Here is a 67,316-nt window from a genome sequence, read left to right on the forward strand (position 1 = left end):
CTTCCTCTAGCATGAATGTTATGTCTAGCTTTACTTGCAAACTCATGACAAAAACATGGAACTACTGCAGTCCTGTAAAAGTCTGTGAAAAAAGTCCATTAAATTTAGCTGAAGAACAGGAACTTCATTCTGTGGATGGCTTCAGCAGTTTCTGGCTTCAGCTGTCTGCCTGGTCCAGGGAGAACTCAGCTGCCAGCACCTGAGCCCCCATCAAGATTTGCAGCATATCATATCAAGATAAACTAAAGTTACTGGTTTATGCTGTGAAGTATCAGCAGTTGTTTCATTATCAGCTGAATCATTCCTGCAATAGGAAAGGAAATCTCAAAGAATAGGATAGCTGGATACAAACTGTCCCTTCCTCTAATAGGGTAAAGTTAAAAATTTGAGATAATTCAGTTTGAGAAAATAACTGCAAAACACAAGAATGGTAGTAGAGAAATGTGGGAGGGAGAAAAAAGGAAAAGAGATACTGAGAAGTTCAGGAAAGACATTAGGTATCACGTCTCTTCCAGGGTGCCATGACTTCTTGTTTTCAAGAATGTATATGTTTAGAGGGGAATATGAAATGGGAGGCAAGTTTTGGACTGTTGAATCTGGCAATTTAAAAGTTCCTTTGAGGATTAATTGGTTAGTTTTACCATGCTTATGCTTACAGCTGGGATTTGCTACATAGTACTTTGTAAACGGAGTGCTGTACAGATTAGTGTGCTCTTCCAAAGCAACTTATTTTTTCTCTTGGCTGGAACATTTTTTCTTCCATTGGTAGGGAAAAGAAAATTAAGGAATAGGTGCAATATTTGTGAATATTGGACTAATATTAACTTACGTAAAAGTTAAGCAGGAAAAGGTACACAAAATTCTGCTTGCTCATCTTGTATGGCTTGAAGAATTCACACTGTATGTGATAGTTCCTCTGCATACAATAATTGAGCTGAGCTCAAACTGCAATAAATCTGAAAAAGCTGCAGTACAAACTGAATGTACTGAACAATAAAATTTATGAAAAACGGTCTTATCTCATGTTCTGTTGTAGGTTCAGACTGTTTCCTAGCCTGATGCCAGAATTTAGTCAACAATGTGGTTTTTAAGGACTAATAGGCTTTGGAGAGAAAATATTTGCATAGGCATCAGATGCGCTTTTTGTTCCATCCTCTTTCTTAAATTGATATTGAGGATGTGCCATTATTACTGAAAACTAATACACCATTTTTGGAAAAAAACTATACTATTCTTCGATGAGACATGTTGTAGCAGTCACATGTAATGAGAAAACCACAGCAGCTCTTTAAAATCACTTAATTACAGGTCATTACTAACATAGCATGGTGCTCAATGGTCTTCCAGCAATGGGCTTCTCCTGCTGAAATGATTTCTTATGCTAACTTGTGAGATTAGTTATTCCTTACTAGTTTGGGGAGGATTACATTTGCCTTCCAGATCTAAGCTTCCAGATTTGTGTATAAGCATGCAAATAAATGGCTGGAATTTAAGAGAGGGCAGAGTGACCGAATATCTAATTAAAACCTTGTGTGGTTGTGATTCACACTTCTAAACCAAAGTTAATGAGAGCTAATCAAATGCAGGTCATGCAACTATGTGCATAAACACAGACAAGAATCTGACTTTTGGCACCTGATTTTGGAGAAGTTTGGCACAGATTTCCTAAGTGCAGCATATTAGCCATTGCTACTTGCCAACTTTTCCAGAGAGTAACCATGATAGCTGTCCTGTGATGCACCTTCTATTAAGAAAGAAAGGACAGGCTCAGATCATCACATTTTAATCTCTGTTTCCTCTGAGCTCAGAAGGAATTTGTCCTAGGGCTCTCTGCTGGTCCTTCATTACTGGAAATTTCTGCTGAATTATTTGGAAGACTGTAATGCTTTTCTACTTTTGCCAATAGTGATCAGCACAAGAGCAGCCTAGAGATGACAACTGCTCACTTGCTTAAAAAGAGTATCAGATAGCTGTCCTCCTGGGGATATAGACTGCAAGCAGAAAGCTATCTTTTTATTAATGATCCTTAATGGAATGGCTATTTCGGGTTTCTCTAGTTCTTTAATTATGGTGTTATCTCAAGGGTTTCTGCAAATTCAAGACTTATGCTATGTTTTCTTTGCACGACAAGGATGTGCACTTGCAAATGAAATGTAGTGCTTCAAACTAGATAAATTACATTTTAGAGAACACTATAGAGAAGAAATACCAGGAAAAAATATACCATACTTTTGGAGGGAGATATTCACATCTAAAATTAGCTATATAGGTAATTTGAGTAAAGGTAACCTAACTTGGAACAAGCAGCAGTTCCTACCCACTGCAGTTAGGGTTTAACAGCTCATTTAGCAGCTACTGCTGATTACAATCTTGAATCCCTATTGGTTTGTGGTTGTCATAAATGGTAAACAGGTGATGGAGTAACTGCTAATTGAGCAGTTAATTGCTGTTATAGAGAGATGCTAAAGTTTCAGGAAGTTTTGAGTGGAGGGAGGGCATATATTTCAGAAGGAAGGGATGGTGGGAGGTGTTTTGTAAATTTTAATGTGAAGAGTTTAGTTTGTTTAAGATACATATGTAAAATATATAGCTGAATTAGTTAAGAAGTAAAAGCTATGCTGAATTACCCTTCTAATTCACTGACAGGATACTTAACACCAACTCATTTGAGCAGCTGAGGATAGAACATTTCTATAGCAAGCTCCTCTGATACAGATGGCTGGATATACAACTGTTAAGTGAGTTCAGTAGGATTCTAGTACCACAGATTTAAGTAAATATGATGAGTAATAACATATGTTTTAAAAAATGTTAAGTAAATAATCAATTGAATAATCATTCATATTTTATCAGAGGTTCCCTGCAGTGTGGGCTTGAACCACTTCAGGGAAATACCAGAACCTGAGTTTCCATCATCCTGGGTCAATGTCACCACCCTTACCACTGGTGGTAGCTGTATTTTAAAACAAAGACTGTAAGCTCTGTTCAGCCCATTAAAGGGATATGGTTCAGAGCAGCAGAGTAAATGAGTGCTATGATGATGTCATTCTAGGTATTACAGTGCCTAGAAATATTGCTTCTCAGAAGTTTATACTGCTGTTTGCAGGCAGACATCATCTTGGTCTGTCTATATGCTGAGCTGTTGGCAAGGGAAAAGCAACTGATGTCATTTACCTGGATTTGTGGAAAGCATCTGATGCTGTTCCGTATGACATCCTTGTCTCTACATTGGAGAGGCATGGATCTGATGGATGGACCACTCAGTGGATAAGGAACTGGCTGGATGTTTACACTCAAAGAGTTGCAGTCAGTGACTTGATGTCCAAATGGAGAGCAGTGACGTGGCATTCCTCAGGGGCTGGTGTTGGGACTGGTGCTATTAACATCTTCGTTGAGGACATGGACAGTGGGATTGAGTGCAACCTCATCAAATTTGCTGACAACACCAAGCTGTGTGGTGCTGTCAGCATGCTGGAGGGAAGGGATGTGCCATCCAGAGGGACCTGGACAGGCTGGAGAACTGGGCCTGTGCAAACCTCATGAAGTTCAGCAAGGCCAAGTGCAAGGTCCTGAACATGGGTTGGGACAATCCCAAGCACAAATACAGGCTGGGTGAGGAGTGGATTGAGAGCAGCCCTGCGAAGAAGGACTTGGGTGTATCAGTGGATGCAAAACATGACTATGAGCCAGCAATGGGCGCTCACAGCCCAGAAAGCCAACCGTGTCCTGGGCTGCATCAAGAGAAGTGTGGCCAGCAGGTCAAGGGAGGGGATTCTTCCCCTCTACTCTACCCTCCTCAACCCCTGCCTGGAGTCCTGTGTCCAGCTCTGGGGCCCCCAATATAAGGATGAAATGCTGGGGTTTCAACCCCAAGCCCCAAATTAAGGTTGACATATGGGTGATTCCCACAGCCCTTCACAAAGGGGGGGTGAGTTTACCTTTAGGCTTCCCTCCAGGGTGCAGCCGGCCCTGCAGGGAGAGCCATTGGGTAAATGAGCCCCAGGTGTCTGCATTAAGCAAACAAAGGTCAGGTGTCCCACTTGGGGATAAAAGCTGGGACCACCTGCAGGCAGGGGCAGTGTCTGTCTGTGAGGTGGATGCACTTTGCAGAGTTTCCTTTTGGGGAAGGGCCTCCTGCCTCCCTGGAACTGGGCTCCAGTCAGGTCTGGCTTTTGTAAACACAGGCTGTGTAGAGATTCAGTATGTGGCTTCCTTGGTCTGATGTATTTGGTTTGTTGACTTGGTTGTCTCCCATCCCTTCTATGGGAAACTGCATTTCACCATTTATTCCACCCATTGTTGGTTGTGCAGTGTCATTGTTGGGGTCAATGGGATTGATGTCAATTATGTATAATCTGACTTGTCTGTACCCCTAGCACTCACCCATGTACTGACCCTTTTGTATCAAATACAATTTGGTTCTTGGTTCATCTTTATGCTGGCTGTATCTTTTATGCTAGGCCTAATAATTGGCAAAACAAAGGAGGACCTGGACCTGCTTGAGCAGGTCCAGAGGAGGTCACAAGGATGATCAGGGGGCTGGAGCACCTCTCCTGTGAGGACAGGCTGAGACAGTTGGGGTTGTTCAGCCTGGAGAAGAGAAGGCTCTGGGGAAACTTTATAGTGGCCTTCCTGTACTTAAAGGGGCCACAGGAAAGCTGGGGACTCTTGATCAGGGGGTGTAGGGATAGGATGAGGGGTAACAGTTTTAACTTGAAAGGAAGTAGATTTAGATTAGATCTAAGGAAGAAATTCTTTACTGTGAGGGTGGTGAGACACTGGCACAGGTTTCCTAGAGAAGCTGTGGCTGCCCCCTCCCTGGCAGTGTTCAAGGACAGGTTGGACGGGGCTTTGAGCAACCTGGTCTAGTGGAAGGTGTCCCTGTCCATGGCAGGGGGGTTGGGACTAGACGAGTTTTAAGGTCCTTTCCAACCCAAACCATTCTATGATAACATTACCATAGCTGCCTTGAGCTCAGTGGTGTGCTGTATCTGCCTGCAAGGCCAGGAGTCTTTCTTCGTGGTTTTTGCTACACAACTTGTGAGCATCTTGTAGTATAGGCAAGAGCTTGTGTCTGCTTTGGTAATGCACCAGTCAAGCTTGCTTCTGCTTGCAAAGTTCTCTAAGGACTATCTGTAGGTTCAATACAAGGCTAAGGTATGTCCAGCCAGAGAATGCCGAAGACATTATATCTCTTATCTATTCTGTGTTTGTATTATCTTTTGGTAAATACTTCACTGTAATACTTCCTGTAACTGCTGAGAAATAAACCTGGGGAGCAGAGCTATAGATCTGAACTGCTACCAGGGAGACAGAATGTACTCACTGCTCAGTAACTTAAAGCTAGTAAACTCAGCAGGGCTCATGGAGCTGATGCTTGGAGTCTGACTAGCAGTATTCCTGAGCACTACACAGAGATGTGTATGTACTTTTCTGTTCTTCTCTCTTTTAAACTCAGCTTTGTGCTTTTTATAGGAAAAAATTTTAGCCAGGTTCTACATTTGTTGTCTTCTGCTATCTGTGTGCCCTGCATCCAGGAATATTCATCAGAGAGCAATGCTACTAAATCTGAGCCCAGACATGCTCTGGTAGTTCCCATAAGCTTTTCCTATGTGTTCTTTGGCACTTAGTGACCTGCACTGGCTGTTTATCTATGAGATACCTTATGTCATTGCAGCTGCTCCTTGGACAGGTACATGACCATGTCAGAAATAATAATAGAAAAAAATAGTGAAAAAATTGGTACTTCACTTTTCTTATTTGTTTAATTTGCTTTAGAAATCCAATGCAGAGCCTGAAAGTGTCTCTTTTAAGAGCCATAATGTTTTGATTGCATCATAGCCTATATGAAGTGATGTCCAACATGTAAAATACGACAGGTGCTTTAGAATGGATTAGGGATGGGTTTGCTACTGACAACATTAAAGGCATCAAAAGGAAATGAGAATGTTATTTTCTTGTGTGATCTGTTATTTCTGCCACTACTTTGCAAATATAGCTATGCAAGCATCTGCTTTTGTGAAGAATGCCATTAATACACCTATTTCTTACATTTGCAGCTCTGCTTTCTGGACTTGATCATCTTCAAATTTGGGCATCACAAGTAAGTTGGTATTCCACTGAAATAAGTCACTACCTGCAAATTTGTATGAGTGATGTTATGTGTTCTTTCTTTCCTCCTTCTTGTTTAATGTTTGCATTTTGTAGCCATAAAGAGGGAGAGGGGAGAAAGAGAGCAAGCAGGTTGTGTCACAGGTTTTCTTGCATAAAATTAGGCTCTGAATGGGCTTCAAAATCCCTTTACAAAGATTTAAAAAAAGAGTCACTGGGATATAATATTTAGAAGTATGAGGGCTTTTAGTAATAGAAATGCTGAGATTTATTTTCTTTAGGAAACATACAGTGATAATGTTTGAGCACGTTTCCTTCCATCTGAAATATTCTCTTAAACTTTTATAGAAAGTCAGTGTAGAATAGTTTTTGATATTGCAAAGGTATACAAAAGAATGTTAAGTATTTGTTTTACATCTCAGAAACCTACCTGGGCTTAATGAATTACCCTTTCTTCCTAACCTTTCCTGAAGTAATTTGGCACTTGCTTTATTAGTTAAGGTTTTGCATAATTACAGTTTTTGATATATTGCTACTATGTCACAGGAGATAGTATCTGAAAAGAAAAACAGGGCAAAAAAATAAGTGTCACAGAGAATTAATGTTCCAGTTATAAATCTGCAAGCAAATTTGAACAGTCTGTTCTAAAACATTTTCTACTTCTGGCATAGAAATACAGAAAACTACGTTGATAAACTGCAAGTTGTGTTTGTGTGTATGGTGTGTGGGGTTTTTGTCTTTTAAATCTGGCCAGATCTGTATGTGGTCTGAAGTCAGTACAGCTTTGCTGATTGGGACCAGGCTAATGGGGAGCTAACTGTTGGCTTTAATTTTATGTTGGAGATCAGGCTTGATATTCCCATCCTGTCTTGTGTTTGTGAATTGTCTCATGAATTGCCTTTAATTTCTTTGTTTACAACATAAAACCAAAATATATTTAATCTACAAGGAGTCTAGAAGGACTTAGAACTAGTGACCATTAGTATCATGTCCTGGTCAAAGTGGCTAAAACCTATCCATCTCTAAATTATGTCTCTATGAATTTCTGTCTTTTTGAGAGATGGGATTGTTCACCTTTTCAAACAAAACTTCTTCTAAAATATCTTCAAAATTGTTTTTTTAGACTTCCTTTTTTCCCAGATGTTAGAAAGAACATGTGGCTTTAAATGTGACCAAAAATCAATAGATAAAAAAGACCCCACCCCTTGCTTTATTTCAGTTTTACAATGGGTTTCATGTAATCGGAGGACACACATTGTAGCTTTGGCATAGTAGGAAAGGACCTAGGTTTCCCATCACTTATTCATCCTGAGGATATTTCTAGGCAGGGGAAAGTAAGGTGGGATGTCTGTCAGCAGGGTGGCCTTTTGCTGCTCAGACCTGTGAGCTGGGTGGAGGCAGTTGTGCTGGTGGAGTCTGTTGCACTGGGGAAAGTAGACAAAAGTTTCCACAGATGAGTTTTTCCTGAGGTAGCAATGTTAGTGGAGTGTGGCATGTAATTTTACCTTGTTACTCCTGTATTGCTTTACATTTTATTGTAGAATCTTCCCTTTTGTTTTGCCTGCTGTCAGTTTCTGGTAATCTTCCTTTGAGCAAGGCTTTCATATCTTGCCAGTTATCAAGTGCTCTTTCTCCTGTAGTCCAGCTTTGGAGGAGACAAAAAGAATGCCAAACAGAAAACCTGAGAGATCACATGGATGGTCTTCTGAAGACACCACTAAATCAATGTTTGTGATAGAGGTAGTTCTCTAAATGTGGTGTGCACTTTCCAAGTATACTAGGAGGAAGTATGCCTCATTGACTGGGCACATTCATGGTTCTACTGAAAGATGAAGAATGAATAAACAGAACACTTTATTTAAACAAACAAAAAGAAAAAAAGAAAAAAAATCACCTCCTGGGTACCAGAAGCAATGCTGTTTGCTTTGATCCTTTATTTGCACAGTAGGTAGTCATTTTGATCTCTCTGATTCCAATTATAGTGGCAAGTACATGTTGCCCATTTGACTTTTGTTGTTGGATTTTCTGTTCCAAGTATTGTAGTCCATGTAGGATTGCCTGGAAATGCTGAGTTTGTTCCTGATGCAAATTCATTGCCGTCAGTTGCTTCTGAGTAGGGGTTTAGCCTATATCGGATGGAAGAGAAAGCCTGGTGTGGTGTGCTGTGCATGTTGAGGAAATAACTAGGGCAATCTTTACATCTCATCAAAGTGTCTGGCAGAAGACTCTTGTACTTCAGCATGCCTGTCTATTTCTTTAAACTTGTTCACTTAAACATCAGGACAGACTTTTTTCAATTACACATCTGATCTGTGCTGTTGGATCACTTTCTAAATGAGTATGATGAATCTATGTAGTAATGGTGCTCTTTTTTTTCCCCACTTATGGCATCACTTTCTTTTTATTTTCATGGAAAGACCTGATGACATAAAGGAGTTGAAGCTTAACATACAACCATTTAGCAGATTCATATGGTAAGCAATGGAACATTTTACTTATGGCAAATATCAGTTGGAGATATGTGGCAGTTAGATATAGCTGATGAACTTCAGACTTCTCATTTTTCCTTCCTTACTTGGTCTCTAACCATTGCTGCTGGCAAAGATTTCCCAGCTCTGTGTGAAATTATTTTTTAAAGTTGAGAGAAAAACACCTTTACAACATATTGCCTGGACACTCAGGTGGGGTATGAGATAGCTGACTCAAACCCAATGTTCTCCATTTGTTTTCAGAGGTCTGTCTAAAGCAGCAGATTGCTGGCTGGCCATGGCTGGCTGTATAACTCTCTTTTGCTCAACTATGTGTAATCAGATTTAACAGAAGCTTTTTCTTCCGTACAGCAGCTGAGGATGCTGATCAAACCATCATTTCAACCAGGTTTTGGCAGGATGTGGAAACTCACTGTAGTGTAACCTGAAGCTGTCTATTTGTAGGGACTTAGGACATCTACTTCTGGCTTTAAATGAGGTACAGCAAAGGCTGGCATCTACTTATCTCATGTAGTATGGCTCCCAGAAACACAAATGGGCACCCAAAACTGATGGGTGTCATTCCTAGCCTGCACTCAGCCTCAATTAGCACTAGTTAAGTCTTCATTAACACTTTCTTAATGAAACTTTTGGCTATTTGTAATTGCATCTTGTGAGATCACCTGGAGAATTTGTGCTCTACAGGAGAAATCTTTCTGACCCTGACATCATGATTGCAGAGCTCACCTCTGTCAGCAAGCATGGATGACATGGGAGATGTTTCCATCAACAATCATGCAGGGTGAGCCCTAGAAATGATGCAGCTAAAACTAGGCACAGTAAGAGCCTCAGCCACTGCCAGTGTCCTGAGCAATGAGTATTTTACATGATTCTGAAAAAACTGATTTTGGAGACTACAGACAAACTCTGCTTTGTAAACACTAGCTTATTTGCCTGTTGCTAATACTACTGAATCTGTATTGAGCTAGGTCTGGGTCTTGGATTATTTTCTGATAGACCACAGCTTTGGAGCTAGTGTATTATAAAAAATTAACTGAAACATCTGCTTTGTAATATGCTGAGCCAGCATTATGCAATTTTCACAGAATCACAGAATCATCTAGGTTGGAAAGGACCCTGGCGATCATCTAGTCCAACCATTTTAATTTATTGTGAGGATATATTACCATTTAGTGCTCTATTAATTTGTCAAGTGTTAGGTGTCTGAGTTTTTCAGCAACATGAGCACATGGAAGTCTCTGACTTTCTTGGGTTCGTTTAACTATTACTCCATGTCACCAGTACACTGAGTCACCTGGTACATTAATTATTTGACAATATTCCTGGAACGCTATATAAAAGTTTATTCTGAGAAGTTGCAAACTAACACTGACATATTCTTACTCAGCAGACCTACTCCTCCTACTCATTAAAACTTCAGCTGGAACCAGACGCAGCACACTTTTTACTCCTTTTTGTTTCTGGTAAATTTTCTGTCAAATGTGTCATTTCCCAAGCCTGTGGTATCAGAACATCTCTCAGGAGTGCTGTCAGGCACCCCTGGACAGCTTTATTAGACAAATTACCTCTTCAGACACCTGCATCAGGAAAGGAAACTGATACAGTTCAGCAAAGTTTAATCTTCCCCTAAAACTGCAGTGTTTGTGCACACATATAGGGGTGAGGATGGTAGAAATGGAAGATGAGATTTACGTGACTCTGGATGCATAGTACGTTATGTTTAAAATGTATAATTTTTCTTCTAAAGAAGTCCACCATATTTATTGATACAAATCCCAGCAATGGGTGGAGAGATTCATAAGGAGTGCTCTTAGTTTTACAAAGCTGATGTTGGCTAGTTTTGTATTCTGTTCCCACTTCCTGTGAACAACGTGAGAGCGACTGATTACTCAAAAAGTTATGGAGTGGGAACTTCTTGGATGAGAATTGTTTGGTGGAAATGACTGTTGCCAGAACAAAACCCCATGTTTTGTATACCCTTTAAGGAAAAGTTTAAATGCCTCTCAAAATCACAACCAAAAAATTGTGGTTGTGGAAGGTGTTATTTTGTGATCAGCTAGTTCTAAGCTTGTGTGCTTTACAGAAGACATGTAATCTTTGGGAAGGAAAGGATCACTTCTGAAAATCTCTAAGACCACTATCAGTAAAGAAATGTGCTTCCTGGCTCCTCGCCAAGCCTCAGGGTTGCATCTGTCTTTTTGGAGTCGTCTTAATGTTAAGGAGACTGTGTACTATTGTATGTCTAAGACCTTCTGAAGGACCATTAATTGGATTTTCCTTTTTTTGTGTGTTTGCTAATTTCCTGTTGAAACTAAGCTGTAAGTGTAGAGACCCACTGCTGGCTCTGATCTGTAGAACTGTACCTTCACCCTATCTCATCAAGGCAGCAAATTATAAAGCTCTATTATCTATTGATATTGAATGAAGGGCTAAGTGGGTAGTTAATAATCCAAAATACATAGGCATCATAGACTTGTGTAGAAGTTTTGAACAGTAAATAAACTTGTAAAGCTGCTGAACTTCTATATACAGTATATAATCAGCTGATAGCAAAATTTGAAGGCTAATTTGAAATCCATTTAAATGTGCTTTTTTCTCCTTTATACTGGCAATGATGGATGGGATGGCAGAGAAGCTAGGATTTTAGGTTTCATTCCACACACTAAATATGTTTTCCCATATAATGATGGAGCAAGCTTTTTTGTAGTTGGTAATGAGAGCGCTTAGGAAAGCATCCAGTCAGAGGTTTGAGTGCTCAGAGGTGTTTGGAATTCACCTTTGCTCTAAGTGTGCCTCTGTTTGCAGCAGCACTGACCAGATGAGAAGGGCTGGAATAGCTGTGTCAAAAACTTGGTATATCTTCATGGTGGAGGAAATAGGCACAACTGTCATGAAAGTAATAATCAGAAGAAAAATCCACATAATAGTCACCTGGCAAGAGATCCTAATGAGAATGATAATGCTAATATAAAGGCGGCCCTAAGCATCTAGACAACTTGCATGTGAATTTTGAAAAGTTCACTTCCAGATTCCTCCCTTCAGATAAGGTGTCCAAAATTGACTTAGTATGCTCATCACTTTGGGATGCTATTTCTTTTTGACACTGACATTGTATGTATGATTTTTAAAATTTCTTTAGAAAGTCTGCGGGAGAGCTGAGCATGCACACGACCAATGTGATCAAGCAATGCCCGTTTATTACAACTAAGAAAGCCCTTTTATAATGTTCTCCCGCACACGTGAGTAACATGCAGTACAAGTCCTCAAGACTGGACAGTTAACTTAGCCCGCGCTTTAAACCTTCTTATGATTGGATAAAAAGTGCCACATCAGCCTTGCCAGGCTTCCTGCCTTGTGTAACTTCCTCTTCCATCCCAACCCCTTCCGGGGGTTGTTTGTCTCATCGAGTTTCTCCCCCCTCATTCAGGGTCACATCCTTATCACATTCTTGCTCGGCTGAGGCTCTTATCAGTCTTGTTCTCACGCAGGATCGTTCACATGTCCATTCTCTCGCAGAAAGCCCTCTAGAATCCCAACAAAAGTCAAAGAAATGTATTGATCCTTTATGTAGTGGCAGAATTCCAATTTGTAATTGTATAAAATTCCATCAGTATGCTATTTAGACACAACAATAGTCAGAGTCTTATTTAGCTTATTTTAGTTCATGTTTGAATTTAAAGGTTTTTCCCTTCTTTTACACTTATATCTCATTACTAATTCATTTATTTATGAGTAATAACTGGCAATTTTCCAGAATTTAGAAGTCTCTGAAGAAACCTTATACAGAGCGGCATTGTTTACAGTAGTGGGAAGGCAGAAATAATCTGCACTTCTGATGGCAGCAGCTTTGTAAGGAATTACTAAAAGGGAACACAAGTGACATATCTTAATGAATATTTATTAATATGCTAGAACAACATGAGCTGCTTGATTTGCTACTGTGTGTTCTGCAATGTGCATGCACCCATTACAGTTTCAGTAGTGTCAGCTATTAGCTACGTTGCCTTCCTCTTGTTAAACAAACCACAATCTTCACAAAGTGGAGCTAAATACGAATTTCACTGTGAACAGATTGTTCAGACTGCTTGACAAAACCAAGGACAAGTGTAGCTTTTGGCAGTCTTCCAGTCTAATTTGGAATGAGGCAGAAAAAGTAGCTTTTTAAGAATCCCTTATCAATTATGAGAAAGAATTCTTATGAGGAACCTGTTGAGGTTTAACAAATTTCAGTCTTCAGGTGTGAGTCTATGAATGGAAGATAGGTAAGTCTAAGAATTGAAGAGTAGCTCCAAACTTTTTTGTCTTGGTTCAGTAACCGAGCCCTGCACAATCCTGACACTTCAGTTTAAATATTATAGGTTTGATTTTTTTTTTTTAAGTTTTCTGCCTCAGATTTTCTAGTTTCTGTTGAGATAGCTTTGTATATAAGAAGATGAAAATCTGATTCTACACAGAACACGGTTAAGGTGATTAACAGAAGCTCCTTGTTGCTGTTCTGCATGGGGGCTTGGTCCTCCCAGGGTTGGACCTATGTTGGGTCATTTCAAATTCCAGCTGATGCTGAAAAGATGAGCTCCTGAGCCCAGCAGCTGGCTGAATAGCAGAGTACATGGGTGCACAAACCATCAGCAAAGATGTGGAGCTTGTTTCTCTAGCATCAGAATTTCAACTCTGCTTTTAGGAGTTAATTCTCAGAAGGACTAGAAAAGGCTGGGTATGGTTTATCTTCTCTTTAGATAAGGATAAGAAGCAATAGTGCCAAATTAGACCTGCTTCTGGTATAGGCTTATAAAGAAGTCTGCTTTGTCTCTTGTAAGCTTAGCTGTATATTGATCTTCTTCACCTCCTAATTCTGACAGAGTTGTGCATGAAGCAGAATATTATGTAGTTGTAACAAAATGCAGATAATTCCCCATGCTGTTCTTAACATAAATATTTCTGTGGTCACTGTAGAATATGTATATACATTTGGCATATTATAAATCGGTCTTTCTAGGAATACCTAACAGCTCTTATTAACTCTTTGAAGATTGTCAATTAATACTCTATTATCTAATCAGAAATAGCACTATCTTAGCATGTTGAGGACTTTTTATATGCTACATACTTGTAACAGGAAATAAAACTGCATTGCTCTTCAAAACTGGATGGCAGGAAGTGATGTCTCTTGAAATTTAAACATGGCCACTATGTAAAATATCAGATTTGTCTCTAAGGGGGGAAAAATAAATTAAGGCATGACATGTGATTAGTCTTGCTGAGAATCTAGAGGGGCATGCACAGCAGCTAACCAATATAAAGTATACTTGAATTAACTGGACTATTCAGGACTTTTTATGAAGTTAGATGCTTGGGGGGGGGGGAACCCAAACAGAAAACAAAAACCTTCCCTGGATCCTCAAGAATGTACTGGTGGAGGGAGGAGCTGATGCAGGTAAGAACTTGAAAGGTAAAGGCAATGTGTAGACTCGTTGCTTTATTTGGCTTCAGTTTTGTCTTTTTTCTTCTCCACAGACAGTAGTAGTTATGCAGTCCCATTCTGTACATTGCCATATGCAGTTCTAGAGGTGGTTTGACAGCACCTGTCATTAGATGGAATTGTTTTGTTGCTTTAGTGTGTTATATTACTAGAAGGAATAGGAAAAAAGGTTACAGCAGCAGGTTGTAAAGATACCATTATATTTGAAGTAAAATGTCTTCCATGAAAAATGCTGGTTACATATCTAAAAACTAAATTAGAGAGTTGTAATTAAACATGGAAGTCAGATCTGCATATTTTTAAATGTCAATCTGTAACAAAGAATAAGATACGAACAAGAAAATTGAGTGGAAACAAGTACATAAACAGTGGTTCAAAAAATAAATAACTATTCATCTAAGCCAGCTACATCTTTTTCTACACCAAAAAGACTAGGAGTTTTGTTAATGCTGTCGGTCAACTGACTTATTTTTGGAATCCGGTTGGGTTTGTGTGTGTGTGTGAGGTTAGCCACGTGTTCCCTGGAAACTGTTGCCAAATGTAGTACTGCTTTAAGCAGTGTTGGGAAATTACTTTCCTGCTGGGAGCTGACGAGACCTTTCAGATGTTTTTAGGGACTTTCAAACTGATGCCTGACAGTACTGTTACTTTTAAAAGCATGAACTAAAACCGGAGGGAGCATAAGACCTATGGCTGCACGATAGAAATCATGGGCTGTATCCACTTGCTGGCTTTCCCTTCTCTCTGGGCACTTATGGCTGAACAGCAATGCCACCTGGACGGGATGGTTCCAGCTGAACTTTAATATGAAAGTGACTGAGTGATATAACTCATCTTTTTGCATGTTGAAATTCATGCAGCTTTGGAGAGGTTGAAAATGAGATGTGTGAAAGGTTTAACTTGCATGTTTCCTGATCTCTGCCCTAAACGCTGCTCTGTTTGTGAAGCTACCTTTGAAATCTCATTTCTGTACCACAGAGAAATTCCTTTGTGATCTTCATGCATGTCCAGGTGCAACTTGTTCATCCCCTTTCCTGATCAGTGTGGGCCAGGACCAGTGCAGGACTGATATAGGAATAAAATACAATGTACTTTAAATTACTCCATATGAAAGTTGTTCACTTGTTCCTTTGCTTTTAAAGCACCATTTTGTGTTTGTTTCTTGTTCGTTTTTGATTGATGTTGTTGGTATAGGCACATCCCCTCTTTGACATTGCACTTGTTTCTTCACTTATCTGAGAATCTGTTCTGGGATTAATTCTGCATTGGATAGTGTGGTTGCATCTGCCATTTCATTTCTCATGCTGCAGTAAAGCAGAGTACGCTTTGTGCTTTTAGCTTCAGTGAGCTTTATCGCTCATTGCCACAGACTTTAATCATTTGTTGATGTAAATTATTTTCAAATCTTTCACTTCACATTAAAAAGAAGGTTAAAGGTAAGCAGCTGAATTTAAATGACAAACCTGATGATGCAATTGCTTCCTGATAGGACTCTTTAGACAAGAAACACTAACAATTTTAGTTTCCTGAATGTGTTTGAGGATCGTATTTTCTTTATCACATCAGATTCTGCTATGCCTGTCCAGGCCTGTCTGCTTTATATATCTATCAACAGAGTTGTTTGGCTAAGGAAAAAAAGAGTAGAGCTCCAAAGAAAAGAAAAATAGAGCAGTGGAAAACTGACCAAAAGCCATTTTAATTCTTTGAGAACCAAAGGAGCATTGAGTTTCTATACTGGTACTTCCCATGGGATCCAAATTGCCCCCTTTACAACACTGGTCATAAATAATTTTTTGATTGCTTCAGTAATATTATTCACATCTGGGCTAAATATGATCAGTCTTAGATCTTGCTGTTCCAGTGTATGCTGGTGCATTTGCATGAATGGACTGTGCACAAGCTGGAAGGGAGAAGAAAGCTTCCGATCTCCTCCACATGTGGTAGACTTTAAATTGTTTGTGGGGGTTTTAGAAAGTTTTGTGTTAGATTAAATGGGAAGCTAGAATCTTTTTATAGTTTTGTTTCTCTTCTTAGCTCTTGTTATTTCTGGTCTTGCAGGAGCAGTGTCCTAATTAAAACATTCTGCCTTCTGAAGCCTGTTGGTCACATGTTAATTGTGTTTTTAAATGAAGAAAATTCAAGTAAAATGGAATGAGAAAAGTCTGTTGGAAACTCTACTTTTCTGATTTATGTTTAGATGTTTGACTGGTGCAGTTTGCTTCTCTAAATGCCTCTGTATACCTAAATGATTAAAACTGTTTTGTGGGTTAAGCTGTGCATATTAAAAATACTTTTCTAATATAAAAATATAAAATTATGCAGTCTTACTGAAATAGAAACTGTAATTTAAGATGGCTTCATGTGGTAAGTGGATATTCTGTTTCTAGTTTGAAATTTTAGAATAATCTATCTTAATAAATAGCTGAGTTTTATTCATATTGCCTTTTAAATTTTAACCCTATTTCTTTGAACACAACAATTGCCATTAACAGCATGGGAATAGTACCTAAAGCGCTCCTGCAACTAATAGATTACACTAAACACAACACTGGTTAGGTTGCCCTTTTTTGTGTGGGCAATATTTATCTGGTTGGTTGTAGCAGGTAAAGAAGGTGCCCCAGTCTGTTGTGGTTTTCCATTCCCAGCTGCCTGTGAGGCAAAGCCTGTGCTGATGGAAATAGATCATCCTGCAGCTTACTCTTGGCATATCTCAAGGCACTCTTCTCAAGCTCTTGTTATGGCTGGGAGTGGGTTGTCTAATGGTGTGGGCCCTGGCCAAGGAGGAAGGTGGAGAGGAAGTCAGGCTGGGGGTGAGCTGGCCTTCCAGACTTCTAGCTGTTTGGTTTATTTGGGGCAGTATCCCCAGGAAATCTTGTGTGGCCCTGTCTCCTTAAGTTTCTTACCTGCTGGCTTTTCAGTGCTCTTACTCCTTCATGAGTTTTCTAAAGCAGCGTGCACTAATGCCCTGGAGCTTTCCATGAGGACTACCAGCACTAACATAATGTAAATATATGACAGTCTAGTTCTCTCTGTCCAGAAATCCTTCCAAGTTACATCACTGCCAAAGCCTAACTGCCTCAGAGTCATGAGATGTGTTTTTATCAAACCAGTTGCTCAGTAATGGTTATAAACTTGTGCTAGTGGGGCCAGGTAGTTCTTGGCACTGGAACTGATCTTTCTTCTGCTGATGTGAAGTGCAGGCAAAGAAGATTAACACCTTTCCACAAATGTTGTAGATGTATTCCAGCTAGCTGACTCCAATTGTAAATGGTTAGATGCTGGGTAGAAAAGCTATTTTTATAGCCAAAATATCTGGCAGACCCAGTGCAGATACAGAAATTAGAATTCTTTCAAAAGCTGTAGAAAAATAACTGTCTGGACTATTTAGACTATTAGCTTCATGTATCACTGCACAATAATCAGTAAATCCAGAATAAGCTGCTGGAGGCAAAATGATTAGCATGTTCTTTTAAACTTTCACCTCTTAGAACAGGTAATTTGTTTGCTACAGTTCATCTTTACTATTTGATCTCGTTTATGATCATGCTGAAAAAAACTCCCTGAAGTTTTTGTAATGCTATACCTTAACAAATTTATTAGAAAAGCATAGCTAGACAGAACATTTTGTGTTGGCAACTGTTCTGGTTTTTACAGAAACTTATATGACTTTTATAATTGACAGTAGAGGTGCATTTCACCTGCTCTTCAATACTTAGCAATGTAAAACTATTTGGTTTTATATATCAGTGAACTGTTCATCCAGTGTACTACAACTGCAAAAACAATACAGGCTTATCATTCTCTGAGCAATTTTATCCTATTTTTAGTACTAATCATGTTGCCATCAAGTAACTGCTGTGCTGATGTGGCAGCAATGAAAGTTTAACTAATTTGTTCTGTGGAACTTTTGTTGTGTTTGTATTCTGGAATTGTATTTAATAACGTGGTATTCATCATATCAATCTAATCGAAGTGACCAGAATTCTGAGTCAATCAGCAGGCCCACTCAACTTGTGGGCTAGATGGGTGGCACTCTCAGAGCAGCAAAGAACTGCTGTCAGCAAACACAATTTTTACCTTGCCATGGTTTGAGTGGCACTGTAGAAAACCTGTCTGGGAACAGCATTTCTAGGAAGGTTTTGTTGTGTGCTGACATACTAGTGTTGTGCTGGGACATGTTATGTGGTCTGATTATGAAGACAGACCGTGATGGTGCTGGAGACCATGCTGGAAGGCTCAGTATGTATAGAGTGGAGAGAGGTCTTTAAAGTAGCATCAAAGTTACTCCTGAGAGAGTATGAACTTTTCCAAAAGGGCTGTTAAGTGGTAGATGTTAATTTAGAACCAATGCCATTTACAGGATGTAAGTCCTGAATTATTTAAAACAAACAACAAACCCTTTAAAATATCCTAAAATATGTGAGTGTTAAATCTGCTTTTAAAAAAATCAGTATTGAATATAAAGAGAAATGGGAAGCAGATAGAAAGAAAAGGGATTTGGAGAGCTACTGGGATAAATACACAAAGAAAATTATGTTTTAGAAAACAAGAACAGGGTGACCACGAATAGAAACTGTTGCAAAAATACAGTTAAAATTAAAAGTACTGAAAGAGTGAAGATGATGAGGAATAACCAAGTAATTTTTGTATTGGTATCTGAACTGAATAAAATATACTTTATATAGAGATTAAAAATATAAAATATACTTTATATAGAGATTAAAAATATTAAAGTCCACTTTCATTTTTATAAGATTATTCCATCAGCAGACAAAATTATAAGTGAAGGAACAACATGGGCAATGATTCACAGGCTAGAAGTTTGTAGGTATTTCTTCCGTTTGAATTTTTTTTAATTAACTGTGGACTTGAATTATGAGACTAAAAGCTAACTATGTTTTCATTGGTAGAGAGTAATTAATAGAAAATATTGATGTTTCCCACTGTTTAGAAGTGATGTAATCTGCCATGGTACTGAATGACTCATAAATAACGGACTGGATCATGTGCTGTGATTGATAAATCTTTATAATTGCAAATGTCTGAAAACTGCTTTTAGAACTTTGACTGCAAAATTCTTTCACTGCATATTTATGCAAGTAAAGTTAGAGTCCTGTATTCTTTTTCTCTAAGCAAAGGCAAAGCAGATCATGTCATGGTGGGAAGGAAATAACTCCATGAAATAGAGTATGTAACCATTTCTTCAGGAAAAAGAAATCTTGTTCTTAATTTACTCACCTTTTGTTACTGAGGTGATTACTATTTGCCTTGGCTGGTGCTGTATATAGCAACAGCCCTAGCTGATGGATGTTCTGGGAAACTTTTAACTTACCAATCTGAGACTAGTGAGATAGGCAAGCCAGGACACAAAACAGAGGCAACAATTTAAATCTGTCATTATGTGAATGCCATGTTCCTTCAGGACTTGGCAAATACAGTGACAATTTGTCATTTCTGATTACTGGCACTTCTGATGTTTATGAAATGTAATCTTTCAGCTGTGGTTTCACACTCTACCTTAGGCCTTGTTACCACCTAGCAGAGTGCACTCTGATCACCATTACTAAGCTTCTGCTCTTTGCAGCTGGACAAAAAGGCAATGCCCATATAAAGACTTTGCTGTGATTTCATGCTTGATGACTTGTTTCTCACTGAGAACTGCAGGCTATGGATCTATGGGGTCCTGTAAAAATGACTTACATGTGGACTGAGTTGCAAAAGAGGAGCTGCAACCTGCCTTCATGATATAAGTCCTCAGGTTTTTCCCCTTATTCTCAGACCTGTGCACTTGATGCAGAAATCCAGAGAGAGGACATGGCATTGAAGAGCTAGGGTTGTGAAGGTGGTCTGTAGCCCATCAGTGGGGGCTTGCCACAGTTAAAACCCCCCACTTGCATGAACTTCTCAGGGTGGACCTACCCCATTTCCCATTCTGTGTGGTGCATGTCCTTGAAGTAAGGACCTGCTCTTAGTCCCTGGATAGTTGCACTGTATTTTGAGTTGAGCAAATTCTGAGGTACAGGAAACAAAAGTTTACATATAAGCATGGTGCTCTTGAGATAATTGTCGTAGTAATTTTGGAGGGAAAGTAAATTACAGATAAACCAGCTTTTCAGTAAGTGGTTTAAGATGCCAAAAGTCGGTAAGAAAAGCTAGCAAATGTGAAACCTTTAGCTAATATAGTTAAGAAAGCAGACTTGATTCAGTTGTGTAAACACAGGCATCTAGCCCTACTGAGATGCTCTAGGATACCCTGTGGCATCCATTTGTCACTGCAGCAGGGAATGGGCAGTATGTCCACCTACCTGTGTCAGATTTACCAGCCCCAGGGGAAGTCTTGGATAGTCCAAGGGCACTACCTACTAGAAAGTGTTTATGCAACTGGGTCAAGCAAGAATGTAGATGTACTCAATGCTGACCATTTGCAGCATACTTCAGGATGTCTCATTCCATGTCACTCTTTCTATAAGGATATGCTTGGAATCCATAATAAGATGCTATCATGCTCTTACTAATTTACATTCCTGTCTAAATAACCAGTTGTACAATTGGGCTGCAGTGGCTTATATCTTATTGCTGGTGTGATGAGAATTCATAGTTCTTAGAATCTGTGCACCTATGATGTATAATATCTAAAAGTGTTTGGCTACATAATTTTCTTCCCTAATACGTAATTTGCTCCTCTTGTGCTTTTGTCTATCTTTATACATTGATGCACCTGTTGTTTTTTTTATTTAAAAAAAAAAAAAAAGTTAGAATCCTTTGTGTAGTCTAGTCAGACCCTGAACTGGAACTTCTATTTTAAATTTGAATTTTTAAAAGTTTTTTATTTTTCTAAAACTTTTTAGTTTTTGAAATTTAAGATTTGGAATCAAAGCATCTCAAAGCTGTGCAGTTACTCAGTGCTACTGACAAACTATTAATGGGTAATTCTACTAAGAGAGGCTACCACCTCTGTGAAGCCTCACTGTAGGAGGCTATAGGCAAGCCTATGTTAGGATGCAGTCTTTGCCCAGAAAAGGCTATGGTCTGTAGCCGCGTAATATAACTAATTGGCACGTGCAGCAAAATGTTCTTTTTGGAAGGCTTCTTCCACTGTGCTCTTTCCTCTGTGTTTAGTGAACATTAGACCAAACATTAGTTTCTTCAGGAACCTGTGATTGCAACAGTACTGTATATTTGGCAATACTTGGAAATGCTGCAGTCATTTCCCTTTCCTCTGAGGTTATAGGTTCCTAAACATCCTCATCTGCCCTGTAATTGGTGATAAACATCTTTGCTCATATTGTTTAAATCAGTTGTCTACAGTACCAAGTTCTGGGTATTACCTCACTGCTGTGTTAGAGTGAGACTACATATAGCTTATTTCTTGGCATTTAAAATCAGAAATATCTAGAGTTAATATGGGAGTATGAACTAATTTAGAGAACTTGAGAGAAAAGCCTCCTAACAATGTATTATTTGAAGGCTTTTGGTTGTACAATGAAAAGACATTATACATTATCAGTTACCACCAATCTGTACAGAAAAGATTAGGCTATGCTATTCTTACAGTTTTGGTTTGACTCTAATTATAAGCAGATTTCAGTTTGTGTTTTAGACCTGATATACAATCTGCATTAGTTATTCTACACCTGTCATCACCTAGACACCAAGAGTGGATGTAAAACTCATGAGAACAGCAATATAACAATAGAGTGTAAATTTCATCACTTATCAAGGCCCATACAGCTCATATTTACAAAGTAAAAATGATCTAATTGTCAGGTCTTTTAAAAATAATAACAATTTTTTAAAAAAAACAACCACCAAACAAAACAGAAACCCCCCAGACCATCTGTCCAGTATGGGTTGTTTTCTCTTTAGGGAGACTCAATAGGCCAACAGTTTCCAAGGCTGGATACAGTTAATTGCTATAGTGGTTTTATTAATCTACATTTCTAACTTGCAAATTTAATGTGTTTGAAGAATTTCCATTGTTTTGGGGTTTTAATTTTTTTTTAATTTGTGTTAAGTAAACAAGGGAAGAATGAGAGAGAATTCTGCCAATTTAGCTATTTTAAAGTTTCTTATCTATCTTAACAGGAGCTTTGAATGATTAATGTGAGCAAATGTCTTTTAGTGTTGTCTGCCAGTGGAAAGTATACCTGAGCTTGTTCAAGTGCTGTTAATGAAAATGTTAAAAGCAGTGACTTGTTATTGCTGCTGACATTAGTTACTGTTTTATGAATCATGTGATCTGATGAAATACAGTGTTATTGTCATGCGTCTGGCAACACAAAAGAAAAATAATGCAAAAGATCTCCACCAGTTAAATCAATTTTAGGAAAAGGACCCCCTTTTTTTCCAACTTAATGAAAACAATCAAAAAAACCCCCAACCAATCTTTTAGGAGGTTGTCTAGAAGGAAGTACAATTTAATAAGCCCCCTAGCCATAAGGGTTGCTAGACTCATGGCCTGTTAGCAAAATAAACACTAAACTTTTCATGCCATAAAAAGGTGAGAGTTTCTCTGATTTCTCTGAGCATTCTCTGTGGAAGATTTTTTTTTTTTTCTTTCTCTCCTTCTGGATAATCCCCTTTCTGCAGGGAGAAAGTTTCTGTCTATCAACATGTATGTGACCAACCTCTTTGTGTAACCACTTCAGAAGCCTGCATGCTAAGCCTGTTTGGATATGAAGAATTATTATCCTTGGTCATTACAAGCCTCTCTGACTCAGAGACCAATGTCTAGGTCTTCTGAATTACTAATTCTAACAGGAAGAGGAAGGCTTTTTTTCATAGTGTAGTCCTTTGCTTGTTTGTTTTTTTCCTCTGCCCAGGTTGGCTTTTCTCACAGATCCACTTCACTGCAGGAAATGCTTTTTAATAATTCCTACCGTTTTTCTTTGCTGTGAGGCTGTGGCATCTGCAAGATCAAGCCAAAGTCTAATGCACTGTACGTACATCAGAAGTTAACAGCAGCTAAAGCTATACTATCCCTATCAGGATTTCCCATGAAGTCCATGCTTGCTGAGAGTGGGCTTGTGAGCTGAATATTCACATGATAATCCTTTTACATGATATCACTGCAAAAGGAAAGTATTATCTCGTATAATAACAATCTCTTTTCTTACAGCACTGAAGTTATCATCTTAAAACTTTCTGTACTAGTGCAGGTTATGCTCAGACTTGCTTTGTATTCTGCTTTAGACATGTACATAAATTTTCTAGCTTGAGAATTTCATAAAAATTATGGATAAAAAGAATTTGTGGAGCCTTAGATAACTGATAAATTACAACATGACCATTTACAATATACTGTAATGTGTTGGCATTAGAACACACATGCACAGTTACAATTTACCAATATAACTTCATACAAAGCTAGACATCATATTATGCATTTTGTAGCTGTTGATAAACATCTGTCATCAATAAGTCACTGTCCCTCTTCCCAAACGTAACGTCTATTGTGCACCACAATAATACCGCTACTCAGAGGCCCTAAACAATGATTAATGTTTTAGGAGTGATTGATACCTTACCTTGAAATATATTCATGTATACCTTCTTACACTGGCCAGAGGAACATCTTAAAAGAACAACTCTAGTTTCTCCTCACTACAAGATAGATGCCACAGAAGTGAAACTAAATTGTTTGTTCACTGTCTGCACTGACCTGTGTTTTCATGCTTGGGAAAGGCTTAGACATTCACACTGAGAAAATAAGGGAAGTTCTCGGTGAGAACAAAAACTTACCGTGGTTAAGGGAGTGGCACGATGGACTGTTGTGAGCCTCCCGTAGGAAGACTTGGCTTTCCTGACAGGTGAGACAATGATTACATTGTCACAAAAATTGCCTCTTTAAACTAGGCAGCCAAGTTACTGCTTGAGGTAAAAAACAAAATCAGGAACCGGCAACATGAAGTAACAATGAAGTAATCGTGTCAAATGTATCCAAATGAATGAATACTTCATTTCTCCTGTGAAATCATTCCAGAGGAACAGTGATGCTATCAGAGTTCATGGGGCTGCTGTTAGAATGACTTGTTCTTTGTATTCCTTGGAATAATGCAGCTTGAGAGGATGCTAGAGAGTTCCCTGATTTCCTATGGCTTTTTGTGTCTATGTTGAGGTCCATTAAAAGAATTAAGAGATTCCAGTTTTAATGAGATTTGGAAAATCATACTGGTTTTTGAATGTAAACCTAGAGTACCTCGATACTTGATGAATGAATCAGCAAGTTATCTTGTACAGTTTATATATGAGAGAGAGAGACCTATTTGTGTTACATTATTGTCACCGAAATCCGGGATAAAATTAACTTATCGACACCAATTTGATGCAGATAAGCAGACACTTCTTTATTGACGGTCGGACGTGTAGGGGAGTGCTCTCACCAGCAACACATGCCAGGCACCAGAATCATACACCTTATATAGAACTTATACATATTCATTAAGTCTTCATACATAAGCATACAGTTTCTAAGAAATCATTAACATATTCTCCTCCTATTTCCGATTCTGCGCAGTAGAGGTTAGAAATGTCTAGAAATGGGTCTGGGGTGTAATGTGAGTGGGTGGTCCATGAGTCTGTGGTCGCGATCTCCCCCTGCCGGAATTACCTTTTGCTTAAGGACACAGTTTTCTTGGCAGGTTCTTGCAAGCTGTTATGGTCACTTCCCTCAGTTCCCATTAATCCTGGACCTTGACAACTACTTGCATTCTTCTAGTCCTATACATGTATTATAAATCAGTTTACAAATCACCTCATGTTTTGTTACCTAGGTTCTAACCGTTCCTACTAAACAATTATGACCAATCCCTTCAGCCTTGGTACAGGGCTGTACAGGGGATTTTAGAGTAGCAGTCGGTCACTAGATTCAAAATACAATAAATGTAAAATTATTTTTACTAAAATATCCCTTAATCTATATTTATATTAAAATCAAACACAATTTAATTTCAGTTTATAGTAAAATCAGTAACATTATGAGGTTCAAATGTCAGGTCTGCTTGTATCTAATGGTGCCTGAAGGGAAAGCAATATATTTTTGTGTCCATACCCAGAAAAATAGATAAAATGTTAATGAGTTTTGTCATTGGAGATAAATTCAGGACTCACTGGTAGTATTATAGTATACTGTAGACCAAGTACCTTCTTAGCATATGTTGTACATCATAATTCGGCATAAAATTGACTCTACACCATATGAATACCACACTTCATATCTTAGGTAAACAGTGTACTTTGCAACTTATCTTCTTTTACTTTGAAAGATTATAAGAACAAAACAACAAAAAAGTAAATGCAGCAGTGCAGATTTTTTTCTTCTGTGTTATGTATAGCCAAATAAACAATTATTTCCTAGTAGCAAAACTATTTTTTTTATTTCAGATCTCTCACAACAAGAATACTGGAAATATGTTAATAGAGTTTTCAAATATGAATAAAAGACTAGAACCTTAGGCTATCTTTTTTGGCTGAAATTTTTATACATAGCTTTTGTTAGGTTTTAGGGTTTTATTGAGGGGAGAGGAAAACGAAACCAAAACTCTTCTGTGAAAAAAAGAAAAGGAAGGGGGAAGATAGTGCCTTATCAATTCTAACATCAACAGAACAATTGAGCAGATTAGTAATAATATGTCTACTGCCTAATTTCTCCTACTTTAAATCTTACACACTTGGCATGCCAGAAGAAACTATTGTAAATTTTCAGTCTTTCTCTTTAATTTACCCTTGAATTATTGCCATTTGTTTGAAGATTGTGTTTGAGTTTTTGAGAGAACTTTGATTGAAGAAATCGTGGATAAGAATCTCTTTCCATGTGCATGTAAATTATTCTCTGTGCTTCATTAAAACAGGACTGTGTTGGCTCTTGAATATTCCTTATAATCGCTTTCCTCACAGGACTGTCAATGTTAACCTGAAACAGAAAGCAACATTACTGAAGTATCACTGAATAAATGCAAAGGAATGGTAAGGAAGATTGAATTTAGGAGACTTGTACCGAATGCCTTTTCTTTATATCTTTAATTATATCTTTATATATGGGCCCACGACTTCAAACCTTAGGGAAGTGGTATATGTATTATTTGCTTGCTAATTCTAGAAAGAATAAGAACATATGTATGGTTTAGGCAGTGGAAGAAGTCCTGCAGACATGCCTTGTATGGAGTGGCTGTGAAGGGATAGTTGAAAGGTGCTGACATCCAAGTCCACTTTTTTTTGCTAAGAATTGTTCCTAGAGCTATGATTAGATCCCCGAGGAGGAAGCCTGGTTTTTGATTTCAAATGCATCCAAGTGACTGGAGGTGCACAGTACCAGTGAAAACCAATGCTAAAATTATTATGATCGCTGAAATAAGCTAAAACTGAGCCTATATATCAACCTCTCAATCTTCTGCTGCAATCCAGGGTTTGTAGCAGATAAATTGAAGCTCTGTGGGTGTGTAAGAACAGAAAGGTGATAGGAAAGTATATCAGATAAAATGGGAACTTTTGATAATCCGTTAGCTCATGATGAATTACATTGATTTTTTTCATTTTGATTTTGTTAGTGTTGAGAGGAGTGTTGATGTCTTTCATTGGTTGGGATCCAGGAGCACCTTTTTAAATGGTGTTGAAATTTGAATATAAACTGTTTAAAATTTTTATGAGCATCTACCTTTGTAGAGTTCTTTGGTTAACAGTGAATATCAGGAAAACATGAAATCAGTGTGTGCTGAAGATCTAGAAACCAGACAGCCAATACCAAGATTCAAATACATAGTATTTTAGAAAAAAATTACACAGCTTATTTTTAACTGTCCCGATTTAAGCTCTTACTTCTGATTAATGAATTTGTGGTTGGCAATACTGATGCTTCTCTTTTGGAAATGCAAATGTCTTGCTGAGTTTCCTACAGCTGCACATGCTAAAAGTAAAATAAATCAGAAAAAGACAGAAAAAGGCAATGTCTTGCCAACTGACATTTAAAACCAACGGAGGAAACTTTCAAATTTCCTCAAATTTTGGATTAGTGGGAGTGGTTTAGTCATTTAAAGCAATAACTGCTCTCAGCCAACATTTGGGAATCCAGCTGAATTGGTTTTATTGTTATGTGTAAACCAGAAAACACTCTAGCCTGATTTTTCTGTTATGTCAGTCTGCCAGAGGCAGTGGCAGTAAAAGACAGTATTAGCTTACTTTTGCAGGGAGAATAATAAACACGAATAGTTAAAGGTCATAGAGCATGCCTGGCCAAGCAGGAATGACTTTTTTGTATAGCCACTTTTTCAGGGGGGGAAAAAAAAAAAAAAAGCAAATCACTCTCAAACACTTTACACACATATCTGCATTGTTTTCCTTAAATCTTATGCTTCTGGAAGCAGAAAATAATTACTCTGTCTTAGAACTTTCTTTTAGCCCATATTTAAATGGCAACAGCAGTGGGTAGTTTTTACTTTGTTCATTTATATTTACTCTTGCAAAGACCAGAGTATTATTTATATCCATGTAGCAATGGCCTAATCTGAAATCTATTGAAGTGGTATCAATGGCCCATGGATCAGATAATAAAAAGAATAGTACGGATCCAAGTACTTGGTTCTTAATCTAATTGTGCCTTTTGCTTGTATCCTTGGTGGATATAGTTGAAAGATTTGCCCATAGACAAGATTTGAAGGCAAGTATTAAAATTCTGTGTGCAAGAGAGTTTGGGGAGGATGAATAGGAACAGTTTTCATTCCCTTTAATACAACATTTGTTGATGCTTTTTGTAAGCTACATTACACATCAGGCATTGCTATTAGAGCAAATAACAAGTTCATGTTATTGTATGTCACCTCGTTGGGAGCTTGGGGTTGAATGTAACTTGTAAAAAGTTTCCTGGCCACAGAAATCCTCTTCCTCTGCGATGTGATCTTCTTATAGACTTCACAAGCAAGCCAAAATTCTATGTTTTCATCACTGTGCTCTATCTTCAAGTAGGTCTTGTAGATCATAGACCCATCTGTAAAAATTTCGGAAGCCATATTTATATACCATGTAATATGCATTACTTTTAGAGTCCTTTGAAGGCAATAGACGTTTACAAGGCAGTATAATTCTTGATTGTACACCTGTAATATTATTACATTATGTCAAAGTAGGGAATTGAACACACTAACTCACCCCAGAGCCCTACACTTCCAACACTGCATTTTCCTAAACATGCAGAGCTCTCTTTAACCTAAGTGGCATTTCACTATGCAGAGACAGAGCACTGAAATCTTTGTTCTTCCTGGTCTCTGTGAACGTTATCAAACATGTCCGAAGACTGACAAGTATTTTTAAATTCCAGATCTAGTTTTGTGCAGAAGATATCTAAGTATTTTTTTACTCAGTCAAGAGTAAAAAAGATAATGATAAAAAGACCTTCTTTTCTTGGTGTAAGAATTTGGGGAAAAAGCAATCAGCAAAGACAGGAAATAATTACTCTTTTCCTTGCCACTGTAATTGAGTGAAGTAAAGCATTTACTTCAGCAAATAAGGTGTTCTGCACCTGAGGATGTCTTTGCAACACCTGGCAGTGGAGTTCAATAGCAGCAATCAGTGGGATTTTGGTAAAGATTAAATTCCTGAGGCTGCCTTTTGTCATGTCATTAGACATGCTTTATACAGGATTAGGTGATAGAGTTGCTGAAATGCCTCTAGCCAGAAGAACGTTTATGAGGCTTCACTGAGTGTAGCACTTGAGCAGGAATGGTGCTTGCAGTTGGAAGATGTACTTTCGAGTAAAACCTAAGATAGGCAAAATACTTTGCCTACCTTTCATAAAGAGCTGCAAGTCCATTGGCTTTAGAGTTTCTGGGTTTTCTTGTGAGTACACCTTTGCATTTTCCAATGTCATTAAACATTTAAATGAATTCAAAACCAACAAATGGTGCCACCTAAGTGCAGTGAATGAGGTATTTTAAGAAGGGTAATATCTGAGTACTGCTGGAAGCTACAAGAGTTTTATTTAAAGCAAGCTTTTCTGGTGGTGCAGCACTCTGGGCTTTCAGGTTTCTAAAGACAGTGAGCACTGTCTGTCATCTGGCAGTAATGATGATTACAAGCATGCCTGCTGCTTGTGCTATAATTTTGTCTCTTAAATGTCTTCTCTTATGCGCTTTCTCCCTGTGCTTTCCCTGCAAACTGTAACGTACTAGGTTGGTTGCTGTTAAAGAAAGATTTTGCCATTAAAATCTTCAGTTGTTACAAATTATGTCTGTAATCTTCTTGCTCTTTATAATTTGTCTATAGTTTGAAAATAATGCCAGTCCTTAAAAATAATTTTATAGGTTTGTGCTGTGACGTAACTCTGTATGTGACTGTCCTGGGTTGCAGTGTATTCTACTACCATCCTCATGAGCTGTTGAAATCAGGTGGGGCAGTGTTTCCTCGCCTCCCCTCCCCCCCCCCCCCCCCCCCCCCAGCCTCCAGACTATCTTTCTGCTAATGGCCCATCAATGCCATGCGGCATGACTCATTATCCCATTGTGAGATGCTCCACCCAGAGGGAGAAAAACAGCATTCCATCCTGGATATAATCTGAGATTCTGAATACCAGAGACGCTCTCTTTTCCACTGGATTTCCAGAGGACAGGAGCTACTTAGCCACCACTGGACTTTTCTGAGGAAGAGCAGACCTTCTTTCTACGGGATCACCGCTTCGGGGGGACTGCAGCCACCATTCTACCAGACTGCTACCACCACCCTGACTAACAGGGTGTCAGGTTGTATCCTGACTCTGTTAGTTTAACCCAGCGTTATCTGCCTTTATAATTTACGCCAACTGTTTTTTATAGGACATCAACGCTGGTAACTTGGAAAAAATGCTTATGCTTATATTAGTAGAAGAAAACACAAGGGATGCATTCCAGTGTGTGCTTTCCATTATGCGTCAGCCTAACCTGGGAGAAGATCCCTTCCCATTAAGTATTTTGTTTTCATACGAGCTACAATTTTCACAACAGCTATCAGTATCACAGAACTTTTTTTTGTTTAAATTAAAAGCTAAATTGGCTTTGGTATGTGTGCTGCGTGATGCTTCATAATTTTCTGCTGCACAACAGCCAGTAGTAGCTTTGTAGCTTTTAAAATTGGTGATCACTGGTTTATTTTTAACTTGGTATAATTCTCTCTTTCTCTGAAAGAGTACACGCTGTGACTCACTGATTATTCTGTCAGGCTTTCCTCATCAGTCTGAATTGATCAGGGGAATATATAGTAATAGAAATGGTACCACTATCAAATTATGGCGTCAATAACTTTCTAGTAACTCTTGCCAGTGAAAGATTATATTTTTTTCCTCCTTGTGAGCTACTGGCCTCCTCTCCGTATAAATTCATGAGGCGTGTGGTTATAGGGAGTGAGAATCTCTAGTCCTTTGAATGCATTGTTCCTTAAGAGCTGCTTCTGAGTCATATTCACTGTTACTGACGCAGATAATTTTTCACCTCTGTCAGCAATTCAACTTGTATATAGAACAAGTGACAATCTTGTCTGTCTGAGCATCATCAGTAGAGCCATCTTATTTCCATTTCTGATTATTTGTCTTTAGCATTAATCTGTTGAAGCAGAAAGAATGCTGCCTGGTGTGGCAGCTGACACAGAGGAAAACCTTTTTACTTTTCGTTTAAAATCGGGAAAACATGAAAGGTGGTAAGGAAAATGTGACCATGGGTTATTAGGATTTGTACTAATGCTACTGCTGGGATGACAGTAAACTTCTTGCTGTACTGATTTGCAACATGATTGAATTGGCTGAAGAACATATATTGCACTCAAAAAATCTTAGTATTTTCCAAGAATAACTAAGGCTTTATAGCTGGGACTCCAAAGTTTAAATTGCAGAATGCTGTTGTAGTGTCTGGGGGGAGCTATCATTCAGTTACTGTACTATTTCCAGAGTAAGGGGCTTCCCTGACCACTGCTGTATGGGAGAGAATGCCTCCTCGTGAGTCTCTCTTGGAAATGCTGTCTGGATTTCTGCCACTTAACCTCATCCAAATGGCAGCTCTAGGAGTTGTCAGACACACCTCAGTATTGCTGTGGAGGACATGTTTTTCTGTAATCAGTAAATCAAGACCATGTATGATCTGATACCAGTTGGCAGGCATGTTGGATGGAAGCCTTTCATCACCCCAGTGTGACATACTGACCAAAGTTCTAGCTATGGTTGGCTTCCACTGAGGTTGGTGGCAGATGAGGACTTGCAGGAAGTGCTCGGCCATGTCTCTTATCCACCACATGTGTATTCAACCTTTGCCAACAGTCTGAATTCTTTTAAAGGACTGACCCAAAATATTGGGTTTACAGATTCTTCACAGTCCGAAATATGGACAATCCATGGATTAGTTTAAACCTATGCCTATTTAACATAAAAGAAGTTCCCACTGGGATATGCTTTCCTTCCACTAGAGAAAAACCAGTTTTACACTTCATGTACTGCAAAGGAATGGGCTATATGAAGGTAGTCAGTTGGAGCAGTTGTGAAGTTGTTGCACTCTTGCATGATCTTAAATTTGCAAAGAAAACTTCCAAAAAAACCTGTGAATTTTGAGACTTTTGTGTCTCATACTCAGACAGCTGCATGTATTGCAGAACATAAGAATCTTACTTACTTAAAACTGATCCCATTTTCTTCTGCTCTGAATATCTTGCAAAGCCAGAAAGTATTTGGACTCATTCTCCTAAACATGGAAAACATGTGAGTGTTAAACCAGCTGTACTCAGTTCTGGCTATCTTAAATTCCAAATTCCACTTATAATTTGGTCTCCACATAACAATGCTACCAGTTTTAGCAGTATTCTTATTTTATGCATCTAATCTTCAACTGTGAGTCATGGCTGAAGGATTAGACCAAAATATGTTTTTGTAACATGCAAGAACTTAAAAACCAAAAAATATAATCAAGTATTCCAATGGATATCTGTTAGGGAAAAATAGAAGTGCTAATAATTCTTCCTCTTTGCTTCTCCAATTGTGAAAAGAGATTACAAGTTTGAGCCTGACCCAAGACCAAAGGAAACCAGGAATCTTTCCCTGAAAGATCAGGGTGACCTGGATCTGGGATCAGAGCTCAATGCAAACTGGACAACTCTGTGTTTGAGATTAACACTGATACTTGTCCAGCAGGTACCTCAAAGTCAATAAAATTTGGTATTAAACTTGTATTTGTGTAGAGAAGATATCGGTAAGAAAGTGTTACCGAAAATCCGGAATAAGAATTTATTGACACCAATTTGATGCAGATAAGCAGACACTTCTTTATTGACGGTCAGACGTGTAGGGGAGTGCTCTCACCAGCAACACATGCCAGGCACCAGAATCATACACCTTATATAGAACTTATACTTATTCATTAAGTCTTCATACATAAGCATACAGTTTCTAAGAAATCATTAACATATTCTCCTCCTATTTCCGATTCTGCGCAGTAGAGGTTAGAAATGTCTAGAAATGGGTCTGGGGTGTAATGTGAGTGGGTGGTCCATGAGTCGGTGGTCGCGATCTCCCCCTGCCGGAATTACCTTCTGCTTAAGGACACAGTTTTCTTGGCAGGTTCTTGCAAGCTGTTATGGTCACTTCCCTCAGTTCCCATTAATCCTGGACCTTGACAACTACTTGCATTCTTCTAGTCCTATACATGTATTATAAATCAGTTTACAAATCACCTCATGTTTTGTTACCTAGGTTCTAACCGTTCCTACTAAACAATTATGACCAATCCCTTCAGCCTTGGTACAGGGCTGTACAGGGGATTTTAGAGTAGCAGTCGGTCACTAGATTCAAAATACAATAAATGTAAAATTATTTTTACTAAAATATCCCTTAATTCTATATTTATATTAAAATCAAACACAATTTAATTTCAGTTGATAATAAAATCAGTAACAAAAGGGTGTCATTTTTTTAGGAATTAGACAGTCAAGAATATGTTTGTCTGAAAAACAAAATTTAAAAAATCTTGTAACCTGAAGTGTTTTTATTTCTTCTCCTTTGGCTTTCAAGATATGCCAAATTCTTTGCAAAGTTCACATGGTACAGTGGATAAGCTTGTATATACCTGCCTGAAATCAAAACAGTAGTTCTAGACATTATTTATGTAAACTCACAGGTTTTTTTAGGTTTGTGTTTGACTGGCGCATATTACTTCTACAACAAATATTTTCTTCAATCTGAAACATATAATAAAACACAGAACAAGGATGTATCTCCCAGCATTCTGAACCTGTGAAATGATTGCATTTGCACTTAGTCTTATTTTCCTTGTTCCCCTGGCATATATATCCAATTTTGCATTATACAAGAGTCTTACCCAGTAGATCTCTGGCAGAATGTTGACACTTCACAACTCTGCCTGACTGCTATACCGCGACTCCTGCAGTAGGATTCCGACCCTGTTGGATTGCCAGTGGCCGTTGCCCGTTTCCTACTTTTGTGGTGGTCTCTGAACTATGCTCTCTGATTTGCTTCTGTAGGACTTCCTCTACACTTGCCTATTCATTTCACTAGTATTTACTCATCTCACCCCCTGCCTAAAAGCAATCTTTTAAAACTGCACAATATTCCATATTTAAGATAATTATGCATTTTAATTCAGGTATATGGTTATTGCTCATCACCCTATTTTAGACTATTTTACCCAATGCCCTCTATTTTGGGTCTTTTCATGTTGCAATTTTTTGTCTTCAGTCATATTCACTGAAATATAAACAAAATACAGCCTTTGTGGCTTTATTGAAACCTGAAGAAGGTTATGTAGGTTGCCTACTACACAGAAATGCTCAAAAAATATTAGACGAAGCATTATTAAGTAATCTAGTTCAGCTATTTCCATCTAAATTCAGTCAGTATTTTTTCTCTTTGGGTGGCTGCTGCATAAACTCACATTTGTATAAGGAAATGTTACAGTTCTGAGGAACCATTTAAATTTGAGTTAGAGGCTTTAAGCAAATAGTATTCCCCAGGGCTTGTTGGGTACACACATTTGCCAAGCATACATCCAGGGCTTTGTGATTCTCTCTTCTTTTAATATTAGAAACATTTCCTAATGAACCAAGGAACGGAGCATGCTGATTTTATCTTTTTCAGTGCTTCTTTGGAATGTCTTCTTTCCACTGAAGCATAGTCTATGCTTCGTCAGTCTAATATTGCTGGCAATAGTCTTAGTCCTAAAACAGGACAAGAATAGTACACAAAGCTACAACATGCCCTTGGGCAATTTGTGTCAGTTTTGAATTGGCTCATCTTCATGAGCGTGAGCTGAGCCTTTACCTGTATTAGTGTCCTCTTTTCTACTGTAAATGGTAGCCCATCTACATCTTTACTTAATACAGCTTTGCAGTGTTCAGCTACATAGATTTGGATCATGGGAGCTGTTTTCACCTGGTACATATGAATAACATTAAGTATCCTTTTTGTTATTATAAGGCTTTATTGCAACAAGACCACAAGTTCTTTAACATGTAGGATCTCTGCTTCCTGCAGGTCTTGTAATCAAGAAGTCACATGGTTACAGCACTTTAAGAGAAGCAATTGCCTGTCTGATAATAAATTAATCTAAGTCCTGAAGTTATTAATGTCTGTAAAACATATAAGCAGTACTGATGTGGAAGTGATTGTTTAAATGTTATTATATTTTATATTGGAAAAATATCAGAAAAACTGCTTTGGTAGGCCAAAGAACAAGATTTCTTTATTTTCCAAACTACAACATTTTTCAGCACCCTTATGCTGTGCTAGTGAATCTACAAACTACCTAATGTCACAGTTTTTAGTACACAGTACAGGTTTCTTCAGAGGAAACTGCTGTATAAATGTTCTAATTAACTGCCTTCTATAATGTCACTCAGCTTATTTTGTACATTTATAAAATGAATACTTTTGATATGCTGAGGTAACTTTACATGCCTAGAGAAAGAGGTGTTTCCCTGCCTGTGCTCTACTTTTCTGTTAGTATTTTGAAGTACAAAACCTCGTACTTACAGAAACTCTTCTTGGATTGTTACCCTTGGTTGAAAAGTTTCATTTAGTAGTTGTATTTATAGGGATGATTTTCCAAATTCCTTGACTTCTTTTTTTGCTTCGTTATTTTCTTTTAGTGTAGAGGGTCCTTACCACTCTTTGGTTGTGTCTGTGCTGCTCATGTGAGTGTCTGACTCCTTTCTTATACATACCATAGGCAAACAGTGGCTGTGGTTTCTATCAGAAAAAGTTCAGTTGGACTCTAATGCACCACTGATAGAGGCTGTTTGCTCTGAAATTATCTTGACATCTCCACTGATCAGTTGTAATGAAATGAAGCTGTGTTTTACTTCACTGAAATCTTGCATGTATTGTCCAAATTTTGTGATTAGTATTTTCCATCCCTTCATCAAAGTTCTTTACATGAAATCTAAAGTCCATGTTGAAATGAGATGAAAGGCAAAAGTACCCTTGCACTAAACCAAAGTTTCATCTACTTACAGAGAGCGTATGAAGTACTTTGAATTGCCATGAGGGAGTCTTTATTTTCTGCTCTGACCCATTAGTGTGATGCTGTTACATGCTTCTAACTTCTCAACTTCGTATTGCACACCATCTGAGCGATGTCAGAGCAGAACTTTCTTTAAACTTGTATGAGGTCCTTTGTAATTTTTCTCATAGCTGTTGCCCAGCTTATGGCCTCATTTTAAACCGAGACTCAAGCTATCTACATTTCTCTCATTCTTTTCAAAGCAGCTGTGCATGCAAGATCACTGAAGTTGCTCTGTTTGTGCCAGTGGTGGACTTGTTTGTAGTGATACTGGGACTAAGCACTAGCTCAACTATTTGTTATGAAACAGAAAGGGGGGGAGGGGGGGGGGGGCAATCTTTCTAGAGGGCTTTCTGTCCTTTCTGGGGGTAGTTGAGAGTTATGGTCTCTGGGGATTTGCCAGTGTCTACAAAGCACCAACTGAGTGTGTCCAGAGGGAAAGCTTGGTCTTCTCCCTGCTCTATCTGACAGCCCAGCTGTGTGTGGTGTGCAATGTTTCTTTCAATCTGATCTCTCTGTTATGACCCATCTTTCTTTTTCTCTTACAATGCCTCCTAGGGAAAGCATAAACTGTGTAGTATTTGAACTTAAACTGAAGTTCCAGCCTACAATAATATAGCACACTCATTTATTTTATTGCAGCTCACCCTACTGGTGTACAGGCCCAGTGTAGAAGTATGTGCATCCATTTTCCAACAGTAATGATTCTGCTAGGGAGGAAATGTGTGGTGAGCACACCTACAGCAGAACCTGTTGTCTGAGCAGGGCAGTGTAAGAGCTAGCCTGTAAGGAACTCACCATGGGACCTAGCCTGTGCTTATGAAAAGGGAGGGACAAATATCACAATGTGATTTATTTTCTATGGATTGTTATTTCATTAAATCTTATTTTGTGTTCTTCATACCTTCACACAAGTTTTTAAAGTATTTTGCTCTCTTTCTGTAATAGGAATGGGCAGGAGCAAACATCTGTGTAATGTAACTTGGGTTGATTATTCATATAATCACAGTAGTGAGACAACCCAACTTTCTCACATGCCTCCTCAAAAATAATACTTGTAATGCCTGCACATACAGGCAGTTATATACTAAAAGCATCTGAGGGAAGTAACTTTGGCCTGAACTTAACAAGAAAAAAATGGCTATAAAGATCTTACTTGTAAAATCTTTTTTTTTTTTTTTTTTTTTTTTTTTTTTTTTTTTTAAAAAAAGCCCGATATGAATAAATGTGATTCTGGAAAAGTTACACAGTGAAAATTCCAGTTATGTCAATAGACTCCACTAGTGATATGAACCAGTATTTAACTATTTGATTTACATATATTTTGTAAAAACCTTGTATGCATACATATGTACATATACAAGCTTACATATATTTTTGCAATAAATTTCATTGGAATTGTTGGAGAATGGCTCGTAGAACAAGGCCATAGCTCCCTGCAGGAGCTGGTCACAGCTACCTGAGGTAAACAGAGGAAAAAACCCAGGGTACAGTTATGCTAACAAGGAAGGAGATTCAGGGCTCAGTGATGCTAACAAGGACTGTTGTGAGAGCAAAGAGATAAACTGAGGCCCGTTATGGCCTTGGGGGTGATTGAAAAACAGCCCTGGGAGAAAAACAGGTTCAAAGGAAGAAAAACAGGTTCAAAGGAAGAAAGGTGTTTATGCATACCTGAAATACCACAGGGCGTTGGGATATTATAATGTAACCCTTTAGATGTATCCAATGGCTGATATATTATAATGTAACCGTTTAAATGTATCCAATAGATTTGCGAGTAGTGTATTGTAGAGTGCTTCTATAAGGTGTGATTTCTTTCAATAAAATCGAAGCTTGCTCTATCATTCACGTTGAATCGGCTGCTTGCTTCCTCCGCCCGCCACAAGTGGCGCACCGAACAGGGTTACCCGAACTCTGCTTTTCCACCGAACGGAACCCGGGAAGCGGCGGGACGGACTCGGAGTAGGAAGGCAACGCTGCCACCTCCTCAGCGCCAGCTGCAGGTGTTCACTCCGAGAAGGGCTACCCCGGAAAGGCCGCAGTAGGGGACTTACCCAGGAAAGGCCAAGGAATTAAGCAATTAAGGAACCTGGTCGTTGGCTACCTGATCGGATGCTAAAGAAGGTCGTTAAGCTACACGGTTCAGCATTTTAAGGAATTTAAGGAATTTTCGCCCGGGCAGGAACATGGTACGAGAGGTAGCCCTTAAACTTTTACAGCGCTTTTTAGAAAAGCGGGGAGTAGGTCTGTTAAAAGACTTAGCCACGCTGATAGCTCTAGGCAAGGCTAAGGGGCACTTTACAGAGACAGATTTATTGTTTGAGGAGTCAGAATGGCGCGAATTTCGGGGATACATTATGGAATATGGTGATAGATGAGGATAAAGCGGCAAAAAAGTTAATGAAGTCGTGGCGAGAGGTGGCTAATGCTATTAAACAACATAAGGCAGAACTGAAAATAGCTGCGGCCGCTGCTGTACCTTGTTCTACAAGCCATTCTCCAACAGGCAATAAAAGATATTTCATCTAATATCTTAGTATTAAAATGAATGATAATGAACTATATAGGGCTTTTTTCTATCATCAACTGATGTTCATGATCAGGACACCATATTATGAGATTTCTTTGTAAATCTAAATTGTGCGATGACTGAGGATCAGTAACCAGTGACTTTGTGTTGAAATATTTTCTTTTACATATTACAGACATTAAAAATGTTGTAATAATGTTTAAAATTGAAATAAACTTGTTTGGGGTTTTTTCCATAAGCTTGTTTTTGCTATTAAGCTGAAGAAAATACTTCTCCAAACCTTCTCTTGACTCATACTGTGGAATAATATTTAAGGGTAGGATTTGTTGCTTATTTCATGTCTGCAGTTTTGTTGTATCCTTGACCATGCTCTAAAGCACCATTTGAAATTTAATGGGTATTTGCAGGCACTTAGGACTGCATTGAGTGGTTGACTTGCCAGCAGATCTGTCCTTGGATCAGTGCAGAGGAACTGTAAAACCAGAGAATCTGGCTGGCTGGGAATCCCTCAAAGACTGAGGGGCTCTGAAGGGCTAAGGATATGTTCCTGCCTGCCATCACCATGCCACTATGAGGACTCTATCTTCTTACTCTCTACAGGTAGCTTGCTACCATTCAAGCTTGTTGCTATTTCATTAAACTTGTTGCAAATATGGTTTTACAACTTTTTCTCTGAGTCAGTTGCTTTCCACTACCATTGTTTCATAGCTTGATACCCAGAATGTTTCCTTTCTACTTCCCTTTCCAGAATATTTAAAGCACATAAGAGTGGAAGGTGTAGTCATTAATGTGATTGAACCTAAATCACACCCTTCCTCTTATTACATAGATATTCCACTAGATGTCATCTGGTATCAGTCTGCAGGAGAACATATAACTTCTGTGTGCATCAGTTCAAACTGTGGTCACATGAGGGGGAACGTGGGCTCTGGGGAAACTCTGCAGTTTCATTGTAATCAAGGATCTTGCCTAGCCTGAAAGAGACTCCTTGCCCAGAGAGGTGAGGTCACACTGAGACAAGCAGGTAACTGAGGCATATGTTGGATGGGCTGGTTAATATGGCTTCTGATATGGCCTTGTTCCTTTGAATTCCTTGTGTTGCCAAGCATACGGACAGAGAAAAACTTCAGTGTCATGAGGGCATGTGCTATGTAGGAGTCAATTATTGCTTGGTTCATTCAGCAGTTGAGCTGGATGTGTTTTTCCAGAAAGAAAATTATGAGGAAAATTGAAAAGCCAAAGTATCAAAATGAAGAATATGACTATATCATATCAGAGCAGCTGAATTTGTCAGTTGTTCTGGCCTGTTCTTTTTCTAGGGATTAATTATCAATTGCCAGCTAGTTTAGGTAATATATGTTGACTGTCTTGATTGCAACAGTTTTTTATCAGTGAGGCTAAGGCTCTCAGATGAATTCTTGCTCAGTATCTTGTATTTACTTTTGTTTTCATGTGTCCACTTACCTAGTAGCATCTTTGTTAATTCTCATGCCTTAACTTTGTTTTTTCTCTTGCTCTTATATTTGTTCTTTCCTATTTGTGTTTCTAGTTTAATGCTCAATAAACATCTCACCCACCTACATCTGTTTCACACTAGTGAACATGGAGGTACTGTCTGTCTTATTCTTTGTGTTGTAGCCATTCTTTCCATCTACCCACATACTCCCTTGCTTGCACACTGCTACCCTTTCTCCTGCACTACACCCACATACTGGTGTTCATGAATGTAGGAACGCTGCTTGCTGGGGCTTGCCTGGTACTCACATTCCTATTGCAGTGTCTTACAAGGGCATGTTAAATAGGAGCACTGAGAATGTGCCTGAAGATCTAGGGCCAAGCACAGGAAAAACAGTGAAATCTGAAGAGACCTTTGTTAACAAAGTGAATAGTCTGATCTAGGTGCTTCTTATCATCACTGCTGTTTGAGTGGGCGTAGTATAGAAATAATGGATCAACATTCTTGCTTTTCACTTAGTACAGCCATTGATGCTTCCAGAGACAGTCCTGTTTCTCTGGTTGCATCTTACTTGGCTTTGATCAGGTTCTATTGGGAACTTTCTTACTATATAATTGAAAATAGCCTCAAGAAAAGTTAGGTTCGGTGTGCAGCAAAGATCTTCTCACAGGGCAACAAGGAACGGTGTTCACAGGTTCAGCTCCTTAATGTAGGCTGCAACAGTCAAGAAACTGCAGCTATAGAGATGATGAAGGTTTCTGTTTCTGGATAGAAGTAGGCATGGCCTGCTAGTAGTCACTGACTTGAAGAACTTGAATAGTTTCTATATTCATGGCTTCACGTATTATTGGTAAGGTTGGACAAATTTTACATTATGACTGGTCTCTGCAAACTGATCTCTGGAAACAATCATCTGCTCAGTGAAAACAGACTGAAGTCTAGATAGCACTTCTGAAAACCTTACCTCAGTTGTATGCGATGACCTTTCTCTTCCCTTTTTCTTCCTAAAAGCTGTGATGTCATTCTGTGAGCCTGATATTCTGCAACCATTGAAGTAGAAAAGGAAATCATGTGATGGGAAGCTTAGACTAGTTTTTACATGAACTTTCAACCCTTCCATTTAATCAGGCTTCAGAGAGGTGGGTACTGTGGTTTGTGTATGAAGTACTGTGTGCCCTTAGCTCTCTGTCAGATTCTGCATGCACACTTGCAGAAAAGCTCAGCAGTAAACAAGGCTACTTACTTACACTTCCTGCAAGTGCACTCATTTTGAAGGTGCCAGTTGTTCATCTTGCAGTAGTTTGTTTAGTGTAAAGGTTTTGATTACAGTTTGGTCCAAGTTGGTCAGCATAGTTGACCATGTTAGTCTAGGGACCCCAATCCTCCAGATGTTTGTTCCAGCACATGAACAGGCCCTGGTTAAACTTTGGAATTTGTTTGAACGCCCTGAGTATGTTCACTATTCCCTCAGACTGGCATGAACAAGCATGTTGTCTTGCTCAAACTTGTGGCTGATCAAATTCTGCTCAACAGCAAGTCTCTATCTTTAAAGCAGGTTTCTTGACCTTCATCATTGACAAATCATTTGCTACAGTAAATATAATACAGACTTTCATAAGTAGTATGAAATTAATGGTTACTAAATTATTGCTATTATACAAAAAGTGTTTGTTGTATTTTTAAAGGTTGTCTTCTAATAGCAGAAGCCCTCTGACCACAGTAACTTGAAAAAAAAAAACGAAACCCCCTGTGACTAAAGTGATGTCAAGTTTGTAGGCAGTTGTACTGTTACTTTAGTGCTTTGGCTGCATAACAAACTGAACAGAAGCACTGCTACTCTGCTCTGTTTCTCTCTGCACACGAGTCTAAAGTGATCCTGAAAGGTTTACATTTCTGCATTTCATTTTTTACTCAAGCTATTTTTAATTTTATTAGTAAAGGGACCATGTGAAAGCTGGTCACTGAAGTAGTTTAGAGAAGTGCTTTAAGGTTGTGTGGTGCTTAGGCTGTTTGAAGAAATTGAAGGGAAGTACTCAGTAGAATTTAAACGTTGATGATCTTTAGGGTCTTTCAAGAGAGTATTTTCAAGGGCTCTTTTGAGAAATGAGGGGGAATGAGTTTATTTCCAAAATAAATACATCAGTTCTTGGTTGATGTAAATCTCTGTTTTATGACTAGAACCTTTGAGGCTATATTTATCCAAACAAAGCCAGGGGATAACTTTAACTCCTCTCTGACTTTGCTTCTGAGCATCCACAACAAATTTAAATCATTCAATGAATATTAAGCAAGAACTTGTTTTGCAATTTCTGGCCAAGTTTAATGACTAAAGATTTATTTTCAAAAGCTTCACTTCTAGACATTACCCTCTCTGATACAATCAACCCATGTCTCTGAATGGAAGATGAGAGCATCTACTTTTTCCATCTATTGTCATCTATTTTTGTTTTCCAACTCATTTCACAACTATAAGGGAGATGACATCTGGAAAGCCTGTTACTTCAGAGTGTGGGCAGGGACGGGTGGCATTTAGAGGTCTAAGGTGATGTATTTGCACTATTCGTCACCATCTCAGCTTTAATTTCCTTCCTGCTTCACTGTGCATAATGATAGGATGTCTCTACTAACAGCCTTCCGTGGATGGCCTTTTCAATATATCGGAGAGAATGATACCATGTTTTACCATATTTTTAGTTCTATTTGGGATAATATTAAAATTATCTATTTCAGGGAATACCTTTAGAGGTTTTCCAAATTGGAGAGGTTAGTCTTCTAAATTCACTTTCAGGATCTGCTGAACTCTTGAGTCTTCCTATAAAAAAATATCTCTGCGGCAGGGAGAAGTTAATTCACTTCAAAAGTATACCTGGAAATGGTACAATGATTGATTTTTATACTGAAACACTAACAAACACTGAAAATCTTTTTTTTCAGGGGTAAGGTAGAACACTTAAAGAAAAGACTGAGTCACTACTGTCAAATCTTAAAGCTTCTTCATGTACTGCATCCTGTTTTCCTATACTGATATGTAGGTGATGACCAGTCTGATTTGACCGTTTTTCTTAGAGACCGTGGATGGAACAGCAAATTTCCATTCTCTTACAGTATATTTTTTCCAAAACCAGAAAGCTAAATCTAGTTAAAAAAAATAATCAAGCTGTTTGATATATAGAATTAATGTTTTAATAAGTGTTGGATCACAGTCAGAGCATGATTGCTCTGGAAAGTTTTAGCAGTTAACCAATAATTAACTCAGTCTAGCCTATGTTCAGAAAGGACAGTAACCCCTAATTGCCTACTAATTCACTTACAAGATAGTATATAGAGCTTGCGTTCACAAGTTTCTCCTTTGAGTATGGGAAGTTTCCAGGGAGGCACGCTTTCTGCATTTGATGTGTAACATGTCCTGTTTTGTAAAAGTCTGCCATGCAGGGCAGGGCACAACCCACAGCTGTGAAACCAGTCTGCAATACTGAGGTATTTCTGTGCATGGGTGGGGGAGAGGATGAGTAGGGAATCACAAATGAACTTCATATGGTGCATGTACCTTGTAAATGAACCAAGAGCCACAGAAAATACTGAGTCCTTAACCCCTTTGATCTGTATGTTCTAGTGATTTCTTGAGTCCAGAGAACCTCCATTTATGCAGTATTAAAAAAAAAAAAAAAATTAAAAAAAATTCACTCCAAAATAAGCATTGTATACTGTATTTTGAAATAGATGTTGAAGAAATAGTAAGAATGCCTCTCTTTGGACTATGTTAAAGCATGTAAATAAATATTGTTAAGTGTCTTAAAATACTGTTAAAATTTCAGTTTTACCATTGAACTATTACTTATAGCATCTTCCTTTTATAAAATAGATTAATATGGATGGCACTATAAATTGCCATAAAATACTTCCAGATCTGGACCTTGTTTAAACAACCAGTTTTGTATAGCCCTGCTATAGCAACAGATATATAATGCTAGGATTACAACAGCATCCCAGAGACAGCTCTAAACTTCTGCTATGCTGTTTATTGCTTGTTGAAACATGCTCATGTTGCCAGGGACACTGGAGTGGGCTGGAATATCTCTGAAATTAACAACCTGGGTGATTGACCTTTGTAGTTGTTTTCAGGTTCCTACTGGAAATAAGGTGAAAGATTTAGAAATGTACCAAGGTTGGGGTGTAAGGAGCGGAAAAGTTTTTTTTTTTTTTCGTTCTCACACTGTACCAAATCATGAACCAGGGAGAGATACTTATTGAAAAGAGTGAAAAGTCCCTCCTTCCCTCCTCAGATATTCTGGTCTGTCCTAACTCCACGTAATACAAGTGGTTGGTGTGCTCCCTGAGACCTGTGTTAGTCTCTTCTAAGGATAGGTTTAGCTTATTTTTAGAGGGCTCTAACCAGCATGCTATAGTGTCACTATTTTCACCCTCTCCTGTTAGGGTGGACCCAGTGACTCTTTGCAGGAGGTCACGGTGTAGGGTGCCAGACAGCGTCTGTGAATATCTGAGCAGCTGTGGTGCCTTTAGTGAAAAGTTTGACTCTGGCCCATGCAAAATCTCAGGGCAGTGGGCACAGGCAGTGATAATGGCCAGCTCTTGAAGTGAGCAGTGGCTGCTGCAGCACCCAAAACCACGGCAAGACTCCAGTCTTCCTTCTCGTTTTCATTATACGTGCCTCTGAGACCTACGCTGAATTGGAAACACATATCCACCCACTACCCTAGCCAGCAGTCTCCCCAACAGTAGACAAAATTGCTTCTGATGAACAGTCTTCCCTGGCAGCAACAAGCCATTAAAAAAATAAATCCTAACTAGCCATAGTACGAATATGATTTTAGTCAGAAATTTCTTACAGGTGTTTGGCTAAATCATGGACAAATTGTGAAACTGCAGGGGGAGTAAATGAAAACTGGGACCATAGTAATTTAAGGGATTTACAGTCAAAAGAATAATGTTACTTGAAGGTAGAGTCTGTTTAGAGGGTAGCTGATATATTTCATAGTTCCCTTGTCTTCTGTGAGGTTGAAGCTATGCAAACAGTGACGTTTAGTCTATATTAACTGTGTCCTGAGTATGCCCCTGATTTGGGAGGCATAGTTATTATTCCTACTTCACAGGAATTCGATTAATTCCTACTGATTCTGGAAAACTAATTCATGTAAGAACCAACTGGAGACTAGTTTACATTGTTTCAGAAGCAGTCGGGTTTTGCAATCAGCGACTCCCTCAGGTATACACATTTAACAGAACGAAAATCATACTGCAAGACCAGATTCTTTTGTTCTTCATTTACTGGCTTTGAAAGTAGGAAGATGTGATTTGCGGTGGCTTCCAGCTACAGCAGTAGGTGATGGAGGAAGTTGGCAGCAACTGCCACTTAGCTGTGTTCCTGACAGCAGAGTTTTGCTTGTAAATACTGAAGATTTTTTCCTCTCTTGGAGGTCCCAAGGTCCCCAAAGGGTGGCAGTATGCACATGGTCTGCTCTCCCCATGAGGTGACGTCTGTGGGTTTACAGCTTCTCCATTTGGTATGGAATAATGGAGTACGCCTGACTAAGATCATGTTATTTTGGAAACTGGAAAATCTGCAAGGGTGAGATAAAATCTTGTCTTGCCACCCGTGTGATAGCTGCGTCTCATGATCGTAACTCATTAAGACCAGGACACCCTTTATTTTCATTATGAATTCTAATGTCACAAGGTCTTAAACACTTCAGATTTGGTAGTGCCTGTGTTCGTAGCTACACAGTTCATAATTATGCATCACAGTTGCATAATTGCAACTTTTCTTCTATTACTCTAGTTCTTGTCACTACCCACTGTGGTATAGGCTACTCATAACACTGCATATTTGAGAGAAAATTTAACACAACATTTTCCATGAAATTAAATGACCTTTGATGCTAGTGTTGGTATTGTAAATTAGAGTCTGGATCTTGCCAAGGTTAGGTTGAGTAGTACTAATATAACAAGGAATGTGACTGCTAGTCAGTCTCACCAGTTACTGCCTCTCTACATATGCATGTGTGGGTGATAGCTGTGCTCAACACATCCTCAGTATTGAAGTAGATTGAACTGTGGCATCAGTGATTAAATCTTTTCTATATTTGAGATTTAACGAGTGCTGGTAGCTGAGGGAGCATGAAAAATAGGAAATTTAGAGACTGCTTCTCTCTCTTTTTTTTTTTTTTTTTTTTTGGTCTTCTTTTCTTCTTGGGGATTGTGAAGATGTGTCTGTGTAGATCAGGATCACCTAGTCCAGATAACTAAGGTTATGGTTGTGTAAAATGGATAAAAAAAGAGAAAAGGTGGTGTTGGGAAAAAGTCATGGCATAGTGGGACAGAAGGGAACCGTGTGTATCAGTACTTTGGTAATTACAATGGAAAAATCACTTAAAATAAGATGTAAAATGACCATAAAACTTTATTTTTAAGTAGATTTGATTGAAGAGTTGCTTATTATTTTGCAATAAATTAAACAGAAAAGGTGCTACATACCTGCCTGTCGAATACAAACTTGGTAAAAAGTACAGCTTATATAAATCTTATATAATTTAAAATATATCAATTTTAAGACATGTCAATTTATAATATATTTACATAGCACAATAGCATCATGGAGCTGCACTCACTAATTAACACTTCACATTTAAAAAAAGCCATTGATCAGTCTTGTCTGGGCATTTTTTTTGTTATGCACAAAATTGTCAGTCATCCTTATTTTTCTTCTGAACTGAACAATCTTTTCCCAACACTCAGCTTGCTAGTCTTGATTCTTAATAATCAGCAGTTCTTTGGGATCTAAGACTTGGTTCAATGTTCACAGTGTAGTTCAAACAATAAATAGTATCCATATCCTGTCTTGACTCCATGGTGTATGGGAGGAGAGGATTTTCTCCTTGCACTGCTTTCACCCTTGTAACAGTCTTGCCTACTTTTATCCTGTGTTCTCTTGGTTGTATTTGCATCTCCCTTGTACCCCTCCTCCCAAGGCAGGGGCTCTCCTTGCGAAGATCCAACCACTCTGAAGGATCTCTCCACAGCATATTTGACACAGACTCTACTTGGTTCTTCACTGCCTCAAACACTTCATTTTGAAGTGCTGGTTTGAAGCTGGTTCAAAAGGTTCAAGTAGGCTTTGGATTTCAAAAATCTGGGATATGAATCCCTTTCCATGAGGATGTACACAGTTTTCTGGGCTTCATCAAAACTTGTGTGAGTTGGATCTTGAGCCTTTTTGGCTGTTGCTTCCCTCATCTGATAGTCAATATTGATCTGGAAAGTGAAAAACAAATGCCGTTGACATCTTAGAAATGTACTGTCTTTCTATATCTATCACTTTGTTTTGTCAATAAATTCACAGCCTCAGAATTCAGTTCAATGTCAGAACTGTAAAATGAGGGAATTTTAATGCTTATATCCCAGTTATGCACAAAAAATGCTACTCATTACAGAAATGCAGTTTCTTATGGAGTCAGAAGTAGTACAACTCAACAATGGACTAAGTAGAACAACAACCTCCAATTAAACCTCCAATTAAAACAATAGGAGAAATCTTGCACAGAATGAGAGTCTCCAGTTTGAAATATGATTAACATACACCACTTTTAATTACTCTGAATGTCCACATATTTTAAAAGACAGGAAATACTTCATGGCTCTTTTACTAGCAAAGCTCTCTCTAAGTATCTGACTCCAAACACCAGCAGTAATTCAAACTGGGCTGAGTCAGAGAACAGCATCATGTGCTGAGACACTGGTGCCTCTGCTGAGCTTCTCTGCTCTATGGTGCTCCCAAGTACTGGCCTGTATCATGTGACTCTACTGGTGAGGTCTGATATTCTCATGGCTGAAGACAGTAATGATGCAAGTACACTTAAAGAAACATGTGTCTGTGTCTTCATCCTATATAAGTGAATGAATGTATGAGCATCTTGGTGAAGCTACACTTCTATCATCTGATTTTCCAGAATCCTTGTACTGTAACACCACAAAGATTAACTTCGTACATACCTGTTTAATAGCATCTGACTGAACAAACTCCTCATAAATCCTTTCTGCTTTGCCATGTAAGTGATCAGACTTGGTTTTCTTGTAATCTTCACAAGCCAGCCAGAACTCAATGTTTTCCTCGCTGAACTCTGACTTCAGGAACTCCCGAAAGACACCTTGACCACCTAAAGCCAACACAGTCATCATTTATAGTATGATATTTGTGACCAGGGGGGATAAAATAAGCAGGAGTTGTATTCAAATCTCTGTTATAAAATCTTGCCAAAATACACTGTTCTTCCCTTCTTCAGTTTACTACAGATACTTTAATATTAAGGGTGATAGTCTTCCTAATTACACTCAGTGTTTTTGGATCTAGACCTTGTGTACCAAAATACATCCATTCTAGTCCTCCCTAAATGGATTGTCTTAGGGTACAGAGAAAATTCCATATTAAACTGATGTGTTATGCAAGGACAGAAGCCCGATCAAAAAGCACTGAATTGAGCTGTTTGGGGTTTATTTGCTATACTGGGAGTAGGAAATGGAAGGAACCAAACTTGGAAGCAAAGCTGTAACAGTAGCCATGTTACATGGGAACTGTAGATAACTGAAATACAACTGGCCATTCTCTGTTAGTGTTTGCAGAATGCTACAGCTTTGCCTATTTGGTGAGATAAGAAAAATTTTGTCCTCAGAATAAGAACAAAGTAATACTGAAGTAATAGACTTACTTTGGCTGGCCAAGAGCTTTTCCAAAGAATGGGACCACTGTATTACTTCCTCTGCAGAAAGCCTAAGACAAGAATAAGAAATATTTGTTTTCATGTTTAAAAAGGAGACAAATTTGATAACGTACTCCTCTATTCTAGGACTATGTACCAGGTATGTATTAAACTTATGGCTTCCTTATAATCTGAGACCCTGGAGGCAAGCCCACACTGAGAAAAATAACCAGAGAGATAGGAAACTAAAGAACTATGATGTTATACTGAATTCTGTTCCCAGAAAGACAAGCTTTTACTGTAGCTCTGATCAAATAATTTTGTATCTGTGCTTCTGTTTCCATATTCCTGAAATAAGAACGGTAATACCCTGCTCTTCACTTAAGTGTGAAGCATCATGTCTTGCAAATCTTTAGAGAGTGGATACAGTGTCCCTCTGAAGAAAATAGATTTAACTGATGTGCCTTCTCCCTCACTGATGCAAACTTATCACATCAATAAGAAAAAATCCTTAACTCCAGGAATAGTTTCTACTTCCTAATGTTCACCTCTTTTGTATTTGGAAATTCTAGGCATTATTACAATATTTGTTGTTTAGAAATTAATAGAATTTTACTATATAGTAATCTAGCTATAGTTATATTTTGTTATAGGGTATCGCTGTACTTACAGGACATTTCTGGAGGTAGAAGTCTTGATCCCAGATTCGATATGTGGTACCATGCACTTCAAATAATTTTTCAGATCTGCACCACTGAAACCAATGAACAGACATTTTTGAAATCCATTAAAATTGCAGTTTCATTTCAATTCTACTTAAATTTCTTAAAACTTTTAAACAGAGGCAGACATCTTCATCCTATGACTGAAGTCTGGGAAGTTATATCCAAGTAATTTTTTTGAAAAGACTCCCAGTGTATCCAAAATCTACTCCTGATTACTTAAGGGAATCAATTAATTGGTATGCATCAGCTCAAGCCATTTTTAATGATGCTATAGTCCTGGGCTTTGAGCAGGCTTTGCAGTCGTTTGGGCTGAAACATTGTGCTAATTCTTAATCTCCAAGATTCTAGTGTTATTTTCACTTCTAATACATTAGAGTTTATACTAAGATGTATATACTTACAAAGCCTTTTGCTTCTTTTTATGGATTTTGCCTTCTGCAAGCTTGCAGTCTTCTTTTCCATTTAATTCAGCCATGTTGTTGTGGGAAAAAAAAAATCCTGGCATTTTAGTTAACTTTAACGTGAAGCGACTTTTGCAGCGATAATCCTCCAAGCACCAAATGTCAGTTCACCGACTCTGCTGCTGCCTTTTATTGACGCAGGCAGCCCTGCTAGTTGGTGTGAACAGATCTGTTTATCATGTATCCTCACCACAAACTGTGGAAGTTCCCTTTTTTCAGTGCACAGTGACGTGAGTCTTTTGAGAAAGAAAACAGACAGCGGTGTCTCGTGGTTGAGGTTAAACCGGATGAGACTGAATTACTTTGGGTTTGTTTTGTGTGTCTGTGTATGTCTGTGTTACCAAAAAAAAAATCCCCTCTAGAACTTTGAATTCTTGTCCCTTTCTGATTGGTATTTTCAAATCAGAAATACTTATTGGTTTTATCAAATGAGCTACAAATACTGCAGTTTTATCTTGACAAAATTCACCTGCTACATGCCTGTGTTCTGAAATTTCAGTTGACAGATGGGCTCAATGGAGTATTAGAAAAAAGTACTTTAAGATATACCAGTATTAAAGTTGCATATGAAACAAGCTTTTTGCAAGTCATCAGTTGCTCTTCAAACTAGAATACTATATTAGAGACATCTAATTTCTTCAGATGCATGTGCTGTGAAAATGTTTAAAAGTGATTTTCATAGGAAAGGGGTTTGAAGCAGCAAAAACTTACTTAATTTGGTTTAGTTTTTCCAAGTCAGATTATTTGGAAGCACACTGCTATTTTTCAGGAATGCCTCCATAATTTTAAGTGATTTGGCATGTATAAAGATTGATTAATGTTAAAGAGCTGTTGTTTGTAAAGACAATGTGAACATTACAATGTGCTTGAAGGAGGTGTGCGTTCTTTGTACATATTTGAGTTCCACTGCAAAGAAGAAACCATGGATACAAAGCAAGATGAAGAGTTAAGCATTACCTTTTATCTATCCATCTGAGTTGGTGATTTAGAGGTTTAAGTACTTAATCTGGTCACTGAACATGCCAATTTCTGCTTATTTGTTGTTGGCTTTTTTTTCGGGGAAGTTTCAAAGATTTTGTTTTATTAAATACTGCATGCAACTTCGATTACTTATAAATAGCTCATGAATGATTTGCACAGTGCTGCACTTGCTCGCATATATACAGTTTTGTAGTGGAGTGTGATACAAAGGACTCGGGGAGACTGAAAGCTGACTGCAGACAGATGTGCACACAAGGACAGACAGTCTGCATCAGGGTGGTTTTAACCACAGGAGGCTACTGATCCTCTGAATATTAGCAGTGACATTAATGTGTCTGCATAGGTTGTACTGCAGAAAACATTTATCTCCATGCTATCAGGTAAACACTGACCTCTAAGGCAGAGGTATTTACTAACTGCTCTTAACCCCCCTGAAAAAGGCTAGAAAGGAAGGAAGAGATGTTATCAATACCATATTTGCTTTCATACCTAGCATGCTGTTTTTTTTATGATCAACCTCCTCAGTGTCTCATTGTGTTTCTTCAGTTAGTAGCTGTCTTCAGTGAATTACTGGGAGGGTTACAGAGATGCTGCATCCAAACTCTTCTCAGAAGGGTGCAATAAAAGTGTGATAGGCAACAGACAAAAGTTACATCAAGGGAAAATCCCTATTCCCTATCGTATGTCTCTGTACTTTGTATCCTCAGGCTAAAAGGGGGGGGCAATGTCTTGAACTTATAATTACAAGCAGGTATAAGTAGGCCACCAGATAGGTTCTGTGAGTCTAAGAGGGACTAGATAGAGTTGGTCCCCTGAAGAATAGGATTGTTTGCTTGTTTGTGCGTATTATCAATGCAGGACCAGACAAGGAAAGTCTGTTCTCCATTTAAAATTAAGTTATTAACTTTACCTTTGTGATTTATTAAACATACCAATGCACGTTACAAGTGTTCTTTCAGACCTTCTGCTAGGAAGGAATTATCACATGCTACAGCATGGACTTTGTATTTCACCTTCTTTCAATAAATATTCTCCTGAGTAAATAAAATAGTATTCTTGTCACTTATATCAAGGTAATGCTGCCGTTGCACAATATTTGAATTTTTTTCCAGGTACTTTATTTGATAGAGAAGTTATGTTAGTATTCAATAACAGTGTAGTATGTAGGGTGAAATAGAATTATTTCACTATGAGTTCTGGCCTTGCTATCTTAAAAGGATTCTGAAATGAGGCCTCTGCAGAGGCCACAAGCTTGTTTCTGGCACGTTGCATTAATTGGCTTATATCTGACAAACTTCTGTCAGTCTGAAGTCTTTTCCAACTTAATCTCTGTACAGCCTATTCTACTTTTGACATTCATTTTTGGGAGATCAATAAGAGATATTACTTTTCTTGATAATGTTGCACTGAATATTTTGATGGTAACACATACTAACAGGAGTAAATGCAAGAGGTTTTTTTGGCTGCATTTGCTATAGGTTGGAGGAAGTTTAAAATAGGTGGGAGGTAAAGTACAGTTAAGAAAAATGCCTGCTTGTGGAAAGATTGTCTGTAGCCCCTTGGAAGGTATTACACCACTGGTCTCTGGGGTAGGTAGCAGCCTTTGCTTTTTAGGGTCCTGGTGATACTGAACTTGAAGGCAGTCAAAAGGGAAGGAGGAATTGGTGGAGTACTGTAAAGGAAGAAAAAGTTGTGGTTACCAAGCAGACCACCTGGCATTAGCTGATTTGCTGCTGTTCTCATATTCTGAATTTATAATGCTCTTAGTTTACTAATGTTATGTCCTGACCTTTTAAGGTGTAATCTGAGAGTCTTCTCCAGTTTTCCAAATCGGTAAGCCCCAGTCTCCAGACCACTGCTGCAGCTCTTTATCCCCATGCAAAGAAAATCAGTGCTGCCTCTCTGTTTCTCTCTAAGCCAGGTCTATTTGTCAACTTGTGTAAAGATTCATCTAAGACTGGCAAACATAGAAAGAAGTCTTGGAGTTATGAGTATCTGATTTGGAGAAGTGATGAATGATGTGTATGTAGCAAGAAGTGTGGCACCTAAACTTCTATTTTAGGGTCATAGGGATTGTAAGGACAATGTAAAGCAACAGTATCCTCACATTCTCCTGTAAGCCTTGCTCAAACTCTGCAAACCAAAGCCTACTGCACTCAGTAGCAGATATCTCAACATGGGAGTTTGATCATTATTCACTCTTTATTTTTCCACTGTGGACAATTACTTTCTTCCTCTGATCTTCAAGGCATCCTTTTTTCTCTTGATGGAATATTTCACTGACTCTGATTCATTCTTTCTATGCAAGCCTACTCATCTTTAAGATTTTATTTTTTGAGCCCAGTGCAAGTTACCTGATTTCATGAATGGGAAAAGTGTCTACAAGACTTAGGTATGTGTACAACTGAAATGAGAGGAAAAAGAGAAACTATAAGAATTAATATGTCTGACAATAATTTTTTTGTTACTTATCTTCTGTTTCTGTAGACCACAGGAAAACATATAAATTAAAAATATTTTGCTAACTATGAATATGGTTATTGTAGAAGATTCTGCTTTGAGCAGGAGTCAGACTAGATCCCACAGGTGGACTAGATGTTGGTCTCCAACCAGCTTGCATGACTTTATTGTTCTGAATACGCCAACTTGACATTTGTAGTGTCAAAAGTGCTACTTATTCTTAACTTTTAAAATATAATGCTTAAAAATCTTACTCATGCATCCATATTCAGGTTCACTATCCTTGTTTCCTGTGGACAGAAGTGTAGTCCAGACTCTGGTGGGATATAACATGATACCATGAAGAATAGTTATGTCCTGACTCAGTAGAAAGTTTTTCACATAACTTCTGTCCTCCTAATTTGTTGGAGTTTTCTTCAGTTTCATCATGAAATGGTTGGCAACAGACCTGTCTCTTTCATCACCCACTGTCTTAGTTTACTTGTATAATACTTCACTCTATTTCATGCAGAGCATGATGGCTAATTGCTGCTTGAAATACTTTCTTGTTTAATAATTAGTCTCATTTTCTTCTATTATTATTACAGGAAATTGCAAAAAGTATATTTTGAGCCTTAAAGTTTTAGGGCTTATTACAATAACCCCATCATTTGCCACAGAACTCTCTTTGTCCTGAAGTTGGCGTCACCTCATTTGATCCTGTCCAATCAAAGGACAGAGGAGCATTTTTTTGCAGCAACAGTAGCACGGCTGTCTGTCACCAGCTGGTTTTTACTGTTTTCCAGACCTCTTGTAGGTTTGTGATGAGTAATTCATCTAACTTCTTAATGTGCACAGAAGAAACTTGCAAATGCTTGCTAATGATCAACAAGTTTCCATGCACTGTTTTCCATTCTTTCCGGTGACTCCTTGGTAGAGTGCAAGAGAGAAGAAATGTGAGAGAATTTCCAAAATTACAACACTGGGCAAGTTTAGTTAAAGCAAAGAGGGTAAGAAGTCCCATGAACTCTCTAAGTCCCACTTGCTGGTGTAAATGATTTCCAGTCTCTCCTTCAGACTTCTGCTTTTAGGTTTCTTTCTGGTTGCTCTTGACTGGCCTTACCCTCATTCAGTCTCCATTTCAGTCCAGTTTTGTTTCTGAATGTTATGGTTTGGCTTAGGCAAGATGTTAGCTTACATGTATGGCCAATTTTTAGTTTTACTGTACTCATACTGTTATTCATACACTTCTCTGGAGTGAGCTGGCCAAATTTGTGCTGGGCTGGAAGGCTGAGCTCGAGTGCTGTCAAGAAATGCTGCCCCATTGCAGAATATTCACTTGCTGGTCACACAGCTGAGCTTTAACTTAATGATGAAAACAAGTGATTTCTCTGAAATACTTCTGTCTTTTACATGACCTAAAGAGGTAAACTACTGATAATCCATCTCTCAAGCAAAAGAGACACTTAAAGGAAATAGAAACTAGTTTCTATGTGAGAGGAAACAGTGTTCATTTTATAAAAAAAAAGGGGGGGGTGCTTTTGAGCTGCAAGGATAATATTTTTAAACACTAAAATTTTCTCTAATATCATGTAGTTGGTCTGGAATGATGGTATCCATTATTAATTTTCTTTTAGATCTAATTTCCATTACAAGCAAATATTTTCTGGAGTTAAATCCTGAAGCCACTGAGGTTAAAATCTTGCTACTGGTTTTAGTGGTCTCATTCTTGGTGTTGGACTGATTTGATTGAGAATTGGCTTTTTTTGAGAGATATTTCTTTGATTTGAGCTTTCAGATGTTCCCAATGTTAGCTTTTATTCCTAATTCATTCAATGGTAGTTTTATTTTTTGCAACCGGTAAGGCATGACCAGGGCTGAACAGCATCAAACTTCTCAAAATGCAAGAGGACGTTTATATTTGAAAAATATCTGAAGTCTGATGCCAACCTAGAGCAAGGAATGCTACAAGTTATAACTCTGGGTCATCATCTTCCCCTTGAAAAAGTCTTGTTGCATTTGTTCTGTGGGCAGCATAAAATGAGTAAGGAACATACTTAGCTCAGTGTTTCAGCTCATGCGTGGACAGAGCCAGACACTCAGGACAAGTGACCAGAGCTTTCCTGAATTCTGTTTTAGGTCTTTCACTTCCTCAGTGTAAAATGGATTCACAGAAACACTCCTGCAAACTGCCAGTTGTGTCCAAAATTGCCCTGTCTACTTCTGAAGTATCTGCAGAATATTTATAGGGGATTTTTTTAGGGGTTCCCCTAGCTTCTGTAGAGGACTTTGTGGAGTTTTTCTTATAATGACAGTCAAGGGGAGACCAGGCAGGAGCTCTTGAAGTTGCTGTGGAGAGCCTACAAGTGAAGTGGACCCTGTTTTTATGGATCATGTGAAGATTAAAATATGGTCCATTCCCTACATCCATCCTGGTATGCCAACTAGCTCTGTAAAGAGATTACAACAGGTTTTTCCTTTGTGTGTCTCAACCTCTTGCCCTGAGCTCCCAGCTTGTGTGGCTTTAGTCATGCTACTAGCTTCTCTGGCTACTCCATGTGGCTGTTGTAAATCACTGTTAGCTCTTGGAATTCTCCAATAAAAAACATTGCTGAGTTGTTATTACAGTTACTATTTTCTCTATGGCATCTTTTCAAACATTTATGATTTAACTTTACAGGAAAATATTAACAATATTTTATGATAAATGTTGTTAGCATTAACAATCTTGTTTATAGCATAGAGTCAGTGCAAGGGATTATATGTATATTTCCTCATAATACTGAAGCACGTTTCAGTCTGAGACACGCATAGTCAGTAACTCCCCTTTCTCTTATGATCATTTCTTAATTAGAGTGTAATAAGTTTATACAGTTTATCAGAAATCAGATCCTTTTCATTCTGGGGCTTTCCATCTGAAATAAATTAACTGTTTTATTTCTGTGAAATATGGGGACTTTTGGTTCTCAGCCATACTGACACCTGGATTGAAAAAAAAAAAAAAAGAAAAAAAATGCAGTACAGTGACTTTTGGGTGCTGATGGTGATGCTTCCTGTGTCTGATGTTTGGTAGTGCAGGAAATGTGTTCATCACGCACCATCTGGGAAACGCATGCGTTTCTGATTACCTAATCACATTTTTATGCAGTCGCACACTGATGCACTGAACCAGTGAATTGTTTCTTGTGTGTTATTAAGCAAAAAAGTATGAGAACAGGGTCTGAGGTAGTGGGGTGTGAAGCACAGTTTGCTGAGCGTTTTCACTGCCAGTATGAAAAAGTGATATGTGAGCACAATAAAAGTATAGCTTTTGAAATTTGCAGGCTTCAGCTTCACCTGAATCTTGATCGAGAAAAATCAGATGCTTTTTCTTTCTTACCAGTATGATAAAATTCTGTATCCTTCACTTTCAAGATAACAAACAGGTTGATTGAACACAGAGAGCAAGCTAAAACTCTTGGTTTTCATTTTAAAAATGTTTTTAGGCACTTTTAAGAGGAAAAATATTACTGAAGCGTTAAGTCAATTATGCTGATAAAGACTTTTCTGGAGAATTACAAACAGTTTCAAGTCTCTCTTTTATATGTGGTGTTATAAATTCCCTAGCTGAATTATCACATCAGTGCAGGTTCAGAGACAGCTTTTACTCTGACCAAAAAAATTCTCACAGGGATTAGTTCATCCAAAAATTGCCTTGTTACTGGAAGCCACTCCAGACACAAGAAGAGTCTGTCCTGACTCTTGGGAAAACAAGCAGATGTATCAGAATACTATCTTGCCTAAGCAGGGAACTCACAACAGAGCTCAGATTCAAAAAAGCAGCATACAGGGAGTGGAAGAACAGACAGGCTATAAAGGAGTAACTTAGAAACATCCAGGTGTGTAGGGATGCTGTTGGAAAGCATCCTTATAGGGGAGTTACCAAGAATATGAAACCAGGCTCTCACAACAGTGTGTAGTAGGATGATGAGAGACAATGGTGCAAGTTGTCACAAGAGCAGTTTATGGATATACAGAAGATCTTTTTCCCTCTTAAGGGCAATCAAACAGTGGAGCAGACTGCCTGAGGGGCTGGGCCATCTCCATCCTTGAATATTTTCCAGACCAGACTGTATAAAGCCCTGAGCAACCTGGTCTAAGCTGATAGCTGATCCTGCTTATAGCAGGGGGTTGAGATAGAAACCTCCTCAGTTCCTTTACAACCTGATTTGTCCTCAGATCTTATTTCTGACTAATGAATGAAAGTCACACTGTAGAAGTCTAATCCAGTTAGAAGAGTCCTACTCAGGAAAGAATGGTAGTTGTGGAAATTAATACAGGCTTCCAACTTGATTTTTTTTTGAATGAGAACTCCATACCAAAAGTGCATCATTCAACTTATGATTTCCTCTATCTTCCTCTGAAAATACTTGCCTAGTATATAGGTGAAGTAGCAGAAAGTTACTTCGAGAAATGGGAAAATTAAAGATAGCTATGTAGTCTCAATTTAAATATATATAAAAAGCTAGATGTTTTCTGTGATGTTCTCTTAGAACCAGCTCTGCTTGTGATGAGCCAAGGAGAGTTTAGTTCCATTTCCTGTCATTTACTTTGAATGTCACCTACTGTCTACTTTGAATGATCAAGTATTAGAATGTGTGCAACAGAAAGACTCGATTTTCCTCATACTTACCATACTTGCTGTTTTATATGTGAATTTGGCACTTTACAAGCTGTACCACAGGGACAGACTCCATCCATCCTGTTAGTCTACCTCCCTGTCCTTCCATATGACTTGCACCTGACATATCCTGGTAGTACAGCTGAATTTTTCAGATGCTCAAGAAGGTTGTTTCCTGCCAACCATGCTGCCTTCCTCAATCAATTTGAGCTCTGAGGCAAAGACAGTCCTGCTGCTAATCACATAGTGAAACAAAAGCTACTGCAGTGCCTTATGAGTTTGCTCACTCTAGCCTGCAGAGCTTGGGCTGGCTAGGAAGGAGCTGATATGCTACTAGCATTTAAAGAGTTGCTCCTGCATGCATAGGAGCTGCAAAGGAAGCTCTGAAAGGGAGGAGGATGAAATAAGAAGGAGAGGGATCTGAGGATTTGGAAAGTCTCCAGATGCTTGAGGAAGATGAAGCTAACCCTGGGCAATGAAAATGCTAGGAAGTTCTAATTTAGTCTGGGGAAGGGTTTTGACTTGCTAGCAGGGTGATTAGTGTCAGTTTAGTTTAATGAAGAAGAAGCCTGTAATAAGTTGCATGGGAATGGGTCAATGTTCAGATAGAGATCAATGATGAATGGTGTCCCTCAGGGCTCTGTGCTGGGACCAGTACTATTTAATATCTTCATCAGCAACATAGATGATGGGATTGAGTGCATCCTCAAAAAGTTTGCGGATGATACCAATCTGAGTGGTGCAGTTGACATGTTGGAGGGAAGGGATGCCATCCAGAGGGACCTGGACAAGCTTGAGAATTGAGCCCACATGAAGCTCATGAGGTTCAACAAGGCCAAGTGCAAGGTGCTGCACATGGGTCGGGGCAACCCCTGGTATCAATACAGGCTGGGGCATGAAAGGATTGAGAGCAGCCCCTCAGAGAAGGAGTTGGGGGTACTGGTGGATGAAATGCTGGACATGAGCCAGCAAATGTGCGCTCATAGCCCAGAAAGCCAGCCATATCCTAGGCTGCATCAGGAGGACTGTGGCCAGCAGGTTGAGGGAGGGGATTGTCCCCCTCTGCTCTGCTCTCATGAGAACCCCCCTGCAGTCCTGTGTCCAGCTCTGGGGCCCCCAACATCAGAAGGACATGGACCTGCTCAAGTGGGTCCAGAGGAGGCCACGAGGATGATCAGGGGGCTGGAGAACCTCCCCTGTGAGGACAGGCTGAGAGAGTTGGGATTGTGCAGCCTGGAGAAGAGAAGGCTCTGGGGAGACCTTATAGCAGCCTTCCAGTGCTTAAAGGGGGCTTATAAGAAAGATGGGGACAGACTTTTTAGTAGGGCCTGTAGCAATAGGACAAAGGATAATGGTTTTAAACTGAAAGAGGGTAGATTCAGACTAGACATAAGGAGGAAATTTTCTATGATAAGGATGGTGAGGCACTGGCACAGGTTGCCCAGAGCAGCTGTGGCTGCCCCCTCCCTGGCAGTGTTCAAGGCCAGGTTGGACGGGGCTTTGAGAAACCTGGTCTACTGGAAGATGTCCCTGCTCATTGCAGGAGGGTTGGACTAGATGACCTTTAAAGGTCCCTTCCAACCCAAATCATTTTATGATTCTATGAAATGTTTTTCCTAGAGCGACTGCTACTTGTGAACAGCTGGCATCTCTGTGCATTTGGGGAAATCCAGCTACCACTGTTTAGCATATCATTCCTGGGAAGGATATGGGCAAAGGCATTATTACAATGCAAGACTACTGTATTTCTTTGAAAACTGAACTCTTCTTTGATCGTATACTTTTTTGTTAAAACAAGTTATTTGTAACAAACAAGTGGTTTTATGTTTGACAAGACAAATATTCCTGAATATATTCACCCACGTTACCAGTGTTTGTGCTTGGCCCCTGTTTCAGGCATGCATCATTCATGGTGCCAGTCTGAATGCTTATCGGAGTCTTTGGTGCATGAGTTTGATTAAGAACGGCCTAATCCTTCACATACCTTCTCCTTGCAGAGTTAGGAACAGAGTTTATATAGGTGCCCATGGTTTTACTAAAATGTGTATCTGCCTCTTTGGGTCCCCAAGTTATCTGTCTCCTCTCTAAAGTGTGTGGGAAATTAATCCACATCTAAATTCCAGGACATAGAAAGATGGGCCCTTGTCATTCAAAACCACTGTACAGTTCCTCACTAATTATGTATCTGGAAGCCTACTGACCTTGGCTGATACGAGTACTGAATATATTATCTGTTCAAAAGAGTAGTTGTCACACCCTCAGAATGGATTTTCGTAATACATGTTATTATTAAAACACAAAGTAACTACCATGTCCCACCAGTTCCCCATCAGTGGTGAAAACTAATTATTTCAGCCTTGTTTCTGTGACTTCCATAGATGATTAAAACTGCCATTTCTGCAATGTGGGCAATACACTGACAGGTCTGGAATTCCCCATCAACTATATGCTGTACATGTCAGTATTGCAGTTCTGTAAACCAGGTGAGTTTTAATATATATAAGACCATTTCCCTTTAATTTTGAAATTAATTTGAAGATGAACACAGGAAAATTCAGTGTGCAAACCAAGATAACCAAATCTGGAGGGAAGGTTTCATATGAGCAGCAGGAAACGGAACCCGCTGAGTTTCATGACAATAATAGTTTTTCTATTAACTGCTGAGCTTTTTTATGCTGCTCTGAGTTACTCTGAAAGCAGTCATCAAAGCTTGATATATGTTCTTCTATATGTTTCTCAGCCTGAGAAATGGGGCCTGGAAACCACAGGATAACAACTCCCTTACAAAGATAGCTTTTCTATTGTTGGCACTGCCTAGGCAATTGCTGAAAGGAAGCATAAAAGACTTATTTTTAAGCTTTTCTGCCTTAAAAGTGTAAGATACTTGTAAAAACATGTATGTGGGGACACATATGTGTTTATATAACTTTACATTATCTCTACTATTCCTTTAAATGTAATTGTAGAATGGCTCTTTTCTTTCCATACATGATATATAACATCAGAATGTTTGCACCAGATCTAATGAAAACATAGCTGTCAGGAAACATTTGTAGACCTTTACATGTATTTTATTATTAGCGTTACTTAAAAACAGCTTTGCAACTTCCAAGTGCTCTCAAACACAGTTTATTCTTGGTTTTCATTTAAACCTTGGCTGTCATGTTTAACATGCAAGCAAGGTATTGGAACATGCTTTTTTCACTGACATACAGAAGCACCAAACCTAACGTTGGTGTTATAAATAGAAAATAAAATAGTAATATAATAGATTATTATTCTGTGTAGAAGCACAGGTGTGATTTTCTTAGAACTATTTAGAATCTGGTTATACCCTTCAGTTCTATCATAAACCCAGTTAATGTAGGAATATCCACAGTAAGTGAAGGAAATGGAAGATGAATTAGAATTCCAAGTATGACTTTCTCATGTTTGTTAATGCCCTTCAAATGCTAATACTTGTTGTATTTGTTTTTCTGAAAACTGCAGAATAGCCCCCCCAACTATTTACTCTTAATGAAAAAATCAAGCCAGGTAATAATGCAGTTTGAATTAAAGTCAGAGGAACTAGACTGATTCATGCAAAAGCCTCCTCTTTAATTGTAATGGTAAGAGACACTTTCCTCAGCTTGGAAGCTTTTTCTTTTTTAGTTGTCACTTTCTTCCTCCCATTACTGTTGTTCAGAAGGGGGAAACTCAATAACAAATTTACAATGGAGGGGTTTTTTTCCTCTTGTAAAAGGCAAAAGAGTATGGAACAAGGGCATCCTGGGCTTTTTAATATAAAGACTGGCACCTAGGACCAAAATAAGTAAAGACAACAATTCAGCAAATAAGAAAGGTAACTTCTGAGCAGAATAATAAGTAACACTCTTCACTTGCACCAGAGGGACATGGATAGATAGCAGAAGATAACTGATAAAATTTCTCTACTACTGGAAAATGACAGGATTTTTCCTACTTTATGCTTGTCTTCCTCGAATGAATTGCCATGTCATGCCATTTATTTTTCAGATGATTCTGGCTATGAATAATTTTTTTATGGCTTCTTTCCCATGGGAAAACTTTTCCCATTGTAATGATTTTGCTTGATTACATTTTGCTAAGGATCTTCAATGTGGCAGGTTCTCCCTCACATAAATATTTCTGCTTTGAAAATGACAGAATAAGGATGTCTTATTACTACTGGGGGAAAAAGTGTAAAATAACATCCTGCTTGACATGGCAACCCTAACTTTGGCTATCAAGGATGGTATGAGCAGAATATACTGAACAGTTACAATGAACCTTGATGAGTATTTAATACATCCTTACTGTATTCTCATATTTCACGTAAATCAACCTCTAAAGTCAGGTCAAAAAAAGGAGAGAGACCTAACAGCATTTACTTGCGTCATTTGAAGTTCAAAATAGTGTTTGCATATTGTTCTCTTTTTTTTTTTTTTTTTAAACTAGCTTTTGTCTCCTATTGTATTGAGATTTGTTTTTTACAAGCTGACCTCTTTCTTTTTGATTCCTCTTATGTTCATTGAATAGCCAGCACTGCTTTCACTTGTCATTTGGTTTATTGTCACTGTGTGTTGCTATGGAACATTCCAAATATTAGGGAGCTGCAGTATAACAGCAACCAAGGCTCCATGTGGTTTCCAGTCACAGAGCAAAACAGTTGGAAAAATATGATCTCTCAACTCAAGAGACTATCACAGACCTCGAAACATTACAACACATAGAATATGTAGTTTACAAAGCTTATGGTTGTATTATTGAATGAGGTTGCTGTTTATCTGATCTATTATCAGTTGATAAGCTCAGTTCAAAACCAGACAGGTTTTCAGACTATTCTACTATTTCTGCAAATGTAATTTCTGTGAATTTTACTTTCTTGCTTTCACTGGCTCATACTCACACCTGTTTCCTTTTCGCCTAACTTTTGTTATATCTTTTATTCATAAAGAAGTAAGAGTACTTGCAATCTAAAAGAATCTCTTTAGGGATTTCTTCTCTGAAGACACACAACCACAAGACTTAACTCAGTACTGATTATGTTTCTTGCATTTTCAAAAAATGAAGTGAGGGCTAATGCTAAGACAAAGAAGCAAATAAAGTTCCTAAAAAATATTTTTTTATGTATGTGTCGCCCTGGACCTGTAGTTTATCTGGGTATTTCTTCCCTTGTGATCATCAACTCTTGCTTTTCATCTTCTGTCTATGAAGCATCTCTGTCAGTGCTAGAGAGACCATTCAGCTCAGCCTTTCGATCATGTTACTACTGCATCTGAACGTCAAGAAGATGGCAGTATACAAAAGGGCTGTGGGTGAGAAAATGGTAATAGGTCACTGAAACAAAGGAGCTGGTAAGAAAGAAAAAATACGGGAATAAAAGAATGAGAGGGTACTTTTCCCATACAACCTGCAGCTGTGCTGTGGAATGAGTCCAAACCCCATACTTTCTCAGGTCAATAGACTTTAGTGAGATGAGGAAGACGCTGTTACAGTCCTTTTCTCCCTAAACTTGGCAGCAGAATTTAGTTTGAAATTTCCTCACATTCACAGAAGCTTTCCATGAAAATACCAAAGAAAGCCCAATAGTGTCCCTTAGAAAGAAATGGCTCAGTTTTAAACTTCTCAGGTTTTTGAGGGTGTTAGTGAGATCTACTTGTTACTATACATTGGCTCCAGGTGTGATACAGAAAACCCAGCCTGTGCAAACCTATTCTAGAGTTCTAGAATAGTTCTAGACTTAATACCAAAGCTGTAAGGCATTCCTCTCTCCTTTTCCATGTGATCTGAACCATGATGCTTGACTTTCAAAAACACCCAAAGCTGTTGTGGCCACCACTGTATCTGCAGCTGCTATCCCTAGGGGTTGGCAAAAGGAAACCACTTCAGAATGAGTGGTTTTCCGCTGTCTATGCAATGTTTATCAGCCTTTTTCAAAAGATAACTGATTCCCTTTCAGTTAAAATAACCAACAAGATGTGCTGAGGGGGGCATACATGAGATTTAGGACAAACCCAAAGCCATGATTCTTTGGAATAAACTTGAAAATCTGTCACTTATACAGAGCATCTGCATAGCAGTATCTCGCTGATTCACATTCCCTTCTCTACTTCCTTCTACATAAGCCCAACTGCCTTTAGGATCTCTGCTGTGTAGCCAGCTTATTGCAGAATGTTTTTGGCAGGGGGCAGACAAGGAAGTTTTATGCAGCATTCAGAGAACTGGAGGATGCTCTATAAATACAAATTAGTGACAGGTAAGAGCTCATCTTGACACTGAAAAGCACTGATCTTATTTCAAAAGCAGATAAAAGGAAGTCATTTGGCTCTAAGAAATCGGTGGCACTGCTAGAGTAGCATTAGGAAGCTTATTCATCATTCTTAATAGACAGACTTGAAATTTTTCAGTGTAGATTTTCATTAGAAAATTCTCATTAAAACCCAATACTTTATAGGATTGCACCTATTTAATGAGAAAAGTCAACATAATTTTACGTTGAGATAAAACTTCTGGTTTGTTATCCAAGATCCAGCTCAGTCAATGGACTCTCACATCAGGCTCACCATAGACCTGCAAGGTTCATCCTCATGCCCCTGCTCTGCTTGATGTTTTCAATTACCTAGCTGTGTTTCCTATCAGTTGTTCTGGGAAAAGTCTTTCTTGTCTTCTTTTTTTAAATTTTTGACATTTTTATTCACTTAACAACGCAGACTTGTGAATTACAAGCACACCCCCCCCTTCTAAGATGTGGGTTTCCCTATCTGTACACACCTGTTGTTGGAGTTTTGGGTGCTCCAGCTTCACCTCTGTGTGCTAGTGAGAAAACTACCAAGGTCACATAAGACAGCCAGGTGTGGGTCCCTGCTGCTGCACCCTGCACTGTCACTGCCACAGCTGGGTGCAGGCTGCTTGTGACACCAACAGGGAGGATCTGTCTGGTCCTGTGGCAAAGATCATGGTGTTAGTGGAGTGATGTCAGTGTCAACCAGGTTTTGATTGCTGCTGTTTACACTCGGAGGTCTCTTTCCTCCCAGTAACAAATTTTCATGCTTTTTTTTCAGGATGACTCCTTTGTTTCAAAAGTCTCTTTGTAATTCCCTAGTCACTGTTGATCCTGGCTAATGGCGGTTGTTTTTCTCTCATGATCAATTTTGAACAAATACCATGCAAACATTATTATTTTAACATGCTATGCCAAGGGTGGCCATGCAGACACCCCCACAAGGAACACCAAATAATATCAGGTTTGTCCTTGAGTAGAATGGGAAGGTACTTGGAAGCTGTTTTGCACAGAAAAGGTAGAACAGCACCCTTTGAGACCCACTACATTAATAAGCTTTCCTGATTACAGAGAATAAGATCACTAAGTACTTGCAGACAGTAAAGAATTTCAGAAGCCAGAATGAGTGCAGAGATGACATGCTTTTTTGTTCAGTTCATTGCTATACTGATATGGTCATGTTGTTTTAGCTCAAAGCATGAGCATGAGGAAGTTGCAAACATCTGTGAGAGAAGAGGTAAATCTACTCAGTTTGGCTGCCTCTATTGTCATAAAACCTGGGACACAGGCTTTGACTCAGTACTATCAGGTATAGTGGTAGTTACTGCTGTTAGCACACTTACATAAGTAAAGGTGTGATTTCTTTCTTCTTTCCAAGGTCCTGGGTCCTTAACGTCTGGGAATAACAGGAGTTAGTTTCAGCACTAGAAAACTGGAGGAGAGGCAGTAAGTGCTGGATAGCCATAAGCAATTCATGTATTTTATTTAACATAGAGTTCTGGTTAGCTGTTAACAATGATTTATATAGATGTGTGTATTACATAACTGAAAGAGAGAGAAAAAACATCTGTTATATTCTTGAGTAGAACTTAAGTGAAATATTAAGGCAATCATAGCAAAGAGTTTGGGGGATTATGTTCTGGGTCATAGTGATCTTAAGTCCCAACATAAACCAGGCTACATTTGCAATGCAAAAAGGTAGTTGAATTCCTGGAACAACTGTTGATGTGATAACTGTTGATGTGATAACATGGGACACTCCTAGTGTGACTGCTACAGGCTTAAAAAACCCACCAAAACTAAAAAAAAAAAAACAAAAACAAAAACAAAAAAAGACAAACCCAAACCTACAACAAAATGCTAGATGATGCTATATTCTTTGGGCCTTGGACTTGCAAAAATTAAAATCAGTTGATTTTTGATCAAGTTTCTCCCTAAATCACAGTATCTTTGAAGTTTTATGAAGAAACAAGTATCCAAAAGTGGAGATTCTTGCACAAACAGGGTCATAGATTGTACATATAGTAGTAGTCTCAAATTGGTTAGGCTTTGTGGGTCCCACTGTCACACATGAGACTTCAATATCATCTCGGATCCTATCCTGTTTTCAAAGAGATTTTGTCAAATGCTCTGTGTAGCTCTAAACTTTATTGACTGTTTGGGAATTATTTAACATTTAGTATTAACATAATTGAAGGAAAATGACATGAGCCTATTTATAGAAACCTCTGCAGATAAATGCTTGCCAACCTTTGCAACACATCATCATATATTTGTCTAGTTCCAGTTTTGAGCAGAAGTGTTACTTGGCCTTTGTAAGATGAGGTTTCAATCGTAACTGGCACTTTTTACCATTGGAAAGCCTCCACAATCTGGTAATGTGCTCTCTAACATGTGAGGTTTATTCCTCCTTTGTATTTCTGCCTTTTTTTGTTTGTTTGTTTTTTTGCTTTGTCACAGAGTTGTCTGCACTTTCTGTTCCTTCTCCTTTGACTTAAAGACACCAGTCAGTAGTATTCTGCAACCTGTTCAGTTCAATCTCCTGTCAGTTCACTAGATGCAACCATGCACCTGACTAAATATCAAAGCAGATTAAAGACATTTGGAACTGGTGAAAATACAGCCTTATGGTGACACGGAAGAGGAAAGCAGATCAGCTTGTCACCTCAAAAACAATTAGAGGAATTCCAATTTTTATATTTTGAATTCAAATACATTTTTTCTGTTTTTATTTGGTTCATAAGTATTGTGCTATAGATAAAGTGTCATTGTATCAGCTAGTCACAATTTCACTTCCGAAGAGCGCACTGCATGTATGACACTAGAGTATCAGATTGGCTGATATGCAGCTTAGTGTTTCAGTGGATCTTAATCTGTATTTTGATCCTATATCAGCAGTATTTACTGCTACAGCAGTGAGAACAGTACATGACATGAACAGGAGAAGGAAGTAGATCATATGTTAGGGTCAAAAATAGCTGACAAATCATGTCAGAGTGATTGGAAGATAGAGCATGAGTTTTTATGGTGTTGAAGGGTGTATAAAAAAGAGAGTTTCCCACCACCAGAAAGTGGTGATCTATTTGAGTAAGTTTATGGACAGCAATAGCAAGGGTCCTGTGGTTATGGGATAACACTTAAGTGAACTGGGTATAATTTCTGGGCCTGCCATGGATTTTTTATGTGAGTTAGAGCAAAACTTAGTCTTTCTGGGTTCACATCAGTTGCCTGTGCATAGGTGTCTACACCCATATGAGATATAGTAGGGTATCTGGAAAGTCTAGGCAGCACTGGCAAGTATGACACAGGACCTGTGGGAGTTCTGTGGTCTTCTGAGGTGATGATGAATGAAGATCAGGTGATACATAAGGGGATGTCTGGTGGCATTATATCAGTATGACTGGGCAACTGAATTGCCAGTTATCTTTTATCTTTTTTGACACCTGTAAAATGAGGGAAGGAATAGTTGCTTCTTGCTCAAT

At 38.6% G+C, this 67,316-nt stretch overlaps 2 protein-coding genes across 2 annotated transcripts; both read right to left on the reverse strand.

The window, feature by feature from the left end:
- Positions 1 to 23,500: 23,500 nt before the first annotated feature.
- Positions 23,501 to 32,151, reverse strand: LOC141961010 (regulator of G-protein signaling 13-like). Its single transcript, XM_074907474.1, has 7 exons — positions 32,135 to 32,151; positions 31,695 to 31,763; positions 28,855 to 28,976; positions 27,891 to 28,057; positions 25,802 to 25,990; positions 23,821 to 23,881; positions 23,501 to 23,565 (listed from the first exon to the last, which is right to left on the reverse strand). Exons 2-7 carry the CDS (start codon positions 31,757 to 31,759, stop codon positions 23,501 to 23,503), a joined length of 669 nt encoding a protein of 222 aa, XP_074763575.1. The 5' UTR covers positions 31,760 to 31,763; positions 32,135 to 32,151.
- Positions 32,152 to 46,172: 14,021 nt separating this feature from the next.
- On the reverse strand, positions 46,173 to 49,564 carry RGS1 (regulator of G protein signaling 1). The gene is made up of 5 exons (XM_074908237.1): positions 49,415 to 49,564; positions 48,959 to 49,042; positions 48,298 to 48,359; positions 47,585 to 47,748; positions 46,173 to 46,846 (listed from the first exon to the last, which is right to left on the reverse strand). The coding sequence occupies exons 1-5, from the start codon at positions 49,516 to 49,518 to the stop codon at positions 46,661 to 46,663; spliced, it is 600 nt and encodes a 199-aa protein (XP_074764338.1). The 5' UTR covers positions 49,519 to 49,564; the 3' UTR covers positions 46,173 to 46,660.
- Positions 49,565 to 67,316: the final 17,752 nt, after the last annotated feature.

The sequence above is a fragment of the Athene noctua genome, chromosome 5 (genome assembly GCF_965140245.1).
Source record: "Athene noctua chromosome 5, bAthNoc1.hap1.1, whole genome shotgun sequence".
Taxonomy (NCBI): Eukaryota; Metazoa; Chordata; class Aves; order Strigiformes; family Strigidae; genus Athene; species Athene noctua.

Bases quoted from the DNA above. Each gene is read 5' to 3' on its own strand.
- RGS1 (XM_074908237.1), bottom strand. From the start codon at position 49,518: ATGCCAGGATTTTTTTTTTCCCACAACAACATGGCTGAATTAAATGGA. The intron at 48,360-48,958 runs GTAAGTACAGCG...TTCTTGTCTTAG, and splicing joins TCTACCTCCAGAAATGTCCT to GCTTTCTGCAGAGGAAGTAA. The intron at 47,749-48,297 runs GTAAGTCTATTA...TGTTGGCTTTAG, and splicing joins AAAGCTCTTGGCCAGCCAAA to GTGGTCAAGGTGTCTTTCGG.
- LOC141961010 (XM_074907474.1), bottom strand. From the start codon at position 31,759: ATGAGTCCAAATACTTTCTGGCTTTGCAAGATATTCAGAGCAGAAGAA. The intron at 28,058-28,854 runs GTAGGCAAAGTA...AAATTTTTACAG, and splicing joins CTTGCAGCTCTTTATGAAAG to ATGGGTCTATGATCTACAAG. The intron at 23,882-25,801 runs GTAAATTAAAGA...CTCACCTGTCAG, and splicing joins CAAATGGCAATAATTCAAGG to GAAAGCCAAGTCTTCCTACG.